The sequence below is a fragment of the Aythya fuligula genome, chromosome 12 (assembly GCF_009819795.1).
Source record: "Aythya fuligula isolate bAytFul2 chromosome 12, bAytFul2.pri, whole genome shotgun sequence".
Taxonomy (NCBI): Eukaryota; Metazoa; Chordata; class Aves; order Anseriformes; family Anatidae; genus Aythya; species Aythya fuligula.
This window is the reverse complement of record NC_045570.1, coordinates 11,607,652-11,679,740: the sequence shown is the minus strand read 5'-3', so window position 1 is coordinate 11,679,740 and position 72,089 is coordinate 11,607,652. Positions and strand designations below refer to the sequence as shown.

The 72,089-nt window shown below is 39.5% G+C and overlaps 1 protein-coding gene across 1 annotated transcript; it reads right to left on the bottom strand.

Annotated features, from left to right (window-relative positions):
- Positions 1-38,719: 38,719 nt before the first annotated feature.
- GPI (glucose-6-phosphate isomerase) lies at positions 38,720-59,854 on the bottom strand. Its single transcript, XM_032195495.1, has 18 exons — positions 59,652-59,854; positions 55,355-55,445; positions 54,381-54,449; positions 52,388-52,507; positions 51,344-51,427; positions 51,114-51,260; positions 49,326-49,397; positions 48,238-48,282; positions 47,371-47,424; positions 46,343-46,403; positions 44,728-44,771; positions 44,341-44,493; positions 43,851-43,980; positions 43,410-43,486; positions 42,625-42,753; positions 42,007-42,082; positions 41,855-41,921; positions 38,720-40,315 (listed from the first exon to the last, which is right to left on the bottom strand). The coding sequence occupies exons 1-18, from the start codon at positions 59,768-59,770 to the stop codon at positions 40,192-40,194; spliced, it is 1,662 nt and encodes a 553-aa protein (XP_032051386.1). The 5' UTR covers positions 59,771-59,854; the 3' UTR covers positions 38,720-40,191.
- Between the last annotated feature and the right edge of the window lie 12,235 nt (positions 59,855-72,089).

Genomic DNA, 72,089 nt, shown 5'->3' with positions numbered 1-72,089 from the left:
AAGATTTCATTTGCAGAGCTGGACTCTAGATGGATGAGGTTGTAAGAGCTTTAAGAATTTGTGCTCAGGTGCACGCCTACTTTTTTTCCTAAATATTTTGTTATGCATTTTGCCACACACTCAAGCCAAAGCAAGCAGCCTTGTGCTGGCCAGAAACATATTTCTGCAAAAGCGAGATGGGCCAACATGACCTTCGTGTCTGCTGTCTGCCACAGGAAGCTTGCTTGCACCTCTCCCAGCACATCTGGCCGCCCTCAGCAGGACCTAAGCCCTACAACTGTGCCCGTGACAGTGACATGCCATACAGGGGCCAGGTGGGAGCCACTGCTGCTTGCGCACCTGACTATTCCTGAAGTTCCCTGCCAGCAACAGTCACTGTCTGCTCATTTACAGGGATCTCCCCACCATAATCCTTCTCTTCCCTTCAGCCATTTGCATGTTGCCTCCCTGTGGACAACCGCTGGCCTCCCTGGCAGTCACTAATGACAAACTGTTTCCACGCTGGAGAGCCCCTCTGTCCATACACAAACCTTTGCTGACCTGAACTATGAATTTGCCACTTGCTTTCTTTGCTTGTAGGGCAGTGATAAGACAGAACTTACACTGTATTACAAATACACTGCATTCACCCATATTTGTAACTGGAAAAATCTTTTTAGAGCAGAAGCATAGCAGTTAATTTCAACTACATGAATAGCTTCTTGGAGAAGCTACATCTTTACATTTCCCACTGTAAAACCCAAAGATTTACTGGAATCCAGGCAGCATTAATGCTACTGTGTCTGCAGACTAGCCAGGTAACATGAAAGGCACTCCCCTCATGAACAAAGCGAAACAGATGTAACTTAGGCAGAGTGATCTGCTCTCGTTAGGGATGAGAATGGATATGAATCCCTCCGTCCAAGGCACTTCAATGAAAGCTGTGCAAAGCTGTGCTGTTGGACCTTTACACTTCAATTGTGTGCAGATCTTCTGAAGTCCTTGCTAATGTGCATGGAGCTCAGTGTAAAGCCTATAAAGGTCCTTTAAACTGTCTTTATCTGTAGCTTCAGAACAATAAGTAGTTTCTGCACATGAACTTCCAAGGTACCTCCAGACTGACCAGCTCACATGAGGTGGGACAGGCAACATTATGGATCAGAATGGATGCAAGAATGAATCTTAACCTACTAAGCTGTGGCCTTGGGCCAGTGGCAGTACCACACACTTCTTTAAGGACTATCCAGATAATTCAGGAAAGTAATGGTGCTATCATCAGCAGAGAACTGAATCTCTCAGGTACAGCATCATTTGTAATTGAACTAGAATTCGTTATAAGAAGCTGAATAGGCAAATGGTTTATGAACCATCACACGGTTACACTGGGAAAGAGAACATATGGCCCATAGTTACACACACCCCAAAAAGCACTGCAGCTCCGCAAGTAAGCGTATAGAAATCATATAAGTAGTAGCAATGCATAGGAATGAAGCTAAGCATTATATGAAGAGAAATACAAACTCTTTCTCTTAGAAGACCTCTCCTACTGTCGCAGGACATTTTGCCAAGGCTTGCACACATACCAAAAAGACTTCTCCACAGTTTGATAATGGCTACGTACAAGCTGACACCAAACCTCAGAGCTAGAGAGAGTCAAGAGATTGACAAAAGGACTGAGAGCTGCATTTTGAAACCTGAGCCTTTCTCTAATTGCGCAAAACAAGTTTCCAAAGCTGAGATTTCTAAAATAAGTACGGCTCAAAGCACACAGAGACATTTGTTTCCAAGTCTTTTTGTGGATACCATGGATGTCTAGCCTTCTAACATATTTTAAAGTTTTGAAGGGAGACAGTGCCATACAGCAGAGCGGGTTCCCGACAGCTGAACAGATAGCTCATTTGTGCCTCACTCTGCCTGGAGTGAGGGTGCAAGCACAACACATAACGCTTCTGCCTTCTCTCACTGTCTTTCTTTGAGCAACTTGCTTAATCCTAAGAAACCTATCCACTGAGCTGAAATAGTAGTATCCATCTGCCAGTATCACAAGAAATAATTTGTTTACGTCTGTGTGCTGTTTTGACTCTGTGGTGATGGACACTAGAGAAACGTTTAGAAACAGATGTCTGTGGAGGGGGAAAAAAAACACACCTGCGAATGTGTAAACATGTAATATTTAATACTTTTATAAAACCAACCCTGTATAGCAGAGACCTTCTAGTTAGTAAACATAAGAGATGGTTTCTGAACAAACTGAACTACAACACAAAGTCTGTGTGATTTTTCCTTACAGAATTCAAACACAAGGTCTATACTTTCCACAACAGTATCAAAGCAACGCTTGTGAGACAACCAAGAGGACATTTTGTCCTGGACATCTCTTCCTGAAAACATACCTCTTAAAAGAAGAAAGTCAGTCGAGGTGACATAAGGACTGTACTTTAGCAAGCCTCAAAGTTTCTGTGAAGATTAACCAAAGTCAAGATCTCCTTCCCCATTAGCAGAGACCCTCAAACAGCATATGTGAGAATCACACAGCAGATAGTTAAGGAGGAGGGATTTCCAGTATGTCAACACAATTTTAATGTTATTAGGAAATGTTAGAAGCAAGACTCACAGGAAATTTCTGTACAGCAAAGCCTTGATCCATATTTCCACAGGGTGGTGGCTTTAGGCACCACCATACTCCTGCTGCTCCATTCCTAAATACCAGGATTCAGAGAGCAGTGTCTTGCGGAAGTCAAATGACACTACCATTACCTGCAAGCTGTCCCTTCACTACCAGCAAAGCATAATGTCACCCCACTTACATCCTTAATCAAGTCTTCAAAACTGGCTGGGTAATAAGTGCATTTACTCTAACTTACAAGTAAGGTACAACTTCAGGCTACTAGAAGTGATTCATCTCAGTGAACCAAAAAATAAGCAAATAGTAAGGGAGTGCCTGGGGCGAACACTTCTGGGCTGCTTATCTGGGACAGTTTTTAGCTACAGTTAGTTGTTGGTACATTTTTGTTATAATTCCACACCACTGTTTTCCTCAATTAAGGACAGCTGACAAAGTCTTTCAAGGCACAGTTGAGACAAACCACAAATTTATCTTCTGTACAAAATTTGTTGCTATTATTTAACATCTATTTTCCTTATTGTCTGTCTTGCATTAATTCTTGTCCCTTCCATAGCTTCAGGTTCAGTCTATTGGAAAACCGTTAGCACAATAATCCCTATCTCACTCATTTCCCAGCAAGGAGGAAAAACATTTCTTCCTTGAAGTTTCCAGTGGCAGTTACTGGAAGGATTACATGGCTTGCAGGAAAGAAGTACGCTTGCACACAGGCAGAAGAACAACCAAGACTACTCCAGCCAGTAGTTCCCGAAGAGCAGGTGAGCAGCATTTACTCCTACTGAGATCACTCTCAAAACTCTCAAAGCCATCTCTAGATCTACTGATCAGTTCAACTCAACCCTAACCAGAATAAATCAAGGACAGAAAGCCTCTTCTGTGGCAACTACAAAGATCTTTATCTCGTTGTTTGTTTGTTTTCTTTTTCTCTGATGCCACAGCACATGGAACACAAGTCCTACAGAGTACAGATATTCTGGCACAAATCCTCTCCACAAACAGGAATGGCCATCACAATGCACAAAACAGCAGATGCTGGGGACTTCACTGAGAGGTGAGATCCCCATGTTCAAATCTGATCTTGCCAAACTTCAGTGACCTGGAGTGAAAAATCTCTGCTTTGACTCAGACATTGCATGTACTTGGTTTCTCATATCCCAAGTACAAGCAATCCTTTTTCTGCTAGTGCTTCTTCCCCTATCTCACTTGTCCCAGGCATGTTCTGGCACAGTAATACATTTCAATTAGATTTTGTTCAGCCAAGAAATGCCTGACAATCTCTAATCTTAGCATTTATCTGCTCTCCTTATTCCCTGTGGTTGTCCTGTGTGAGAAGTTATTGTCTTGAAAACAAAAGCACAGAGCAGAATATTTATGACACTTACGAGACTAGCAAATTCATGAGTTGCTGAACATGGGGAATCACTAGATAAAATCCACAATGCACAAAGCAAATCCACAAAATGCACAAGCAAAGTTTGTGCAAAAATCTTTGTTTTAATGCTGGGAAGAGCCTTTTACCATGGAACTCATCATGAACTAATGGTAACCTCTGAACCAGTGCAGCAGGTATATTTTCTGCACAAAGGGACACTACCAGACACAGACTCACTGTGCCTTCGACACTGTTGATACTTTTTTATCCATGCAAATAAGTACATTGTGATAAAAATAATAATAATAATAACACATTCTCTCCATATTTTCCTAAAGTGTACCTTCTTATGAGCAAATTACTACCTTGCATAAAAACCAGGTGAAACTTTAAGTCTTTTATCCAACTTTCACGTTTACATGACCATTTTCAGGTACTGATATGCCTCCGCTGAAACACTGAAATCACCAAAATTCAAATAGTAGGAAAAAAAAAATACTACATCTGGTAAACAGAGAAACATAACAAGTGGTTACATTTACTGCAGAAGAGTTTGGATATAAGTCTCCCAAACAGCAAAACGTGAAAACACCTTGCATTCAAAGTACAGCTGTTTTGCTTTTCAGTAAGAAATAGACTTTTAAAGCTAAAATCCTGTTAAACATGTAGGGAAAGGTTTGGCAAGACAGATTGTTTTCCATCATTAGATGAAATTTTGAAAGCTGTTTCCTAGCACAACATTTCATTGCACATGTTTTGGACACTTTCATCTGACTCTCAAGTCAACTGAGATCACTGCTTGCATCTCTTATGGTTAAAAGAGAAATAGCAGATTTCTGAACATAAAAATAGCTCTCCTTTCCAGAACAAAACCAGGGTTTCAGAGGGAAAAAAAAGTGCTAAAATAGTTCACAAGAGTGGATGCTTTTTTCTTTTTTTTTCCCCCAAAGAAATAAATCCTTCATATATTTACACTTGCACAGTGGTTTAATTAAATGTCAAAAATCTCCCTTAAATAAATAAATAAAAATAATAGCTTCTAGAACATTAAAAAGCCCACTCTCGATGTTTAAGTGTTCAGTGGGAAGACTCGCAATACCCACTACCTAAGTTAATTTCTACAAACCTACAGGTAGGACTTTATGGTTCACTGCATTCATTCAAGGACAGTATTCTCTTCCCTGAGGACATACTGACTACTGATGCGTCACAAAAAGAAGAGGACACAGCACATTTACACTGCAACATAATGGACGTTCATACATCAGTGCATTCCTTGCCCAGCATTGAGTTATTTGGGACAATTCTATAGAGAAAGCCACTGTGTCCCTTAGAAGTTCATTGACTCCCACCACAAAACACATCTCATCTTGGAAATGAATCCTGTCTCTGAGAGGAATTGAGTGGCCACAGACTGCTTTGTTGGATTGGAAATCAACAGCAGAGCAGGTAACTCTAATGAAGGGCTCTATCTAATTCCTATTAGAAACAACTACAACAACAACAACCTCGTAAGTACACTGTGTTTGTACTGCTTCAAGGCATGAAAGAAATAAGCTGCTCTTCCAGGGCTAGGAGCCCTCCTGTGTAGAGGTGAAAGCAGCAGTTACTTCCTCACTGACATCCAGGACACTACACGGGATCGCCACCTGTCCTGGGGGTGGCTTTAACCACAAAACCCATCTGAGTAACTCCTAAGTAACAAATTTGCTCAGAGCTTTCAGCAAAGCAATAGAGAGTGCTTGAAATACATTCCCTGCTCAGCGCAAAAAGAATACAGTCATCATCAAAAAAAAAAAAAAGTTGAATGAGTTTATCAGAAACTTCCCTAGGATCACGGATAATCATCTCAAGTTCAAAACTGCAATTTTCCTGGATCTACTGTATTTTCTAGAAGTTATGCCCTATTACAAAATTAGAAAGAAAAGGTAACAGAAACTCAGCTGGTCCAGAGAAAGCAACGACGGAGAAACACTTCCCAGTAATTATTTAATTCCTTTCACATCTTAGGGTATTTTTACCAGCTTTTCTAGTACAGGTTTTAAAGGTTTTTGGTTCAGATCACAGGACATGCAAAGTCTGCACTGTCCAAGCAAGAGCTGCATTCGAGTTACCAGGGCACTTCAGACAGTGACGTTTCTTGCTGTTTTGCAGAACAGGCTGTTCAAGCTCTCCCCTTTGGAAGAAAATACATAGGGAACAGTATCACTAGTAGTTGGAAGACATGGATACTTCTTAAGACTTCAAGCAACACATCAACAATAGAGAATACTTCACACAGAGGAATAATTCACAGGTTTTCTGCCAGATGCAGCTGTACTGGATATTACCAAACTGCACAGGGAGATTCAGCTGAATTGTGAAGGGCCATGAAGTTAGGGCTAAAACTCTAGAGGAAACGCATGATGCTTCAAGGTGCCTCCAGCCAGTGCATGTTATGTGATAAGCAAAGTGGGATTCTTTGCCCAGAATTTGGATGAGATGAGGAAAGTAAAGAAGAAAAGAAACTGGAGACAATGATTCTCTGCCTGATACTGGGGAATCATCACTGTGGGTGTAGATGGCACTGTGTCACAGCCTGCCTTTTCTCAAAGGACAGCACTTGGGCCAGTTTTTAAAGAAGACCAAGTAACTGGAGCTTTCTTCAACTAAAGACCCTCTTCATCCAGTAAATGAAGTACAAAAAGTCTTATAGTTCTCTCTAGAGATCAGTTCTAGGAGAAGTGCAGCCCAAACCATCCATCTCTGGACAAGCACCACAAGCTTATTCCTATTTTTATAGGTCTTTTTCTATGAGATGTTACAAGGGCTACATGCTGCCAAATCAATGGAGGAGGAGGCGCCCTGTTCCTGGGCTACATGACTCAGGCTGCTGAGAACGGCTCACCACACCCCGTGCTCTTCTGGCTGTGAAACACATCTACTCAGATGGGAAGAGTGTTTCAGTGACACCTCATTCTGCTGGCACGCTGCACACAGAATTAACAACAACAACAGGAGTGGGACATTTCTCAGCGGTTTACAAAACAAACAGGGTAACGAAAAAAAAAAAAAAAACCACCAACGCACAAATCTATGACTAATGCGATAAAGTGAAAAAGAAATCACACAAACATCTCTGTTTCCATGACAAGGTTTATATATAGCAAAATGGTAAACAGAAAGATCTGTTGTGTTCAAAGTGGATCACACTGACAGTGGAAAGACAGCTTTAGTTTACAGTATTCTAATATAAATAAAACCTGTTTCTAGCCATATTGATACATTATTGATAATCTGCAGTTAATGTTTATCTGTCTATATCTCCAAGATGCTAGTTCAGAGAGGTGTATGATGTCTGATATTCACCTTTATAATAACTGAAGGTGATGAAGGGGGTTGAATTCTGACAGCTTTCCGTACAAAAGTCACTTGAAGGAGCTAGGAGGGAAATAACAGAGCACTCATAGCCTCCTCGTCCACCACATGTGCTTTTCCAGATATCAAGGCTAATAGCCACCAGAAAGCAGATTTTAAGGCAACTCTTCATACACTGGGGTTCATGACACCAGGTATGGTCGTACAATCACAGAGGGCTTGTTTGAGCCTAACAGAAATCCAGTTAAAGCTAGTATTTTTGCAAGTAGTTGTGTTCATGCTGAACTACAGCTCAAAGAGTAGAATTGCAGTCAGAAGTTTGGGAGCTTCTTGGGAAAACAATGATGGCATCATTCCCATTTGGTACTAGATATGACTTCAGCATTCAGAATTGAAAATGTGTCAAATGAAACAAACACTTACTCAATACCTACCAAAAGCATACAGGTGTTAGTCACTACATCCTAATGCATTGAAAAATACTCCAAACATAAACCACAACCATTAAAAAAATGAGAGAAAGAAAGTTGATTAAAGTATTTGCTATCAGTGATCCACCCAACTTTATGAAAAACGAAAGATAACCGTATCTGTAATCTATTTGTAGACATCACAGATTTATCAGCAAAGCAATATGATTCATAGCTAACTTGGTAGATTTGTTGAGAGGGCATGGAGGGCAAGAAGATTAAGACAAAAGAGATTATGTTATTTTTCAGCTTTAGTCAGATGGTAGCAGACTATTTCAAACAGTAATGAAGAAAATGAGACTTAAATGCACCTTGCAATATTTATGAACAGCGGGGCCCAAATACCTTTCCTTATGCAAACTGGTATGTGAGTATGTAAATCAGCACTCATACAAACAGATCTCCATGTGCACAGCCATTTCCCCATGGAAGTTGCTTATTTCTTCAGCCAAACCTGCTTCAATTCAAATCTATAGTACAATTTCTAATGACTTAAGACGAAGCAGGAATAGAAATCTGACCTCTGCAAAAAACATTCTCAACGTTGCTTGCTTTATTTTACATCAGACCTACGTATGGGACTGTCCATCAGCTTGAAGATTGTTCAGCAATTGAAATAGATTTATGGGAAGCCATTTCTACGATCTTTCCTCAACACATGTTCAGAAAAGCATTCACAAGTGGTTATTCCCTCTAGATTGTACTCTGACTTACATTTCTGGTGCACCCAAAGGCCCTAGAAGCTTTACCAAGAGATTCAGAAAACAGAGAGTCCTTTGCATTTGGGATGCATTCAGATTTTATTCCAGAGAACAGACTGTTATGTTCTTATCATAAGAAACATCAGATATTATACTTTTATAAGAAGTTTGACAGAATTCTGGTACGTCAAACATACTGAAGCCTAAAAACCTAAAATCTATTTATTAATCACAGCTAGCTTTGCTTAGGCTCTGTACACTGATACCAGCTTGTTTCTTTAGTTCTTTATTTCTTTACGTACATAATATTTTTTCTTTATTTTTTTCCATCTACCAACATGGTTTTATTGGTAGCTAAAAGGCATCCAGGAAAAGTGATCTGTAAAACACAACAATGCAGTATGTTTCCCATGGCTACTCAAGTTATTAAAAGGTTAGTTCAAGTCTGCAGGCAGTGAAATCATACCACCATTATCATCGCCTTGTGGGAGCAATAATTCTGGGTGGTCTGTAACACTACAACTCCTGGCCTCCTAGATAGTATGACGATATCGTCAAGAAGAGCCTATCTAGGAGCGTAACTAGGCTGAGACTTTTTGACCTCATAGATAAATAGGTTTTGTTGAAAGCCGTTCTATTATTTTTCAGATTAGCTTGGACTTGCATTTGCTTCATTCTCTGTTGTGGGGGTGGGGAGAGAGAAGGGCCTTGAGATATCCAATAAATGTTTATCCAGCTGCAGTAGCTTGATTCTTAAAGTATAACTGTCAACATCTCCACTCCCTCATGCAAATCTAAATTTGTAAACAATCCTAATAATTCCTCCTCACTGTTGTTCGTTTTAGTTTTACATTCCTGACTGAACAGCTACAGTACTTGAAGCAAGGAAAGCAAAGCTAGTGAAACCAGTACTGTCTGTGGCAGAAAAAAATGTTGTACCAAAACCAGGGGCTCCCAGAACAGACTGTTCAATGCTAATTTTAAATCTTAAAAAAATAGTTCCAGTTTGACATCAGAGTGGGCTATTTTTTCATATTTTTTAAATAATAAAGAGCAACTGTGTTGCCTTTTTTTCAGATGTTTGGTTCAACTCCCATTCCCTTGTGACATTTAGGATTTTTTTTTGAAAGCTATGTAAGAAGAATTCCACTTTGCATGCACTTTCCTACCACCATACTTCACGAAATAAAATGTCTTTATCTCGTTTGTCCATAGTTTCTTTTTGCCTAGCTATAGCATCCCTGAGCAGAAGGTAAGTCAGTCTAATTAGGAAGGAGATCCACTAAGTTCTCTGTATCACGAACAAGTGGAATGTTACATTTTTTCCCCCTTCTTCATTAATAATTAAATAATAATTAATTAATAATTAAATAATAAATAATTAAATAATAATAATTAAATAATAATTAAATAATAAGGCACGGTACTGGGCCATCACTGAAGACATTTTATTCCAGGCACAGTGAAGAGCACTTTCCAGCACTTACGTAGCTTCAGCAAAGGCCTGATCTTGCAAGTATTTATACACTGGCTTAATGGGGAATAGCTGAGATTAAATTAATGAGCCTAATGAATTGCCAAGACTAGTCTTGCACATAAACATTTGTAGCACTAGGGACTAATAGAATTGTCTCTATATTTTTGAGGCTATTTCAATATAGTGTTTTAGAGATCTTTTTAAGATGTTAAAACAAATAATTCTCTGAGCAGCAAAATAAAGCATTATTTCTCACAGTTTATATCTCACAATTGAAGCCCTTAGAGGATTCTGTAACGAACACAGCTTTTCCCTCAGAAAAAGTCTAAGTCCCTTTCCACTTTTTCTGCAGGTATTTTCAGATCACTTTAAGACAACAGGACCTTTGATATCTCTGTCTCTCTCAAATTTGGTTAGAAGTTGGCCCAAAAATTCAGAGGTTATAAGGGGACTCATAAAGCAATGGCATAGCCCCTGTTTCTAGCATGTTTCTTTTTCTTTAGAAAAAGACTGAAGACAACGAAGAAGTCTAAACAAAAAAAAAAAAAAACCTGTTCTACCTTATTGAACCCACAGTTGTAAAAGACACGTCTAGTTTGTATATATTGATTTGGCAGGTTATATGCTAAAAAGAACGCCTTAGCAGAAGGAGCTGGCCAAAACTTAACTCTGCACTTTCTATTTACAGTTTTGGTTCTCAGCTTTGACACAGCCTTTATATTGCTTTCTAAATGCAAAGGTTTAACTACACATTTCCTCATCCTCAGTCAGCTTGCCAGCAATTGAAAGGAGTGCCACACACAACACCAAAACTTTGGTATTTCTCCATATTTCATGCATTTGCATTAAGAGCTCTAACGTGGGTCAGGCTATCTTCAGTTCCTGCTGGTAGGTGGAAACCTGAAATACAGATTCCCGTCCTTATTTTCTCTATTACTTCCTTCTCTCTTCTAAGGTGTGCTAACAAGGCTTTTTTTTTTTTTTTTTTTTTTTTTTTTTAGAGACACCACCACCACCGCCTTTTTATCATAGCCAAAAGCTTTCCACACTTCTCTGGAGAAAACATTTTGGTCAGTTGGCTTATAAGTAGTTACCTAATGCTATCTCCAGAGCCTTGAAGGTCCTAAGCTTTCAGGTGGTCTTGAGTACCTCTTCCCATCATATATTCAACAAAATCTTAAGGCCTTGGGTTGTTGAACAGGCTGGTATTCCCCAGACCTGTCAGCTAAAGCTGCACAATCTTAATGGTAAATACCATATTAACAAAGATGCCAGAACTAGCACACGTTGCTGCTGATGGTCAAGTCTCTTTGTTCCTTTGGAAACGACTACGGACATTCCCTGGACACTGAAACTCAGTCTGGATTCTCTAGATTCAGAGAACCAAGGAATCAGAAATAAGTCTCCTGGGAAGCAGAGAAGAGGTATTATATCCTGCTCCCAGACTCAGTAAGTCATCCTTCAGCAATATTAATGGTGGAATGTGATATGAAAAAGATTCACCTCAACCTACCAGGTAACGTTACTCATGTCTGCATGACCCTAACAAGGACAGCATGCACGGCTGAGGGTCAGCTTGGTATACAGATGTTGCCCTTGTGATCTGACCCCCTTTCCATTTGCAGTGGGAAGCCCCACAGAGCAGCTGCTGAAGGGCTCCACAAGAGAGGATGATATTACAGCGTCACTACTTCTCCAATTCCAGGCCTTTCAGAAAAGAATCTGAAGCCGATCCATTTCCCCAGTCATAGGTTCCTCAAATTTGGACCATTCATTCTGCCACATAACATTTGACTTTCCATTTCTTGTCCCTGAATTTCCTTATTTTCAATACAAACAAGGAGAATTGAAATGAGTTCCACTGCATGAAGCTTCCATATGTTTATCCTATCACTTCTTTGTACTTAATTGATCAGCCTTAATTTTCCATCAATATTTGTCACTAACAAGCTGGCAAAACTCACTCATAAAAATGACTTAAATAGTGTGCCATAAGACCAATCAATGATGCTTACAACACAGGCTTTGGTCATACTGTGTAAATGCAGAATAGTGCATACAGCTTTATAAGAAGGCATTAAAAAGGCAGAGTCTTGAAATGCAGATTAAGCACATGACCATTTTGAGACCCTCTTTAGCAAGCTTTGGGTGCCGTCACTACAGCTCGTCCCCCATATCTCCTTGAGCAGCAATATCTTCAAAGAATTCCATCAAGGCAGCGAGCCGTGACCTCCATTTCCTGACTCTGTGTCAGCCCGCTGTAATCAAGCTGAGCTTTTCTGAGTAGTCTTCCATTTGATCTCTGAAAAAAAAAAAAATGTTTTCTAGGACTTTCCCTCTAACGGATGTCAATCTCAGAGTGCCGGTGCATATGGGTGCTTTCCCAGTTGGAGAAAGGTTGTTGCACCAGCATGGGTGAAGCTGCAGGGAGCTTCTCCGAACTCAACAACCTCAGCAAAAAATTTTCCAAAGCTACTCCATTTTCCTCCTCGTGTACCTTCCTGCTCATGGGCAGGGCTGGATATTGCCCGTACACCGAGAGGAAAGAAGGACTTGGCCCCTGCCTTAAGTTACTTGGAGCAAGTGCCTGGCGCCGAGCAGGGTTAATGAAATGAGAGGGGAACAGCAGCAAGCTAATAAATCTCCATGAGCCTGAATGTGTGTCCTGGTCTGTATCCCATTAGTGACTGCTTATTTAAAAAAATAAATAAAACTAACATATCTAAGTGACACCTGGACACCAGCCAGTTCTCATTTTCTACCTCTAAAGCCCAATTCCTCAGTCAAACAAATACTCATATATGAGAGAAATCCAAAATAAGAGCTGTAGATCTTTGGAAAAACTAATCCCGGTTTCCAAAAAAGAATTCTTACAAAGACAGGTGCTTCTTTTAAAAGCATCTTTATTATGCTTATTGTCAAAGCTGCATGAAATCTAAGTTTTGATATATTTTTCAAAGAAAATCTTGATGTCCGTTTTCAGTATGAAACAAAATAAAGACTTAACATTCTTTATTAAGTTGTTAATGTTCATTGTTAAGTTCTGGGTGAAATTTGGGGATTTCAGTGTTGCATTAGGATTTTGTTGTAGTGCTAAATGTCACTAGTACAGCATAACTCATATTACTTTACAGCATTTAAAATAATTATTTTATTTTTTTAGGTACTGAGGTTAGACATTGTTATTTTGTGAAATACTCCTGTAGTTTGGGAACTTGGATAATTTCTATGAAAAATGTAAGCATTAACTCTTGTAGACTTGGTAATAACTTTGATTTGTTTGCTTTTGTACTAGTTTTGATTTAAAATAATTATGAAGTCTGGTGCATTAGGGCAGAATCTGATATGACAACACTAAGCATTTTTCTTAAAAAGCAGTGTAAAAGAAAGTTCAATAACAGATCGAGGTGTTCTGAACAATAATTAGTGTTTCTGAAGTTATATTCCACAGAAGAAAAAGCTTATTTAATTTCCTAGACTATTTTGCTAATATATAAGCTTATTAATGGATGAAAATTTAAGAAGAGATTACAGATTTCAAAGTGTTTTATTTTTTTTTTCTAGTTAGGAATAGGTAAGTCAGATATATCCCATATGCAAAGTAAATTTGTAGTGTCAGAGATAGACAAAGGTTTCTGAAGATCAGTGAGAATGCTCGATGTGGGCATAGCTGAGTTCCCCACCTTCAAGTTCTGATTATTTCTGAAAGCTTTTAAAGCAACCGAGTTGCCCTTCCCCACTGCATCATTCAGAGACCACATCAGAGCCATAGATTACTTTCATCTTTCCTAACAGCCACTGAACACAGAACATCACATCATTCTACTTCAGAGACAGATCTAGCCTTAGCTTATGCAGCTGTGTGTGATAATGCAATTAAAAGCCCAACACCTTATGCACTAAATGAAGAACCAGTGGGGTTAGTGTCAGCTCCAGTTGCCTCTGACCCCTTACACAACCAGATGACCCACTGGGGGTGAATTCAAGTTATTCCAGAGCAAGGATCGAACTACTCTGATCCACAGCGAGGGCACCGACCTATCCCTGCATCCCCTTTCTGTCCCAGGAGGGTGTAATGTATGAGTTCCAGCTCACCTGAAAACCTGCCAAGCAGTAGTTGTTCAGCCTGATCAAGGAACACAGCACATCACAGCGCAACAGGCAAACTGGAACATCTATTTATTGAAGTAAGCCATAGAACAGAGGAGATTTTGTTCACTTGCTTAATGTGAAGTGTCACAGTGGCCTCGAGACTGAGCTATTTAAAAACAAACAAACAGTCCACTGGACTTCAACTAATAATTCTAAAGAGGAGATTCAGGCAGAGGGATGAAGACCATTTAGGTGCGATTAGCTCTTTTCCCCTCTGCTGCTCTGTCTATGGAGAATTAAGCAAGGGGAACAGGGGGATGAAGAAAAAAGAACGAGTCAGGGTACAGTATCACTGCAAATTTTTCATGTAAGTTCTCACCAAACAACTCAACCACAATGCTCGTTATACTAAAAGTATGTACTTGCCACAAACCAAAGAAAAGCTGCATGGCTATGTTTGTCCCTTGGAAAAAAAAAAAAAAAAAAAAAGGATTGCTTCTTTTGCCCTACAAAGTTTTGCCCTTATACCTTCCCTTGCCTTTATTTTCATTATAATCTTTGTCTTCCTGCAATGTCTGAGATTTCTTTTTAAGCTTTCAATTACTCCCCAATATCCATTGTCCCAACTCTCTACACTTCTCCTGCTTTACATGCAACCCATGTCCTGCAAGCATGTGAGGAGGCCAAATACCAGGCATCTTGGCACAAGCTAGTACTTTACACCTATTCACAAAGAGAAAACATTCCTCTTTTCTTAAGGAAGAAGAAAAAATAAAAAGGGGGAGCATAGCTCCACTGAGTACTCATAGCAAAGGGATGAAGTAATGTTTACACTCAGACTTTCTAAAATATGTCTAGTCCTTTAATAATGACCCGCCAAAGCCGAAAATTAAGAGCGATAAGGTGAATCTACTATTATTAATTATTATGCATACTACAGTAATTTCCTGAGGTCCTGCAAGTGTCTCCATCACATTAGCTGCTTTACATCCACAAAACCAGAGGGACTTTGCTCCAGGGCTCTCTGAGCTTGCCAAGACCGCAGCAATTCCAGGGCTTCCTCCGGAGCAAGTTGCAGCCAGAGCTACTCGCAGACCCTGCAGGCCAGTAGCCCCTCAGCTGTGACTCCCAGCAGTTGAGTCCCTTGAGATTTCCACAGCCAAGTCACAGCCTGGCACTGGTGGGAACTTCACCCATGCTGGGCCCAGGTCCACAGGCAGAAGTGCCGTACAGCAGCACCTGAGTCTCTGAAAGTCCTCCAAGCTTAGTCCCAGCCCCAAACCCCCAGAGCTGCCAGGGGAAAAGCAGAGGAGACAACAGAGAGAACGGGGGCAGCCTTTGGGAAAGGGTCTCCAGCAGGGAAGGTCAGATGGGCAACAGTGGCTGCGAGCCAACCAGGAGGGGGTGATGGCAAACAGAGCAAGAGCAGTTTTAACTTCAGGTAAGGCTCAAATCTTAAAAGAAGTTGGGAGCCTCTACATGTGAACGTAGCTGTTGGGTGCAAATATCCTCCTTCAGCCACTGACTCAAATCCATGCCCTGTAGGTGAGCAGAGCAACACAGGTCCCCCACAGCTGCCACTGCTCCAGACAGCAGGCAGGCACGCAGCACAAGGAGGGTGGGGAGCTCAGCCCGAGCACCAAGCAGGACTGGGGGGCTATTCTGACAGGCCTCGTTCTGGCATACAATGTGGAATCTTTAATTCCTCTTTCCTACTCAGCAAAATAAGTTGGTGTGAGCAACAACCCAGAATCACAGCAGAGGAAGATCTTTGACCGGAAGTGTGAGTTTATTTACTGTCATTGTACCCTTTTATTTCAGAATTGCTTCTTAGAACCAGTTACCTGCCATCAATTGACAAGCTCCATTTAAGGGACAGTAAGCACTATGCCATTCCTCAAGATGTAACTGATTATTTTTGGACTTATACCAAATTCATCTTACTATCTCACAGGTTTTTCCACAGCACCCTGGTGTGAGGTTACACAGCTGCACCCCATCAGAGCTGGAACTGATCACAGCCAGGGGATGGGGAAGAGGCTGCAGCCCCTGCTGGCTTGCTCAGCACCTGACACCCACCTCCGGGAGCAGAGCAGCAAGCTCATAGCCATGCAGCCTTCCCATCACCTCTCCATCTGGGCTCCTCAATCAACTTTTTCTGTGTCACGTAGACTTTCAATGTGAAAATGTATTATGCAGGATAGTTCCCCCCCCCCCCACCTACTGACTGATTTTTTGAAAGCAGAGTGACTGGTGCAACAAATATAAATATACATAATTACACAGAAGGATTCTTATCCCTATACTTTAAGTTAAGTACATGCTTATGTGATGGCAGATTTGTCAAAGCAAGAATTAGGCAATTCACGCATACTGTGGGGAAATACAAATTGGAATAGCTACTCACACTTATAAAAATAAAGACAGCATTAAGATGTAAAGATGGAAGGCATACCTTTAAGATCAGTGGGATTAGAACAATAAAAAAAACAAACAACCCCCCCAAATCTAACACCCATGTTTACAACTCAAATGCATTTTGTTGTATACTAGCCATTCACAAGGGCCTATGCTCCACAAACACATTTGAGAAAGCTTCCAGTTACACACTTGATTTCTGGAAAACAAACAAACAAACCAAAAACCAGCACCACAACCATAATCTCAAACATCTATCGGCAGAAAAACAGCAAGGAGAACAAGCTGGGATTTTACTGTTGGGTCAGGGTAACTCAGCAAAGGAAGGTGTCTCCTCTCCCAGGCAGACACTTGCACAGCTGCAAACGAGCAAGGCAATACTCAGGTGATGCAAAATAGCAAAAACAAAGGCACAGAGGCAGGCCTGGTGCCTCCATTTGCCCTTGGCAGCAAACTGAAATTTGAAACATGCTACTTGGAAGAAATTTCTGCTTACTCTTATTTTCTAGGATTGAAGGAGGTTTTTTGTTCAAAGAACATGGACTTTGTTCAAACCTGACATTTCTGCAAAGCTGTATATTGTTGTAGTCTTGAAAAGAAATAGTTTAAAAGGTTAAAAGAAGAAATTCCTCATCAACTGGGATTTATTACATTGTTGTTTTGTGTTGTGTTTTTTTTTTATATTTATTGTGTGAATAAATAGATAGTCTCATGATAGACTCGTGGCTATGAGAACTGAATAATTAATATAAATAATGCAAGTAACTGTATACAAAGCATACTGCTCCACGACAGAGATCAGTGCTGAACATTCAGACAGACATCTGTAGACCCATTTCAAATTATGTTCTCCTTAAAGTTTTTGTACCACTGCTCCCCCCTCTACCAGCTCTGTATCATCCAACTGGAAGTCAGTTGGGCACACTAACATAGTGATTTAATGTCTGTAGTAGATGTGGTGTCACAGTTACAACAGCTGACAAAAAACTCTCCTCACTAAGCCTTTCCTCAGGATAAAACAGGGATCCTTAAACTCCCCTATTACCATGCCTCACAGAACTTCTCTGCAACTAACCACAGTCTTGATTTCAGTAAGAGTTTTGGCTCTTTTGATTATGCATGTGAACAAGAGAGCCTACCAAGATTTTAGGGACAGAATGTAATGAATTCCCTAGGGCAATTTCAATACACTTCAAGCACTGGTGATGTAAGTTCTCTCTCAAACTAAACTTTTATAATTGCAGCTAGCCAGATAAGGATCAGACAGAACGCCTTACTGCTGTTTCTGCTCTGTGAGGTATCAGGCTCTATGGAGGTTTGGAACTGCCATTGTTTAAGCACAGCAATCCCAAAATGTCAAAGCAAGCAATCATGAAATACCTCCTCCCAAAACAAGACCCATTCCTAGCAGTTTTCCTGTATAGATGCAATGATGAACAAAATGTCTTAGAATACATGCAGCTTACCTTGATTAAAAGACATACTGCTTGTTTGTTTTAAAATCAACCTATCTTGTATTGGTTTACAAGCAAAACAATCTGTATCAGCAAGTGTTTTTATTACTAAAACTGTGTCTGCAGTCTGGCTTTTGCTTGCATAGAGACTTCCTCAGAGAGAACAATAAAAGCCTTCAACAATCACCACTGAGGGAGGGAGAACACAAATTGTTGCATATTATAGAAATGTCCATTCTTTAATCATACAATTCAATATACAAAGCAGGCCATATTTTAAAATGCTACAGAATTGTGCAGGCCAAAAATAGAAAGCTAAATTGATCACACCTGAAATTCTTTATGTTGATGTATAGTCACCTTTCAGCTGATGATGGTAAATACCATCAATATCTGCTGTGTCAAGAGCTGGCAGACTGAAAAAAACAGAACAATATAAGCTTCACACTAACCCTAAAAACAAAAATTTACTATCTAATCTTTGCCATTTTACTCCTCAGAAAGATTTCTAATGTGAGCAAGGTGGCATGATGGACATATTACTGCACATTGTACATTAAAGAGCATTTGTCATCTGGGGAAGGAGCATTTTTGTTTGTTTAAATAGAAGCACTTCACTTTAGTAAAACATTTTCTGAAAAATAAGGAATATGTGAATTCTAATAAAAAGCTTTGGTCCAAGGAATATAGTAAAGACGGTCTTATGAAAATAAAGATATATTGAGATCATAAACAACAATTTGCTTCTTCTAAAAGTTGATTCTGTAGAAAGGCTGGATGTCCTTGTGTGTATGGCAAAAAGAAACTCATTGGAAAAAAATAACATAACCAAACACATATTTACACTGTAATTACAAAAAAAAAAAAAAAAAAAGATTTTAAGAACTGTTACCCAACATAATGTTTTTTTTTTCTTCCTTCCAAAAGAGTAAATCAAAATAATTTTTGGAAGAACTTGGCCTTGTGCTTCCAGGTGCTGCATAAACAAATACAGCTTAAAAAAAATCCATAGGTCCCTGCCAGATATTGAGTATATATTGTCGACAGATGGTTTTGATGAAGCCATACCCAGTCTCTACACACTGCACTTACATGCTCAGGACCAGCCTGGCTCCTAATAGTTTTTTTTTTATCCTCAAAGTATAAAAGATCTTCTATATTCTTTTTGTACACAAGGAAAAGAACAGGTAAATAAGATGTTCAAAGCCACAGGGGAAGCGAACTAATGTCCCACCTGGCACTGCTGGCCCACTTTCCCACATAGAAACACCTCAGCATCATCATGGCCACCATTTATTATAGCTATCTCATTTGTCACTGCTAACCTCGCAGAGCATGATTTCTAACCACTCAGCATGAATTAACCATTCCATTAAAGTTGCAGGTCCAGCACTCCCTCATATAGGAGCACCCATCTTGATACATATGCTCTGCTGTCAATTTCCTTTAGTAAAGACCACCTAGCTCTTCTGGTACAGCACTAACAGGAGCAGAGCCCCCAGGCATCCTCAGAGGAGAAACACTGTAAAGTGAGTTTTGCAGCGTGACTCTCATCAAGCAAGCCAAAGCTTCTACTGAGCTTCTACTCAGCAATCCATGAAAGCTCATTTGTGGTAGACAGCAAGACAGGCTACACTTAAACATGAATGTGCGCTTTATACCTATCACAAGGAGTAAGTGTATTGTTGTTACTGTTCCCTCAAGCACTTTTGAAGATGCAGTCTGTTTATGCTTTCTATGGAAAGATAAGTTTCTTTAGAGCTCCCTCTATTGTGAAATAGAAGAAAAATAAATTTTAATTCTGAGAGCAATTAACCCAAGGGATGATTGTTTTTATATACTGGAGAAAGGCAAGATTAAAGAAAAAATAATGCAAAAGAAAGAGTTCAATTAAATCATCTAAGGGGTTATTAACCACAAGTGAATATGTAATTTTTGTGTTGAGAGAGAGAGAGAGAGATGAAGCTAAACTCTGGGGGATTTGTTTTTTTTTTTTTTTTTTTTTTTTTAATTTTAAGCTTGGAAATTTTAGCAGAGAAGTCAGAAAAAAATACTTCAGCAACTATTCAAACTACCCTCTTTCCATAGTTTAAAAAAAAAAAAAAAAAGTGAGTAAACAAACAAAACAACACCACTTTCCTTCACCTTTTCTCAGTGGTAGACCGATCATACTGGGATAAGCTCATTTCTGGTATTCCATTAATTTCAGTGGGATCACAGTAGGGATAAATATAAGCCAGTGTTTGACCAGGATGGCTAATTCAGCTGCACATTTTGAGTAAAATGTTAACAAAGTCCTGTGAACACTACAAATATGAATAATGAGGATATTGAAGCAGACAACAGCATACAGCCAACCAGAACAGCATGACAAAACCTGAGTGCTGGTAGTAACTGATGAGATATTTTAAAAGAATCACAAGATACCCAATTCCATACTAAAGGCAACAGAACACAGACGTCACCTGGAATGTGAAAGTAGCTAGAGCATACCGAGCAGTAGAGCATACAAAAAACTCTACTAGACTGGAAATGGTTTACTGTGTTATATACACTGGTGTACGTGACATTTTTAAGTCTAGAAGAAAAACATCATTTTATGTGTATTTATACAGTACATGGAGATCGACCATTTTGCTCATTCAAGCCTACTTTCTGTAGCAGTATGTTTAAGTTTTCCAGTCACATAAGGAAACCCAGCTCAACAGTACTCAGCTCTTCTCCTTCTGCTTGTTAGGTAGACTCGTGCACCACAGTCACACATTCCTCATCCAAAACACTGTCTTTCACCCATTTTCTCGACAGAAAAAAGACCAGGAGTATCACTACCTTTCCTATAAGTAGGACAAGGGACAGACACACTTCCATTTTACAGTTGCTAAATTAAAAGCTACTAATTCATATCTATTCCCAGAAGGAAAAGGAAATGCTTTCTTTGACCAACAGCTTTCTAGGCTGGCCGAGGTCTGGCAACAGTTCTTACCCCATTCTGGTATCCCCAAAGTAATGCAAGAGTATTTTCAAGAGGGAAATAATTAGCACAGCAGAGTGCACAGTGAAAATAGGCATTCAGGTGCAGTATGGTTTTAATCAGGAATCCAAAGACATCACATAGCAAGAGTAACTCCTCCACAGCCCCCTGCTGAATCAAGTTATAGAGCCATGCATGTTTGCAAGGGTGTAAACAAGCCAGCTAAATCTTTACTCCAAAAGCAGTTCACACATCAGTTTCCACCAGTGCAGTGAAATTTTGATGCTGCTGCATCACTGTGGGTGACGTATTTCAATGCACTTCTGTAAATTCAGGTGAAAGAAAGACACGGGAAACGAGGTGAATGCAAACATTGCAGAGAGAACTGAGATTTTTTTTTTCTTTTGCCTTGGAAGAGACACAAATAGCTGAAGGCTGGAGGTCACTTAAGCCCCCCAGCAAGTCTTTGTAATAATGGACAGCAGTCTCCAGGTCTGCAGGTGATAAGCTATCTTTTTTTTCAGAAATATTCCATATACCTCCTGCTGAGCTTTTCTGGTATTCAAGGCACAGATCAATACTCGGTGTTTTCACTGTGCTTGAGGTGCTATTGTTCTTTGTATTTGAAAACAGAGTAACTGTTCAGATGTTTTTAAAGGTAGCTAGGGCAGCTTCAGAAGGAATGTGAAGCAGAAAAAAATATTAAAACAAGTAAAAAATAAATCTTCCATTTCAAGTAGTCCCAAAAGTTTTATACCAAATCCAAAAAACAATATAATATTTCTTGGGCAACACACAACAATTGTCAAAAGGCCACAACTGGAAGAAACTGTTACTTTTAGTGAACTTTATACTAAAAATTGGAGTACTCAAATGAAGCCAGAACAAAAATTATAAACAAGTATGTGTGTCTTCAGACAGCATTATTAGAATAGTACTTTTATAAATTAAAAAAAATAAACAAAAACACAAGTATTAGGCTTACATACTTAACACATTACAGCTAGTGGACTTTGGGAAATCCTATCACTTTTGAATGAATGAAGACTAAGCCATGTGCCTGAGGTGTGTTTGGGTGGAGTAGAGAAGGCAGAAGATCAATCATATTTACCCATGAGATAAGAAACTCAAAATAATTGCCAGTTCCAGAGGACTTTTTCTCAACAAACAAACAACAACAACAAAAACAGTTGATAGCTTGATTGCTTACTTTCTGAAATACCTATGTTGCCTGAAGAGGTTTAAATTTACAAAACTTAATTTTATCTATATTTGTTGTGTTGGCTTTTTTTGCCTTTGTTCAGCCACTCAGCCCTGAGCTGCATCACTCCAGAATAAGAAGCTGACAATGGAGATCAGGCATTTATTTGGTGCAACCCTCGTTATTTAAATCGAACATAACCAAACCTTGCTCCTCTGAACATACCAGGTATTAATAAAAACAAACACCTGCTTACCTTACAAATCTCAAGTCTACCTTTCTGGTCAGGCCTATGGCTCAAGAAATCCTGCCTCTCTGCTTCTGCTTGTCCCATGTTTCCTACCTTGTCTTCACCTGTGGTGCACTCACTCTGACAGCTGCAGCTTGTCAGTCCCCCACCCCTGTATGCTTACAGCTGTTTCCAGAGAAATTCTCCAACAACCTGTAGGGAGACTTCAGCTTAACTTGTTGCCTTCACATCTCCATGGCTTTCTGCTGTGGCTGTAGGAAAGGCTTTTCATTTATTTTCTGCTTGGTATGAAAAGAAAGTGTTTGCTCTGCCTACCAGCATTAATGAGGCCTATGGTTGCTCATATATTGAAGAGCTGTAGCTGCTATAGTCATAAGGATACAAGGACGGAGAGTTAAACTAGCTGCAAATAAATGGAATCCACGAAGTGCCTGTAGGCTAATTGCACCCATTGCTATTCCCAAGCAGCACTTCAGAAATACAACTACCTGCCAGCCTGCTCAAGGCTCTTTGTTACCATATTCCAAGCTACATTTTATTATTTTGCTAGTGGCAAAAGCAACTGCATTTTCATTAATATAGTCAGAATCCACTCTGTTGACAAATAATACCACAAAACAAGACCAGCAAGGGGTTCTGCCCATCCCAGACCAGTCATCAAACGACGCTGTACCATCTGGCTTTCTGCAGACAAAAGTGACACCAAAAATGCTTCTGTTTCAAGTGTCACTAAAGCCACAACGCTATCACCTTGGCAATCAGTAGCCACCACTCAGCCTCACAGCCTGACATGGCATTTATTCTCTTGAGGTCTCTTGTGCACTGAAGGCGATGAGTGAGCAGAAGTACAGCATAGTATTGCTCACTCCGCATTCATCAGTCCTCCGCTCTTCCCGGGACATTGAGAAGATTTATATTCTCATCAGTATGCTAATTATACACAGAAAAGACAGGCTGAGTGACCTGGCTGGGGAAAAACACTTTGCCTGTCTGTTAAGGACCTCAAATACCACCTATGCCAAAGGTACACAACAGCTCATTACAAGTGCTGGGAGATCAGTAGTGAAACAGTGGATTTGAGCAATCCTAAGCACCTAACAAAAGAGGTTATATCTCGCCAGGCCAAGGCAGGCACAGCGCTTGTGCTAGACTGCTTTTCTTGGCCTTATCCTATTTGTGAGGCCTGGAAATGGGTCAGCCTTGCAGAGAGTAAGTCTTCCTCCTCTTCCTACTGTTTGGATGGTAAATAGAGCCTAAGCCCTTCCTGCAAGAAGCAACAGTTTTAGTGATGCAGCTGGTAATGAGCTGGAAGATTTTAAGGGTGAAATGGAACCAGAGGAACTGGCTTTCAGCAACTGTGCAGCTGCAGCAGTGACAGCAACTGCCACTAACTTGACTGGAGTTCAGCTTATGCATTTCCCTCTGATGTATATTTTGACCTTTTAGGAAAAGGAAAAATGGATGCCTTTTTCCTGAAGTAGCAAACATTAGGTATAGCCAAGGCGTTCATGCTCTTTATGGTATTAAACATCTTTGATGCACAGGGTTAGGCAAAATCAGGAAAACTTTTCATTCAAATCAGATTGTTAAGGAATATGACTGTAATTGTTTTATCTTCTTGCATAGTGTAATGCAGAGTTGACTTTCCAGATAATCTAGGAATGTCACTTAACAAGTTCCACATTAATGCTAGTATCTAGGAGCATGATGAAGCTCTTAGTCACTTCAGATCTCTTCCAGTGGGACATGGCAGTTTTCAGCTTTTGATCTTTTCCATAAGATTAGTAGTTTTAACTTCGTTATAGAGTGTGTTTTGCAAGCTGTGGTTTGTAGAAGCATACAGAGTGATGTTGTGAAGATCATTCTGGACTTCCCAGACATAACTACAACATGGTAGCAGTAAGCAAGACTTAATGATTGATTCCTTCTAATCTTACAGTTCTACCTGCATGAGGAGAACAGAATTGTCATGTTCACTGTGATAGCACGTCCTCCAGAGGTTTTGAGCAAGCTGCCTAATTTCTGCCCTATGTTTCTACATCCAGTCAGGTCAGGAGGAAATGGAGCTACTTTACTTCACAACATAGATGGATCAGCCAACACTAGTAAAGCTCCTCAGATGGTACATGTTGGGTAATGAAGATACAGGCAAAGAATTTGAATCTCCTAAAGGGAGTTTCCTTTGCAGCACTGTGAGAAACACAAAGAAATACTGTTTTGACTAGTTAATTGAGTAAACATTCCATTCAGCCCTAAAATATGCTTGCTATGCTTTTTCTGATTTTTTTTTTTTTATTTTTTTTTTAGTGGGGAGTGGGAATGTATTACCCCTTAGCATGTTCAAGTCTCCACCAGTCTGAAGAGCAACTGTCAGTTCCAGCACCCTGGGGCTCACCTGCTGCTCCCCCACTCCTGTCGGGTTGGATTTCTTTAAGCAGTTGACAAATAATTTGTATTGGTTGTAGCAAATCATTTCAGGCACTAGGAAAGGGAAGACTTTTTATTCACCACCAGATCGGTTGTGCTGCCCATTCCCCCAGCCAGGCCTCCCCCCTGACTGTTTTCTGTTAGTGTCATTTATCACACGTCGTCAGCCCTGCCTTCACTCGCCTGCCTCTCCCTGAAATTCTGGCTCAGAGCACGTTTCCACCGGGTGCTGCTTCATCTGTGCCAGACTGCCCTTCTGCCCTGCTCTATACAAAATGCAAGTCTCTCCCATCACTGTCATCGCCTCAGAAATCTTCCCTCATCTCCCTGATGCTCTGATTTCTCCCCCTCTCCTTGCTGCGCTTTTGCATTACACACATGCCCCCCCCATCTGCTCCCTGGCCTGGCCCCCAGCCTGCACCCCCAGCCCCCCTCCCCACTGCACGGCATCCCAATAGAAATGCCAGGCCTGGGCCACATGGCCAGGGTCTCTCTGTTTTCTGTACTGTACACTTGACATGTTTGCAACCTGATGCAAAGCTCATTCAGCCAGCAGAAAGAGTTCCTTCAACTTTAATGGATTTCAAATGAAGACTTCAGACTATGCCTCCACAGCAGCACAGAAATAACAACAGTGTTGTATAGAGATACCAAGCCAGCTTTAAACTAATTAGGTTGGATCCCAATAACCATCTAATCATAGAAACAGGGAGCTCAATACTGGGTAATTTACCCTAATGAGACTGTAAACTTGTCAAAGGAGAAAGCCTGTGTTTGCTTTAGTCCAGTTCCAATTCAACATCATAAGGCCGCTGCCTTTTAAGAAACAACTAGTACTTTTTAAAATCAATATAATCTCTCCTTTTGTAGTAATGCAGCTATACAGAGTAGATGTCTAAAAATACTGAATATTTTGCTGTCAATTTTCTCCTCTCTCTTCTGCCCTTTTACACACTAAATGTTGCCTATAACTACAAAAACAACATTGTACAAAAAGACAGGAAATGAAGGGTACAACAGAATGTGATTTATCAATCAACTTATTAGGGGAAAAAAAGCAATAAATCCTTCAGTCCCCAGTACACACAGAAACACCTATATCTTCCTTGTAAAGAATGTAAATGTTGGTAAGCATTATTTTATCCTTTCAAAACGCACAAGTGGTATACAGGACTCTCCAGCCAGAAGAACAAGTTTTCCCTTGGAAGCCAGAGATAATAACACCCACAATCTTCAGTCACAGGAAAACACGCTAAATTCCATACAAAAAGAAAAGCATGTTGAATGGACAAATTCTGTAATGTTTCCCGTATTTCAGTACGTACTCCAAATTCCAGGTATGCAAAACCTGCAGCATAGAAAATAACATTTGGAAGTGAAGCCTAACTTATTGTTGCATATCATTTTCTGAAATTTTTCCCATTTGGAGTTTAAGAAGAGATTGATTCTGCTTTAAGTCCATGCACAAACATCATTGTCATGTTCATTCTGCCACAACTGTCCAAAACAAGTACCCACATTTCTGAAAGGAGACACCTGACTCGTAGTGCTTTACATTCAGCAGCCACCACTTAAGTCAAAGGTATCTCTGTACTCTTGAAAACCAGCCAACATAAGCAGTAACCTAAATATGGATTTGCGGGTCTAACTTTGAGTTTCCCACTTCGAAATGCTTGATTTGCAAAGTACTCTTGAAATCGAATACCATATGTTCATCACACATGCCTTAATTCCTGAAAGCAAAGCAGAAGGTGGCGGTGCAGCATTAGGAAAGCATATGAGCATCTTCTGTAAGATTCTGTCAGGCCTGAGAAGATTAGCACCTATGCCTGCAAAAATCAGATCTTTTCTGAAATAACAGGGTATGGGCAAAGGCATACATACACAGCAGTGTGCTGACAGAAGCTGGAGAGCTTTCGACTGGCATTGTCCTGTTTGAGTTACCCAAAACCCTTTGGTGCATTCCCCAAATTGCTTCCTTTTGTGCAGTCAAGGGAAAGCTCTAAACAGAGTATTTATTTTTTGTAAGTGTTCAGAAGAGAAAGTTCAGCCTCTAGCTAGGCTGTAAATAAGTTCCTTCTCACCCCCAAAACACAGAGGAGCTTGTAAGCAACTGCTGGGAAAAGTGCCATCCTTGCCCCCGTTTCTCAAGGTTGGACCTGCAACAGGTTTCTGTTGGTTTTGGAGCTCCTGCTAGTTAGGCTGCAGCTTCTCCAATGGGTGAGAACAAAAACAGGAAAAGCAGAATAGAGGGTGCGTTTAAGAAATTCCTACTAAAACAGTGGTTGTAGGACACCAAGTCCTGTCATGTCCCATGTCCCCAGCAAACCCTGCACAATTTTTACGTGCTGGCATGGATCAAGGCAGTGAGGCTTGCCCAAACAGCAGAGGCCAAATTCAGAGTTGCTTAGCCTTGTCCCCCTCACATCTTTTCAGAGGGGTTTGTAGTAGACTTTTTGATCAGAATGCATCTAATGCTAATACCAGGCGTGGTGTTCATACAATGAAGAGAAATGTCTGATTCATTTGTAGGATATGCACTGTTTACTCCAATATTTCTAGTCTCCCTGAGCAAGTATTCTCTACTACAACTTTGTTTCTACTGTGTTTGGGATATTCTTGTATTTTGTGTCTTTTCTGGTGCAAACAACAGATATGACAGATCTAAAGTCTTAAAAGATATAGGTAGGAGTTGTCACAGTTACTTTTTAACTATAAAGAACTCAAATGTTTCATAATTCTGTTTTCCATTTTCAATCAGTAGTTTTATTTACAATTTTCTGGAGAAAACTTAAAATGTTTCAGCAAGCTTAACCTAGAGACTGCAATCCTATGTTTTGTCAGAGCTCTGTATTTTACAGAATTGAGACTTGCAACTAAATTTCAAATCCCATACAGTGCACTTATGTATTTTTAAAATACAGAAATATCTGCCAAAATGTAAGATAAAATATTTTCTATAAACCTGAATCATCCTTCAAGGCTTTAATAAAGTTAATGATTATATATCTTCATAATTAACATATTAGTCGGTGTGCCTCATTTCACCTAACGTTAATGTTTTACTTTTGAGGGAGAAGTGTAAGAATGCCAAAATATGTAACTGATTTGCTAACTACTGGGATTTTTCCAGTCACAGAAACATGAGGTATTAGAGATCAGTTTCAAATTGCAGATAATTACATCAAATACAGCTAATAAGAGAGGTAAATAAATGCAGATAAGGAAAAAAGTGTATATAATAGTGATTAAAAAAAAAAAGATAAAAGGAAATAGATCACCACTGGAGAGATCAGCTGCATTATTCCTAGAGTTAAAATGTAGTCAGTTGGCTGGTGGACAAGGCAAAGTATTTTACAGATCTGACAAATCATGACCGATGTACTTCCAACTCTGAGTGAATCCCAGCAAATGCAGTCCTTGACCATGCCAGTGATTTGCCCAATCAAACCATTACGGACACAAATAAATACATTTAATCTAGTGGGCTCCACACCAACCAAAAGTTCCATCTTTATGGGTGAGATTGCAGGATCAACAACAAGAAAACAAAGTTTTAGTGTTGCTAATGTCAGTGTTCTTTTTGCAATGACAGGCTTAGTAAAAATTAAGTTACGTAGCTTAATAAATACAATTGGGAATGGCATGAATTCCATGCATTTAACAGTCTGCTTCTACAAAAACACAAAAGGTGCTTCAAAACAAGGAATATGAGTCATCTCTGTTGCCAACACTAAAATGGTAATATCTATTGTCCTTGTAAAACCTGCATTTATACACCAGTGGCATTACAGCACTGTTTGTAGTGTAGAGTTAATACTGGGGCTTAAAGGCACTTTGAAATATATTGACACTTGAAGTGAGATAAACACCTGATTGAGAGAGAAAAGACAAGAGGATGAAAGCAGTGAGTGCACAGCATGCCTCCAGAATGAATTCAAACTGTGGGGAAAAAATAAAATTCAGCCAATCCTCCTGAAAGGTATTCACGTCTCCCCCACCTACGGCTTGGAATTTTGCGCATTACCTCACATTTTGTACTTATAACCTTAAATTTGGTATGACACAGGGCTCTTTGCCTGCTTTATGGCTGAATTATCAGTGTGGCAGAAGTGCAAGAGCACAGCCTCCCTGCTGCCTCTTCTGTGGTGGCCCAGGTGGCACCTGCAGAGAGGAGCAGGCGCAGCTGCAATCCCTTCTCCAGCTATCCTGCCTACATCCAAAGCTCAAATTAACACCTGGGCTCCTACTGGAAAGCAGAGCTGTCCAGTGCCTCCCATGGCCATCCCACAATTTATTAACATTGGCTAAAAAAAAAAAAAAAAAAAAAAAAAAAAAAGAATAAAAGAAAGCTACCTCCTTACCTCCCCAGTAAATGTTGCCAGAGTTTGGAAAATAACACGCTTCTTTTCTCTTCTATCTTGAATACTACAGATTAAACTGCTGAAAGATTAATATGGAGTACAATCCTCAATCCATGAGCAAAACATAGAACAGATGGCACAGAATACAACACTGAAATTTAATACTTCTGAATTGAAAGCTAAATTTTATTTCATTTACATTTTTATATATTCATATTCAACTCCAAAATCAGAGTTCTTTCATGTAGATTTTCCCAACCAAATTTTTCAGAGTTTTATGAAATTCTGTAAAATCAGTTCCAGAATTTTTACTTTGTACCCCAAAGCAAGTTGGGGTTGCAACTTCTTCAGGGACAGACTTGCATAGTGTTGCCCTTCTGCATCTGTTATCCTACTGCCTATTAGCTTGCTTCATAGATTCAGCAAAGAAAAATAAGATGAATGAGATCTGTATTTGAGCAGCTAGTGGGCACCCCAATTTTTTTCAGGAAGGAATAATATTACAAAGTCAATCTTGGAGTGCTGAAAGACCCAAAGTTTGACCTTGGTGCTATGAAATATTTTGCCTTTAGAAAAGGTAGGCCTGCTGAAAAGATATAGAAACATAGCTGATTTCTAGAGTCAGGATTCAACGTAATTTTTCTTAAGCTGCTTTCTCCAAACTCTAGCTCAGATAATATTCTTTCCTGCCAGATTCCCTTTTCAGTTTGGATTAGTTTCTAGTCCAGCACTGTTTCAGTCCTAGACACCATGGTATGCTGTTAAACAAATGCTTCGTCTTACAGGTTGCTGTACTTCAGTTAATATTAAATGCCTCTCATTTTTTTTTCCCACAAATCACTGTGGGTGGCAAATTCACCTGCAAATCGAAGCTGATAACAACACTTTATCATACCCCAGTCGTTTCTTCAGTTTCTTATGTCATTTGGGATGAAGATTATTACTTACAATGATGAAGATTTTTAAAAGAGAGATGGTAACGGGTGCTGAAGTTGGTGATTGTAGAGTGAATGCTTTACAATTTCAGAAGCCACCAAAAAACTTACCTAGAGACATTACAGACATACCACAAGGTGAGGCACATCTACACAAAGCTTTAGGGCACTGCTGCAAACCACATGGTAAAACTTAAACTTTACTAAGTCCTGCTTTCCTTGAAAACCCTATAGATTCTCAGATCTGATGTTTCCCATTAGTGTTCAAAATTTCCCTCCAGCAGAAGGGAACGAGGAAGGCCCCAGCGAGCAGGAGGGAGCCTCCCACTGCTGGAACAGGATTTAAGATTCAGCATTACCACCTAGTGGACAGAGTGCTCCTACTGCATTTCTACTCCAGCCCTCTGATCTCCCTCCACACGCGACATTCTAACGTTTCCCTTTATTGATGTACTAATCAACTTGTAAACTGCTGTATCTGGATCTTGATCATAATTAGTTGTTCTTAATATGCTACCACTGAAGGCCCACACCCAGTGAACCACAAAAACACTCATTAATGCTTCAAGCACGAGTCTGGATAAATTAAACCTCCCAAAATTATTCAGTCTCAGCTTGACATTTTCTGTCATTTTCCAACAGTTCTAATGCTTTCCACTTTATACTAAAAAACTTAGCATTTCACAACTCTGAAAATTCCCGATCAAGACTCTTCATATTATAAACATATTAAGGACACTGTTAACACACTCTGGTTCAAAAAGGAAAAAAAAAAAAAAAAAAAAAAAAAGCGCTCTGTTAAATTTAAAACTACATGAAACCTAAAGAGAAGCAAAGAGTCCAAAGTAAAGCATCACAGACTAACAGACTAGACTGCAAAGCTATTTAGGTACCAGACTCCTGCTGATTTAGGAACCAACATACCTTGTAGACTAAAGCTGATTTACAATTTCCTCAGGGAATTCTGTGTTTCATCACTGAAATTTCTGTTACCATAACACTTGGTCAACATCCCCATTCCCCTGCTTTGCACCTCTCTCTGAATGGTTAATCTTCATTCTGCAAAGTCCATTAAAGGACTCTCTTTTATTCTTTTTCCCTTCGTACTGTTTGACTGCCTCAAGTAACTTGAATTTCTGCTACATTCCAGTCTTATCAGGCTCTTGCAATACCTGTAAATTTATGGCTTTACATGTAATAAAAATTACACAAATTTAACTAAATCAATTTACAACTCCAGATTTGCCTGTTTAGGACATGGCTTATTTTTTTCTTGCACTTTTGTAATTCAGGAACATCTGTCCAGCTGGTCCCATTAGTATCCTCACAACTTCAGTAGAATTTAGATGTGTCTGCCCACTGCTCAGATGGCCAAACAACCTATTTTTCTGCTACTCAATCAGTACACCTTTTCCCAGCCATCATCTACCCTTCTCCAGTGATGGTAGCTTTTATTGTAGAACAGTGGCTCCATGAAACATCTAAAGTTTAGGCACAAACTCAGTGTTTTTACTGGGCGGATAAATCTCAGAATGACCTGCCACTTCTAAACCTGAATGCTTAGAGAAGCACGTTAGTGTATATTTGCCATCTAAAGCCACGTCTAGCATGGGACTCAACAGAGGCTAAGTTGTTACAGAGGTAGATGCCTCTAGGAGAGGTGCCATTACAATGACCACACTTTGAGCATTTGAGGAGCATTCACTTTTGTCTTCCCCCTTTCTGAACACTGCATATATCTGATTTAGAAGTCATTTTAATTAGAGCGCACTGGACATGAAAAATAGCAGACTGGCAACCCAGGAGGCTCCACAGAATGTGATCAAATAAAGAAAATGGGACTACGTTCCAAATCAAATCATGTTGTCTTCTTCCCATATGCCATTCTCAGCTGTTGGCTTAATAGCACTGCATGCCCAAGGTCAGCTCTACTGAAAATGAATCCTGACTGCATCATAAAATTGGCTCCAAAACAGCAGCCCTTCATACAATCTGCCATGCTGCTTTTAATCAGGAACCCTAGATAATGCATGTGTACAAGCAGCAAACAACAGTACAGTATGTGAAGTTTTGGCTTACAGCCATGTGCACCAGGAAAGAGAAGCTCTGTTCAGCAGCAGCACAGTGAAAAGGAACATTTTTCCTGACTTGTGCACATTAGTTCCACCCAGTACTAACATGCCTTTGAGGCTCACAAACTTTCCTCACTTTCCTAAATGTGAGCTAACCTCTTCCTTCGTTTTTCTTTGCCTCACTAATTTAGGCACCTTCACTTTACTGAATACTTTCCTTTGGGTTTGTAGAGTGATCACTCAGTTACATTAACTGACTGCACGACAAAAATTACAAAATGCAATAAAAATACATTTCTCTAAATATTTTCATAAAATGTGATTATTACCTGTATTGCAGTAACAAGCTAGGTGCTGAGCAGAGCTTTTTCTGCTAGGGACATACCAAAACTTGCAATTTCAATTTAACATGACTGGATAAAAAAAGACACTTTATTTGATGTGGTGTAAGCAATAATTATCTAATCACTGGAGTGCCATAATCTGCATTAGGACAGCAGAAACCCCTGGTGCAAAAAGAGGAACCGTGCATGTCCTTGTGCAGAACAGAAAGCTAATGCTACTAGCCCTTGTGTTTGTAGAACAAAACAAGCATTTTTGTTTGGGCCCAATCCTGCATCTTTACCTTCAAACGTCCTTTCAGGCAGAGGAGGTTTCGTGTTAACAGAGAAAAAGTCACACAAGCCTCTCAAAAATTTGTTCCTTTCACCTGTGGAGACATATGGGGAGATCAAGCTCTGTACAACTGTAAAATCACCCACCATGTAGGGAAAAAAAAAAAAAAAAAAGGCTTGTTTTCTCGAACTGTCTTCAAGCACTCAAATTAGTTTCTAGCTATATCATGCAGAAGGGTGATTTCTTATTAGAAGATTACTATGCATCCACCATGATCTACAAACTGAAGATCACAAGGAGGCCAGTGAGCAGAGTGCCCTGGTTAGCAGTGTCACGTTATTCTCTCAGGGTTCTAAACTCTATCCAATTAGCAGCTCTGTATCAATAAAATTGCATCCAAACTAAACAACATCCATTAATTTCATTGTCCTGCTTTAATTATGGTGGTACAACCTGTGAGCACACATGGCCTTAGCATACATAAAGAAAACACATATCCTCAGAGGGACAGTGGGGTAAGATTTAATTCCCTTAAAGTCAGTGAAAAGACACTGGGGATGACTGAGGCGCAGTACTTCTGATAATGAGTACTCCTGTAGCCAAAACCCTTTGCAAGCCAATTAATTACCTCCATACCCTGCTGATGCATTCCAAATTTTATTTTTATTTCAAAATCAAAGCTAAATAACTAGAAAAATCATGTGGCTGAGCCAAACTGTGACTTTATGGGTTTTAATTTTTGAGATTAAAGCAAAGTACAAAGACACACCCAGTCAGCAAAGTCTGGAGACAATAAGATGTAAAGCAATCCTCCTTCTGACCTCACATTAACACAGAAATCACCCTACAGCATGCAAGTGTCAGCCAACAACGGCACCTACTTATTTCCTGTCAGCTTGTCCCTTTGATCTAACCTGATCCTTCTTCACTTTATTAAAAACGTTCTAATCTTTTGTCTTTGATCTCCCTGTAGGATTCTTCAAAGAGCTTCAAATTAGCAAACATGCAAACAACAAAAAAATGTACTCTGTATCTGCTTGAAACAATGATGTGGGGAGCCGTTTCCTTCCTCAACACAGAAGTTTAACAAGGGGCAGCATTTTAAAACCAAAAGATGCCATAGTTATCTGTTGTTTATTGGCTTTAGGGTGGATGACAGAGTCCAAGCTTTTTTTTTTGCCTTTTTTTTTTTTTTTTTTTTTTTTTACTGAGGGGTGGTTTGCTCTGAAGGTGTAACAAGGCAGCCCAGCAGGGGTAGCAAAAAAGCCATGTGCATACTTCATTCAGCATGCCAGATGAAAGGATTATGTCACATTCAAGAGCAACAAAGAGCTCTGTTTAAGTTTGTACCAGGCTGGAACTGTGGGGCAGCCGTTAAAGACCACCAAGGTTTTAAATAAAATCGGACACTTTTAAGTTTCCTCTAGCTTTCCTTGCGGTAAATCCACCCAATATGAAGGGAATGTCGGTATCTCCCAGGAGGAAGATCTCTGAGGGTTTAAAGAGGAAAGAAAGTTTGATGTACTTATATATGTGTGTGTGTGTGTGTATACGCAACTCCAACCAGTATACATGTATATATATATATATACACTGATGTATGCTATTTTCAGTAAAGGTATCCCCAAGTTTGAGGACATCACCAACATTATTTTGTTCCAGCAAACATTGCTTCTCTACCACAGTTGATTAGCTAGCGTCATTCCTCTCCTTTAACTTTAATTTTGTTCCAAAGGTACATATTCCAAATAAAATTGGTGCTTTTTATTATTAAATACTGCTTACCTCTGAAGAGATCTATGAAACCAAGTTAGATGTACACACTACGTTTTAGGTTCCCTCACGTGTCTGCCTCAGCATGGAGGCTTGCTCTTAACTTCCACTTATAGAGAAGCATATCTGTAGCCAGGCTGAAATAGTCCAAAATTGTTGCAAAATACATGTCTCGAGAATTGCCTCCTGACTGCAGTTAATAATCCAACAACCAGATCAATGTCTGTTTACGTCAATATGACATTTTCACTTGTATTTGACCACCTAGTTTTGAACGGTGAGATAAGAGGCCTTCTCAGTAAAATCTCAATCCCATGCAAATAGAATTAAAGGGCATTATTAAGCTGGTATACATGCATATTGGCCAGTAGTCCTCTACCATTATACCAGGCTCCCCACTTTAACATTAAAATGGATGAAGACTCGATACCTTTTATATTTTTTTTCTTGTCATTCTGAAATTTACTACTATTATGGGCAGCAGCTATATAACCTGTGAATTAAACATGGCTTAGACGATAGATCATCGTAACTCTTCCAACTCCAAATAGTGTTAGAAGGCTAGTGAAGATCAGAACTGATATGGTTATTGATGGAGAGTTATGGAGAACTCCAGTGAGCCTCCATATGAGGCCTTGTACTGTCTCTTCTAATACTGCTTTTCTTAAGCAGTTCATGAACCACTGCTGCTAGATCACAGACTATCCAGCCAGGGAGCCATGCCAACAGCCCTTTAGTTGTCTATTTTAATATATATAATGGATTTAGGAAATAAAGCAAATGTTAAAAAGACCTATCAGATAATTTATTAGAGAAAAAAGCAATGCTGCATAGAGATTTGTCTGTATAATTAAACAATGTTATGGCTACAAATGCATTTCTTGAAAAGCCTGGAGAGACAGTCCTGAAGTGCAAGCCACCTAAGTTAATGTCACAGAATACAATTTAAAAATAAGTTAGACCAATTATAAATGGAAGTCTTTGTGAAAAGTTATGCTCTTGATTTAAATTTCCAACTCCTACTAAAAAACATATTGTGAAACTTTAATGCTCTAGACTTCATAACTCTGTTGTATACTGTACATATCTACTTAACAATGTTCTGTCCAAAATCCATTTCCTTTCAAGAAAAAAATAGCAGCAGAACTTGCTAGACCAGAATACTTCGAGGAGTATACAAATTTAAGCACTTTCATTGTCATGTTCTTCCAGGCAATATGAACAGATGAGGAAAAATAATTTTTTTACTTGACTAATCTATATAGAATCATGGCTCACCTGCTGAAGCCCTGACACTGCAGATCGGCAAGTGCTTTTTCTTCTTGTAGAACAGCAATAGATTTAATTTGGGTTTTCAATGCAGCCTGGGAAATTTTACTCATCTTACCTTTCTTCAAGCAGTTCAAGCTCAAACCATTATGATCATTGAGCCTGCAGAAACTCTGCATTTAGTGCTGGATAGTTTGGAAATTAGAACAACCCAACAGATCAGGTAATTGCAAATTGGACCAAAGGGGATCACTTATCAATTATAATAAAATTTTCTTCAAACAAAAGTGCAGGTATCTTCATTGTAATCATAGCGTACAGGCTCAGTCTTTTTAAACCAAATAATAATACAAACATTCTTTGTTTACTCTGGTTCTCATGCAGCCTATAACAAGTGCACATCCAGTAGGAATACAAGATGAAATTCACATGATTCTCTTTAAAAATATTAAATTATCTTAAGTAATTTCCTTCTCAAGAACTCTTTAAATACATTCATAGATCAATTTTTACTGTGAACATTATTATTATGTAATTGATGTACCATGTTTAACACTTACAGTACAATTGTACATACATACATGTATATCATTGACTTACCTGCCTACACTGACGCACTCCCATACTGTGTTTTCCTGAACCTTCAAGAGAAACGTATTTTGTGGCTAACACACTGGGCTGAGGATCAGAAGATCTTGTTGCAGCTCAAAGGACTGATGAGTTTCTGCTTACTTTAGGCATAGTACTTCCTTTCTAGATAGCTGTCAAAAATATATACAACAAAATATTCTCTTTTCCTCACATTTTCTGTCTCAGTGTAATTCTACGTTCTCCAGAAGAAAAAGCATTTCTGTGTTTCTTGGCCCATCTAGTAACTTTTATTCTCTCCTGCAGCATAAATAATGATAATGCTGTCTCATCAGGACACTCAGCCACATCCCTTAGTTTCCCAGTCAGAAATGACCAGATTAGGCCTTTTCATTATGCAAATGCTATTCATGAAGAACTCTTGGGGTTTTATTCATGCCTAGCTTGGTATTGCACAAAATTTAAACTAATTCACTGGAGCTCTAGTAGCAGAAACAGCATCTGAAACTTCTCATGTCTTTTTTCCTTCAACATGAGGTTTATCATGGCTGGAGAGGACCAGCAGTGCTGGGTCAGTGCAGGTGCCCAGCATGGCCACAATCCCACCTCCAGCAGTGGTGGTAAGGACATACATGGGGAAAAATGAGGAGGGTGCAAGCCTATGGTACCTTTCTTGGCTCTTACTCTTCAACTCTTGTAACTTAAAGCGAATTCCTGAACCATGTGTGGTTTATATGCATTTAGTAATCCTCAAATTACCTTTTCAAACAGTGATCTGTCCAGTGACTCCTCCTGCTTTTTTTTTTTTTTTTTTAAACTTCAACATCTTCCAGATACTTCAGGAATCTCTGCAAGTCTACTAATTAGTAAAAAAAAAAATTAAAAAAATAAAAAAATAAAAAAATTTTGCTGTGAATCTGCCTCCTGCCTGCCCCACATGAGGTCTCCAAAGTTCTGTGGATTGTGCCCCCTTCTCTAGGTGTTTTTGGGTTGTTGTCCTGTTGAGAGATTTCTTGAAACAGCAAAAATCCCATGGCTTGCTGTAGCTGAGCAAACCAAGCTACCAGGGCAACTATGAGAAGTTCCCATGACAGTGTTCCCACATCGCCCAATTGAGGAATTCAGGAAAATATTGTTACCAGTAGCTGGCCTCAAGGACAAGGTCTATGTGACTGCTAATCACAAGGGGGTTGTTTTCTTGCAGGTGGGGTTGTTTTCTTGTAGCTGTTTGTCTGAGTGCTTTTGACCAATAATCTTGTGTGAAACACTGTCCACCCCTGTTAAGTTCTCTATAAAAGTTAGGCTATTCGGGCAATAAAATGGAGCATGATCTGACTCTACTGGTGTCTGTCGTGCTTTCAGCCGTGCTTCCTGCAACATTGTCCGACCCTGCTCCCACCCAGCTGTCAAGGCGCACTCCTCATGGCTCCCATCCGGGCTGGTGCCTGCCTCCCTCAGCCAGGGTTACAGCACAGCAACGCTTACAAGTTACCTCAATGGTGTTGGTTTTAGCACCTGCCATTTTTTGTGGAAGAGGGGCTTCAAGCTAAGCATTTGTACATTTAAAAGGAAAACATTCAGTGAGCAGACTGCCTCACAGACTTGTACACATACAGGGTCTGCCAGGCAGCCAGTCACCCTCACAACCGTTTCATCTCCAAAATGCAGCCAGAGTCTGTTCCCTTGCATTTATTTGTACCTGTGACTGTGCCCTCTGCCCTGCTGAGGGGAGAATCGCCATCAAAGCTGCGTCACTGCCTTTATCCTACGGTTGGCTGTGGACATCAGGGATTATGTCAGGCAGCAGTTGTTTTCACGCTCCACGAACTCTGATTATCAGGTAATAATTCTGGTATCCAGCTTGATTCACCGGCAAGTCACGGCTAAGAACTCCTCCTGAGCGTTTTACTCGGTCGGTAATTTCACCGCCGGTCAGCAAACAGCGCAGAGAGAGGAGAGCCCGCCCAGCCGGGCCCTCGGGGCTCGCCATTTCCTCTCAGGAGCGCCCGCCGCCAGGTGGCGCCGCGAGCCCGCCTTGCACGCGCCCGCCTTGCACGCGCCCGCCTTGCACGCGCCCGCCTTGCACGCGCCCGCCTTGCACGCGCCCGCCTTGCACGCGCCCGCCTTGCACGCGCCCGCCTTGCACGCGCCCGCCTTGCACGCGCCCGCCTTGCACGCGCCCCTTTTTCTGCAAACATGTCTGACAGTTACGAGTTGAGTCCTGTCTGCTACCTCAGAGCCTGCGGAAGTGCTGTTTCTGCAGCCATCTTCACGTCCTCCCACAATAAAGAGCTGTTTCACAAGCCTGAAGTCACCACTGCTGGAGTATTGTTTTATTACACACAAACAGTACGACAGTCTTTTTGCTCTTCTGCTTTGTGTTATGAGGTAAAATTTCTGGGGGTAGAAGTCTACAGGAGTAACAGATAACAACGTAAGCCGCCCCGCAATACCACTAGGATCATGCAGGATGTCACTTCACACATACCTCTTAACAAAGTGTGAGGAGCTGAGATGCAGGAACTGTTACAGAGCTAAAGGAAAGTTTTAAAAGCTTTTGTGAAAATATTTTAACTCCCTCTGGTGGGCTACTTGTGGCAGTGCTTTGTAATGGTGATCCAAGAACATAGCACCACTGTACTGTTCACAGTATGAATGTAAAGTTCCAATCTAAGCAGACATTGTTAACCTTATGAAGGAGTTCTTGGTGTGTCATATCAGTAATAACAAGGCTGCTGATGCTGCCAATTCATTGACTGGCAGCAAACATGCGCAGTAGGAGTTGCATGCTCAGACTTTCTTGTCACTGTATGAGCACAACAGTTATCTTATTTCTCCCTTCCATGCTTGTGTCTTACCTTTATTAGAGGTGTTTGGAACAACAGCCACAGCATGCTACTCTACTAAGAGAGAGGAGTAAGAGGGGTAGAGAATTAAAGGATAAGCAACTCATTCACAAGCAGTCACATTGTTCTCTTGTCAGACTTCTGTTAGAGTGATGGAGATTTAAGACTGAAATAGAGTTAAGACTGAAATAAACCATCACTTGAAGGTACCAAAAATACATTGCTGCAAGTAATGCCAATCTTGAGCTTCACATAGTTTTCCAAACTTTCCAGAGCTCAATACATCACTGTCAGTCCAGGAATATTCCTGCTTTTTGAACAGCTGTCTGTGCAGAGCTTTCATGGCTTCTGGACAAAATCAATACAGACCTACCAAGAGTGGCAAACTTTACATAATAGTATTAAAACATCTGCATCTTGCTCAGACACATTAACATAAAACCTGAAAAAATTTATAGCCATAGATTACTCTATTCTTTGAACATACTTCTAGCTTATAGCAGACCCAGCCCAAGGCAATGACATGCCCAACAAGCTGGTGCACTCGACTTTAGAGAACCTTACACACAATAAGAAAAATGTTACTGGGTCTGTGTTTTAAAGATACAGAAAAGTGAAGAAGTTCTACTCATCCATCATATCTTTTATTTCCTAATATCATGTGATCATCTTTAAGGAAGTTGACGGATAAGAAGTGATGAACATACCAGCTGCACTTTACAGATCAACAACCACAAAAATAGAAAGCAACTATACAATCTCTGGGTTTCACAACTAGTTTTCATTGGTAACACTTGACGCAACAGGATTAACTGCAACAAGTGAAGAAGCTACGTCGGTAAAGTGCTATTTTTGTTAAAAGTGGCTAAAAAAGCACAACTACAACAGACTTAAGTATTCGGTCGTTAGATTGTCGATGTCCTCAGAATCTTTCACTTCAGGCTCTGTGTTTTTTGATGAAATTGATGAGCCCATTTGTTGAGCTATCATGAGATGTCACTGGAGCATCTGACTCCAGTTCAGGCTCAATTTTCTTGGCAAGTTGTTTTCCAAGCTCAACTCTGCATTTAAAGAAGTATGAGAACAAAAAAAGCAGTATTAGTACTAATTTAAGGTATGTTAAGAATAGGTGCCAGTAAAAAGTAACATGACAGTTAACATTATGGCTGACCAAATTAGTTATTGTAGTGTCATTCACAAACTAGGATTCTCACAAGTACAACTGCCTAGCTGAACAAACAGCTCAATTTACACAAGATCTCTAATGAGAAAGCTTTGTTTTATGTACTCTTTCTGCACTGTAACTCCCTTTCAGTACTCATTTATGCTATGCAGCCTGCTGCAGAGCAGAAGGCATTCAGCATGCTCCTGATTCACCATTAAATACAGTATCAATCAAAACACTGACTTGCAGCACCACGACAATGAATAAAAACAGCCAAGCTCTGGGACTGAAAGCTTTCTTCAGCACTACAGAGGGCTATCCAGACACAAACCACCAAGAGATATATTCCAACAGCTGCAAGAAACTAAACTGGTTCTACAGCATATTCTGCTTGCCCTCCCCACATTCCATATTTAGGTTTGGATTCCATTCTAGATTTTCATGTGCTACAGAAAGAGCTGTATTTGTATCCCACTCGTTTTTCAGATTTTATAACAGATAGTTACAGCTTTAATCAGACAGTCTTCCATTTCCAGTTTCTGCTTCACTGTTTTAGGTAAAAAAAAAAACAAACTGCTGTGGTAACATAGCTCTAACAATATATTCAGAAGATCTCTCATTCAGTTTTTATGAAGGGAGCTTAGTGTAAATTAGTATTCTAAGCCTTCATAGAAAACATGGTCTTTGAAATAACCCCTGCTGTGACACAGGCAGGTTTCACCTAAAAAAAAGTTACCCTTTTCCCAGTTCTTTCTTGGGAAAGTTTTCCACACAATATGTTCTACAGTTAATCACTACAGATTAAAGAATTATTATCTCCTGAAAAAGTCTTTTATTTTTAAAGAAACTAAAGTAACAAACTCCTTATTAAGCAGCTGCTTTATATATGGAGCTCTACCACAAGTGTAGGCAGAGGTGCAGCCTGCATTAGGCTAGGGACTCCTATGCAAGATTGGCAGATGCCTTCATGTAGCTCCAGCACAAGAAAAATTCAGGTGGTTAGTCTTAACTAGCAGGTACCACTCAGCTGCCTACCACATGTTTCTGGAGATGCTTTCACCCCCCCCCCCCCCCATTACAAGGTAAATTCTCCCCTTATACTTGTCAAAGCACGCATTCAGCCTGATTGACTATGTTCTCATTATTACAGTGCTGAGCCTGCTCAGCTATCTTTTCTGCATTCAGTTTGTTGGTTTTTATACTGAAAAAGCAAAGGTCCACTAGCTGGAGTTGTATGTAGGGTCATTATGCATGGCTGAAGATACATGGTGGATAGGATACATGGTGGTTTATTCTCAGAATATCTGGTTCCTAATTAAAACTATCCCATAATCATTTAAGTATTCCACTATTTTTCATTGTCTTCTCTAAATCATGACACATTAAGGTAAACCACAGTTGGTAAGTATACCAGAAACAGATCAAGGAGACTTACCCCCACTGGTCATAGCTGTTAATATCCCAGACAACTCCCTGAACAAATATCTTGTGTTCATACATGGCTAAAACAGGAAAATAAATTATTTATCAATAAGCTTCATCATAAAGTCTTACTAAGCATTCACAGTTGAAAGGTCTTTTACTTACCGATGATTGCTCCCAAAGTGAATGGGTTGAGTTTTGTAAACATGATGGAGTTGGTTGGGCGATTGCCTTCAAAGACCTTTGAAAAACAAGAGGTACATTGTAGTATAGTGCATACTAACAGGTTTCTGATGCAAGTTGCACGTTTTCCTGACAGCCCACATTCGATTATTTGTATTAGCAGCAAAACAGTAATCCTGAAAGCTTTAAAGGCTAACAGTTTCAACCATATAATTTTCTGTAAAAATTCTGTATTATTTTTGTAGCCTATTACAAACAATGGCAAAACATTATCTCCAAGCACTGCTACTCCCACCACGGCCATGTGAAGTTGTGAAACAAAGCTGCGGCAATGAACACACAACTCTACCTGAAATGCCTCAAAAACCTTCAGATCATTATATTTAATGGTAGTGCCATTTACAGACTGCTCCACTGTACCTGGCAAGGTAGAGCCTTTAATAAATATGACTCTCACTGTTGTCAAGACAATAGCACTTAATAGCCACCGGAGGGCACTGCTGCCATTAAAGAGCCATCAAGCAGCATACCAAGGCAGCGCCCTCACAACAGCAATACTACTAATCAGATGAAAACTGGCAAATTACAGAGCCTGATTACCTTGTGGGGAAGAAGCTTCTCCAGAGCATCCCCACTCAGTCCTGCTGCTTGCAGTTCCTTACGAGCTTCATCAGCAGTCTTTCCTTTCATCAAGGCCTCAGTCTGAGCAAGGAAGTTGGCCAAAAGGATCTAGCAGGCAGAAGACAAACAAGTACTTCATTAGCTCAAAAAAAAAAAAAAAAAAATACTCAGTGCCTGCAAGCACACTGAGAAGTCTTATTTTTAGCACTGAATATGGCAATAAATTATGCTATACCTTTGTGTATAATGCCTGCTATTGCTTTTTACCTTGGAGTGGCGAGACACTTGATTACTACTTAATAGTGTGTGCATCCAAAAACATACAGGATTGCTCTGAGAAATCTTGCCCATTAGAACTGACAAACCTAGTAAGATCAAAGGAGCTGGGATTTCATGTCCCTTTCAACCAGTGTCTATTCCACACCATAGTATTAACATAGAATGCCAGCTGCTTTTTCACCAAGAATAGTCAAAGTTGGACGATATGTACTCTATCAATGAAAGTTCTCACAGTACACCACACAGCAATCCCTACCAATACAGAAGTTTAGTTTCCTATTCCTTGACTAATATTAACATGCAAGTTGATGGGTATTTTTTATCCTACTAGTTTTACTGAAGATAAACATTTATGCTCCCTACAAACCATAAAATGGTCTCTCCTACACTATCATTGTTTAAAGACCATACTTGTCTGACAGAAGAAAATTGCTGGTACACAATGCAACAAGAAAATATGGGTGTCCTGATAAAGAACTCATTACCTTGTGATGCAAACCGTTTCTGACTGGATGCTGAGTCTGGACTGGGATCAGAAAGTCACAGGGAATCATGCGAGTCCCTGCAAGAAGAGTCACATTAATAGCCTTACAACATTAAAGATAAAAAAAAAAAAAAAAAAACTTATTCTTGTCCCACTTAGAGTTATTGGAAGAGTTAGCCACTTTAACAATTTAAAAAAAATTATATGAACTAGGGGAAGTGACTATACGGTTCAGTTTCAATTCTAGTTGACGCTCCTTATTGTAGATGTGAGACCTGCATCTGTAGCCTTGTAAAGGCACAAATTAAGGGCACTACAGTCATGTCACACTAGCCTAGACTAGAGCCCAGCCTCTAGATCAGTGTCATCTTAGCACCCCTGCAGCTTTATGGTCAGAATTTAACTCCAAAACGGCGGATCGTAAGGTAAAGTCCTAGTTTACCTTGATGAATGAGCTGGTAAAAAGCATGCTGCCCATTGGTGCCTGGCTCTCCCCACACAATAGGGCCAGTACTGTAGTCCACACGAGAACCTTTCTTGGTAATGTACTTGCCATTAGACTCCATGTCACCCTAAAAGGGAAGAGTAGTTATCATTTTTCTTGCAGAACCATCACTATCAGTACAAAGTTCCATATATACTTCAACTCTATTAAGTGCTGCTTTTTTATAGAAATTCCATAAATACCAGGGTTACAGCTGCTTAATTTATGGGCGCAAACTTAACTGAGATCTGAGGGAATAAGGAACAAATCTCTAAATTAATCAAACAAATAAGACAAGAGCAATCTTGGCACCGTTATTTGTTCTTGATTACATCAATTTACATGATTACAGTTATAACCTAAAAACATATGTCCTGGATCTAGATCCAGGACAAAAGCACACTTACATCGTTGCTTCTTGAAATCTTCTACTCTGGTTGGGTCTTACCTGCTGGAAGTAGGCAGCAAAGCGGTGCATGTATTGGTCATAGGGCAGAAGTGCATGGGTTTCACATCCGAAGCAGTTTATATACCAGACCCCCAGCATTGCCAACAGAACAGGCACATTCTTCTCCAGTGGAGCCGTATGGAAGTGGTTATCCTTTTTAACAAATGAAAAAATTACAGTTCTCAAATTAATTGTCACCCCTCCCAAATCCTAAGTGTTTTTGTGTTTTTTTTTTTTAAGCTGCTGTTTTAACCTAGAGACGTCCCCAAGACAGTCATTTTAGAAGCACTGAGAAAGCATCGGGAGATGAACTTTAGAAACCAGTCTGCCTTCACTTATCTTATCAACTTAAGAGAAGCAAATCTGAAATAGGCATCCCACACTCACCATCCAGTGGGCTCCAGCAAGCAGACTCTCAAAGTTGTCAAAACCTAACAATGAAAAAAAAAGTCAATTTACATTTACTATTGTAACTTAAACTTGATTTTTCTGGTAGAGAATTTTCCTTTACGCAGAAAGGCTCCCAACCACTAATTGAGTTTAAAATTGTACTTTAACTTCTCCCAGAGTTTACATCCCATAGGACAGATATTAGTTATGATTAAAGCTTGGACTTCAGAGCAAGCCCAATTTCATGGAACATACTTCAAAACTTTTGCCTAAACTCCCTATTCAGACAAAATGAGCAACTGGAAGGAAAACAAAGACATTAAAGCCAGAATTGGTATTATTAAAGGCTACGCAATTTTCTTGCTTATTAACCACACTGGGCAAAGCTTCCCCAAAAATCAGGACAAGGCTACTAAAGCAGGAATTTCTGCATTGGTCTAAGGATAAACTGTAGTAAAGGTTGTTTTGAAAGGTTCTCCTAGAAAATTCACCTGATTTTGTTTGCTCTATTAATAGGGGATTTAATCATCATTTATTTTCACAGAGTTTTTAAACTAATGCCATCCTTTCGCACGAAACCATTAATCCTGATTGTCATACAGAAAAACAGGAGATTGAAGTGAAGTATCTGGCAGTCAAAGCAGAAGCTCTAACTATGGTCAGAAGCCAGCTCTGGCAGATAAAGGATCTAAGGACAAGCAGTGGAGATAGCCAACACAAGATCTAACAGCAGAGTTAGACAGTTTACTGTAGACGAAACAGTGTCTGACTGAAGTTTATTTTGCTGTTCAAATTGGTTTTTCCACACAACTGCTATTCATATCATTCTAAGAACACCATAACCAATGTTTTTCTTCTAACATCAGTCTATGGTAATTCTATCTTTTATTTAGAAAATATGTAACTTTATGGTTCAAGACTAACTATTGGAAATGATTGATGAGGGAACAAATGCAAGACTGCTGAACAGCATGTTCACCAAGAAACAGTTCCTAGAGCTCTTTCACATCCACTGTGTGCTCTCCACATGCATTTGAGACCTGCAGAGATGCCCATGGTGCCCCTGTAGCAGTACAGATAGGTGGGGATCAATTTAGAGGGTCTTTATCTTTGTTCCACAAAGAATTACAAATAGAAACAGCACTCGTATGCCATCAGGCTTCATAATCTAGGAGAATAAGTACTGGTGCTTATGATGTGATAGAAGGGATTTTTTTTTTTTATGCTAAACAACTCAAGCAGAATTGGAGATAAGATTTGACACACAGAAGTTACATAACTCAATACTCTACTCTTAAGTAGTTGATGCATGTCAGTTGTAAAAATCTAGTTTTCAAGACTGATGTGACTTTACATAAGCCAAGCACTTTTGGCAATGCAAGCAAATAGATGTAATTTGACTACTTGTACCTACATGAGTAACTTTGCAAACTACATTTATAGTACTGAAGCTTTGACATTTCCATCACATTTGATTTTAGCAGAAGCTCAGAGAAGAAGTTGGGTAAAACAATATTTGTCCCAGAACTGATCCACAATCCAGTATTGTTAAAATATTCCACAGATGTACTCCCAAAATAGGTTCTTATTAATGTATCATGGGAATACATACCAATATGCAGGGCAATGGAGAGACCAATGGCTGACCACAGAGAATAGCGACCACCAACCCACTGAAAAAAAGATTAGTTGAGACAATAGAAGTGTAAAGGTTTTAAATTTAAGCTTATCTAAACTATTAGGAAATAGCAGCATGCGTTTAGACTATTTTCAGCAAAAGATTATTTTTGGGGGCAATTCACTACAAATCACATGGCATGGCCAAGGGGACCTGTACCTTACAGTAGCCCCAACAAATCCTTAAGTATGCATTTCTTTAAGGAGTTGAAGTTTTCCATCTGGTCTAGAGGCTATGATTTATATAACATCTGTTGAAATAGCTCTCTTGATAATGACTGCAGTTCATTCTCAAATACTAGATTCACAGCTTGTGTTAATTGCTTTCCTAGTACTGATCTGTAAGAGAAGCCTGAGTCAGCAAGATCGTAACATTACGTAGGAAAAGGTAACGCTCTAGTTAAGTTCTAAATGGTAGCTTTGAAGTGTAGTTTGTCAGGCAGAGTCAATGCGACAGAAACCAGCCTGTTTCTGATTTTAAGTAGATAAGTAGAAAGGCCAAGGCTAAATGCACTACTTAAAATATGCATCTGCTATAAAACATCAAGTTAGACTCCAGTTTCTGATGTTTGACCTTTACAGACGTAGGTTATATACAGTAGACCCCAACAGTCAAATGTCACAGCTTATAATAACTACTTACATAGAGGAATAAGCTAAGACTTCTATCTCCTATTACCCAGCAGATGATTAGTCAGCCAAGAATACAGAAGGCTCTTCTTCAGACCTTCATCTACAGCAGGATTTGAATTGAATGGACAAGATACAAGACTGCTTTACTTGCCTGTCACACTCAGTTTACTTTTAGGCATAATTTTTCAAACGTTTCAGTACTGAGAATACAGCTACTATTTTTTTTAGTTTTGTTTTGGTTATTATTTAGTTTGCTGACATCTAATTAACACTTTCTGAAATAAATTCTAATGGTTAGCATCTACTGCACAACATTAGACATTTACTTACATCCCAAAATTCAAACATGTTCTCAGGGTCAATTCCAAAGTCTTTAACTTTAGGCTAGAATTAAAAAAAAAAAAAAAAAAAAACCACGTGGAAGAGAAGACAAACATTGTTAAAAACCTTGATGTCTAGCAAATAAAAAGCACAGGTTTTACACCTATTAAATACACAATTGCCCAATTACACCTATTTTAAGAATACATAGCATCCATCAGAAAATACACTATACTTTTATTTCCAAATATCACTATTGCCATTCAGCAGTCTTGAATTCAATGACATAACTCATTCTATCAGAGTGACAGTATAGTTAGGAGTTGAACTGATACTGTTTACATTCAACATGCCCAGAATATTACAACGGAGCTTCACACCAGTTTACCTGGCAGCTTCGATTGTTGCTGGGTCTTCTATTGCTGGGCCTTTTTTAATTGCTGCAGCTCCCCCCTCCTTCTATTTTGGGTGAAATACCGCATCAAGGTACATTATGCTTATCGTATGCAAGAAATTACTCACAAACTATTTGCATCACTTCAGCACTTATCTTAGTATTTTGATTAACATTTATTTATAGAATTGCATTCACACACACTTAAACAATAACAGGCACCCTTCATTAATAACAGGATAGGTATTACAAGCACGACATCTTGATTTCAGATTTATAAAGCTCCAGCAGAAAACACATCTATAACGGTGCTTTGGAAGGATTCATTTTATGTTCTGTAGAACATATATGCATCCGTCCAATAGGAAAGCTAATTATTAGTATACAAATAATGGCATCTTAAAGGCTTCCTTACAGGAAGGTACAGTAAGACCATCTTCAAAGTACATAGAAGAAAATTTAAATAAAGTTCTTATACTTACACCATTGGTAGACAAGGCAACAAAGTGCTTGGCCACAGCTGAAGGCTTAATAAAAATGAACAATGTCAGATCTAGAATTCTAATTGTTTTTGTTATAAATGATAGCAAATCAGGTTTATTTTTAAACAAAATATTGTTGACTATCATTAGTTATTTGCATGTTTATCAACTTGAAATCAACTTAATCACATACAGTGTAAGATTTGGCAGAATGCCTATCTGAAGATAATGTTCTGACAATATTTTCATGAAGGCCTCCCTCTGGAGGTAGTCACTACCTTGAGCAGCACTCAGTTTCCTTAAGAGTACGTTACCATTTTGGTATATCACTAATACCATTTTTGGGCAGATGGAGTTTGTTGTGCAAGTGTTGCCCTTCCTGCTACAGTAGCAAGATCAGGACAACTGCAACTACTGATAAATCTAAAGCTACAGATTTAGACTTGGGTCTTTTGTTAAGTGTTCAGGCAAAGATGAATTGTCTTTAACTAATGTAATGGGAGACTTCAATGCCCTGCTCTCGAATTAAGTACAGTTACCCTCACTGGAACATGTTACAGACTACATTAACCACCTGAGCAGGCAGTACTGCTTTTCTTACAAGAAATTGAACAGAATAAGCCAAAAACAAGGCTTCTGTTCATAGCACAACCATCTGCTACAGAAATCTGATTTTACTGCTTTTATCTTATTTTACTGCTTCAATCATAACTTCATTGCTAGTTTTGAAAGACTTTCCAAGAACTGAAAGGTAATGACATGTAGAGACTATATTCTTTCTGTGTCAGTGGTTCCACCAAACCATTAGCTAGCTCTAAGGCAGATGCAACTGTGTATTACTTTAGAGGCAGGATTTGAGGGAAAACCAACCATAACCACTGTCTATAACTTGTTTTGTTACTTTGTTCAGACATAGCAGCCTGTATCATGATGCACTTCAGTGTTGTGCACAGCATTTGCTGTGCTACACAGCTTATGCTTGGGCAGCTATTGGCCCCGATCCAAAGCATGCTTAAAATGACTGGGGAGAAACTGCACAATGAAAATCTGTTGCATTCTGTTACGTAATCTAAGCACATTAGACTTACATCATTAGCAGCATGTAGGAACCACTCTTTGGCCGTTTCTGCATTGGTGATCGTTTCTTGGGTGGTGAAAGTCTGTACATCAGAAAACAGAGAAGTATAAGACACTGTACTTCAAATTGAAACAAGTTCAGGCTGCTAAAACATTTTTTCAGATAACCAGATCAGAGTAATTCTAGAGGTTCGTAAGACAGCTGCTACCACATTTCAGAAAAAAACTAGCAAGCTTACCAATCCAAGTCAGCAGTTTGCTGGAATTGGAGTAGTTACTCCCTATTTCCTTCCCACCTCCAAACTGTTACACAAAACCTTGAGACTGAAGTTATTTTCCCTGTACTTCTACTAAATATGAAGTTATATCACTCAATTAGGAAGTAGCTAATTGAGCTTCAAAACAGGACAACCCAGCTGGACTGTCCTCTTGTTCTATTATTCCTTCTTTTCCATGCAACACCACTCATTTTTGCTAAGACTCTGCAAAAACTATTTTGCTGATTAGAGAAAATATCTTCCTGCTTCATGAAGTGTGCAAAGAAGTTCAGTCATGCAGTTCTGCAAAGATCTACAACCATTCTGATTTACTCAACCATCAAAATTCTGCTTTAAGGGGGAACACTACATTCAACCTACTCTCATCCATCTCCAGAAGTATTTCATTATGAAACAAGCCTGTTAGGGAAAACAAAAAAATACCATTCATCTTCTTCCAAATAAATCCAATTATCTAACTACAGCTTGGCAAATAGAAACTGAAGTGTTACTCTTTCAATCTTGCAGTCTTCTGAGCCTTTGAACCATGATGCTTGACCTCAATTATTCAAAATGACCATTAGTATTACTTTGCAAAGCTTACTTATTATTCCAGAAGTTGCTCAGCTACAGTATTGCCAAAATAAGATAATGAGCACCACAGTAGAGCATGGTCAGCATTACACACATGTTCATTTATTGCAGATTCTGTCATCAACAGTAAAAAGGTCCTACTGTGCTTTACAAATGAAGGCAATCCACATTATGTAATGATGAATTGTCTTCAGTTTCCTCTGATAAGGCAGAAGCCAGTATGTTCTAGTCAGCATACCTCAGAGGAATTTGGCTACTAGCAATTAAGTTTATGAAGTTATAAAATAAGCTTGCTAACAAGGTGAGATTTACAAAGGTAGCTATTAAGTCCATATTCAGAAATAAAGTGCCGTCTTAAAAACAGGTGAAGGCAGGCTGCTGGTAGTTTAAGTAAAGAAGCTTAATATTTATAATGTTCAAGGTACTCAGCCTTCAAGTTAGAGAATGAGCTTTCGCTACTACCCTGAAACAGAATGAAGATTCCCAAACTACACTGATGTGAAACATCAATGCAAAAAAACACTATCGACACTGTCCTTCATAAGCAATATGAAAAGACCAGAAGTAAAAGTAAGGAATGAGATGAGTTCTTGAATTTCCAAGAAATATAAAAATGGGATCACACATTCCACCCACGAAGTATAGTAACAAAACTTGTTAATAATTTAAATTTGTGTTGGCTAAGAAATGCCCAAAACAACATCAAATTGCTCTTGTGTATTACTTCTCAAGAATAAGTCATTTTTTGTGCTTGACTTCTAGATCCTTAAACATTTCAGTAGCAATATACACTTGTATTTCAAGTTTAGGATTAATCAGAACAGATTTTCTGTTTTTTGAACTAGTGTACACCAGAAGTCCTTAATCTAGAACTTCCTGTGGACTGAAGTCTTGACTGAATCTTTGACCACTTGAAGTATGTCACACCAGTGACCTTATTAGACATACCTTTGATGCAATGATGAAGAGTGTAGTGTCCGGTTTAAGCTCAGCCAGGGTTTTGGCTATATGAGTACCATCAATGTTAGACACAAACCAAACACGTGGGCCTCCCTTGGAATATGGTTTCAGGGCTTCAGTTACCATCAGAGGCCCCTGAAGAAAACCAACAGTTAGGTTTTATCTTCATTGCAGACATGTACACACAGATGTAAAATGTACAGAAGTCAGCTGCTTACCAAGTCAGAGCCACCAATCCCGATATTGACCACATCAGTAATAGTCTTCCCAGTGTAACCTTTCCATTCACCACCACGGACTCTCTGGCAGGAAAAGAAACCAAGTATTTTATGCTATGTATATGCTGAAGTTAATAACTCTAACCCTGGAAGTAGGCTGTATTTTCAAGCGCTACTGCAGAGCATCTCCAAAAAAAAAAAATAAAAAAAATTAAAGTTTCTAGACCTTAAAGCCAATACTCAAAACTACCTTGCTGGGTAGACACTTCGTTAATGCTTACTTCTTTAAGTGTTAGAAATTGAATGCACATATTTAAAACAAACTGCAAAAATCAGTTTAGTCTTCTTACATGTGGGCTGCTAAAGCATTTGCAACAGGTGAACATAAGGACAATAGAAGTCAAGCTAGACATGAAAGAGTCTTAGGCATTGAATTATTTGCACAAGACATTTAAACAGATGCCTACATTAAAGATGTACAGAACCAATAAACATTAATGATATTTGAAGATTACTGTATTTAACTAGGGAACAAAAAGCTTTGTGTTGTTGAAACAGTAGAATCATAAATGTATCTGACCTAAAGACAGTGGATCTTAAAAAAAAACTACTTAAGCAGACCACAGTCAAATTAAAAGTGAGCTGGGAACTTCTTCCCTCTCTCCTTCTGATTTTACAAGAATTTTAAGAAGCAGTTTCTATGTGAGAGTCAAGTAGTAAGAAAGACGTTAAGAAGAAATAAAGCCATATTTGAATGGGGTACCTCATGTTTTACAAGACTTCAAACTTCTGAAATAAATACTACTGAAGGAGTAAGATCTGGAGAGCCCATTAAAGAAAAGCCCACCTACAAACTGACATGCAAGAAAGTCACGCTTAAAACAGCTCTAACTCCATGCTTGAGCCAGTACTGTTATAAACCTAACTCAACAAGTGGAGAATAGCTTGTGTGAACCAGTCTATAATCAGTGCTTCACAACATGCCTGTGAGAGAACCTGGTTGACTATAATACAAACATGAAAGGTTATAGTGATATACTATACCTGGCAGAAGTGTTTCATTTTGTCCAACACTTTGTTTACTTCTGGAACAACATCTTTCCCATCCACAAGTATTGGCACATTGGAACGATTTCTCAGAGCGATATGAAGCACAGCTCGGTTCTAAAACAAGAGGAAGAAGGAAAAACATGAGTTATTTGTGACTTGCACTTCACCCAGAAAGTAGTACAATCTTAAGAGCTGTTAATAATCCTTCAGATTAACTGGAACTGCTTTCAACTGCTGTCTGCTGTTAAACAAAAATTTTCTAAATTTTGGTAGACAGTAAAGACTGCCCCCATAACGAGTGGTCAGATATGTGCTACTTTATACACTGTCTTTGCACCATATTAGCCTACAAGTTCTAACTCATCAGGACAAACACCTGGCAGTATCATGCTTGGGTGAACTACAAATAATTTCCACCTAAGAACAAACTGAGCAGTCAATGCCTGCAGTATTAAACACAGACAAGTCTTAAATATTTAGGACATGGCTAAAAAGTTTTCCAAATCTGAACAAGAGTAGTAGACAAGTCAGTTCTTGCTATTAAGCAGCTTCCTTCTGTCTTACTGCTCTACATTTATTCTATTAACACTGTTTGACAGCATTCTGTTTAACTTCTCATGGCCATTTCATACTGTCCACATGCTCCAGAGTCCATTCAACTTAATTTTCTATCTTGCATTAATAGAAAATGGATTAAACCAAATCTCATTCCAGGTCTTATTACTGTAAATGAGAAGCAGGCCAATAATGAAAGATCAGTCATCATGAAGGTAACTGCTAAATAAAGTTGCCATGTTGAGACTATATGGAAGTTGGGAGCTAGCAGCAGAAGCCAAACACACCAGACAGTTTAATATTGTGTTCAAGTGCTATCAAGGAAGAGTATATTCCTTTAAAAGGACTTCAACCATTATATTTGATCTTAGGTTAAAAAAAATGAAGAATAACTCCATAACATATGATCAGAGATAGGCTAACCTTGTGATAATCTGTGTTACAAGAGGCTATTGAAAAGCAGTATCTGAAAACCAGAACCAGACAGATGTTAAACTTACCCACATTTCCCCCTGCTCCCTTTTTTCCCCCCCTCACTGTCTAAAACTGTGTATTGAAGGCATTAATATAAGAGGAAAAGAAATGATTCTCCAGTGAAGCTTCCTGGTTTAGTCTGTTCATTCCTACAAACATGCAGTATTTACAAGCAACACAACATTCAGCCACTGAGTGATTTTTAAGTAAACTGCTTATGCAAGAACTAAATCAGTTAACCAAATCAGAGCAAATATTGATTTCTGCAAATTTACCTCAAATGTACTTAAATATTTAAGGTAGACCAGTAAACCATGTTACACTGATTTTCCAGTTTTCAACCTACTTTAAATTTAAAAAAATAAGGTGCAACTGGTTCCTTTGTATGTTCTAGAGACGATTTAACTATCATTACAACCCTCAAATCTACAGAGAGGAATATACTCAGTCTTACCAAAATACATGGCTAGTTTTTCAAGATGGCTTATACTCTCTACTACAAGAAGTGCCCAAAGATAAGTAGCATCAACAATCCAAAGCAGAAAGTCTTACACAACCCTTGCTAACACATTATATGCAGATTACTAAGCTTTATGAACACTCGTTAGGCAAAAGCTGCTAAGGCATACATGGAATGAAATACTCTGCTCTATGCCCTTTTCAAGACTTAACTCATCTTCCTCTCTACAGAAGAGTGCAGAAGAGAAAGGAAAAAATACACCACCAACTCATCTAAAAACAATTTTTGTTGGAGACGAGACTGAATAGCTTTATTCACATTTTCTTCTTTGCAAGAGAGCTTAGAATTTCTTATGTAAGGAATCAAACGAGTTAAAACCACATTCAGCATTTCAGAGTAGCAATTAAAGTTTTTCAAAACTTCTCTTACAGAGATGCATTAACATCCATAATATAAGCACAACTGAAAGGTAAGAACTATATACAGAAATAGCCTTACCTCAGTGAAGTTGATCTTCTCTCCACTGAACATTCGCTCTCTGGCACTTTCCACACCCCTTGACTTTGCCTGAGAAATGTAAAAATAGATTTCTCTTAAAAATAGTACGTCAACATGTACTACAAAGGTCCAGCTACACTAAGGAGAGTACGCAGTTAGCACAAGAGAGCAAACTAAAAATTAGATGAAAAACACACCATAAACTAGTTTTAAAATGTATAGAAGTTCATGCTTATTTTATAGGAAGTATTTTTATTCCCTTAAAAAATGCTACATGGTACCATGTACTAAAAGATCAAGATGTAGTGAGTAGTCTTTATTACTCAGTTTCATCTTGACAGACTGCTAAAGAAATAATTTATATTCCTTTGCAGCTTAGGGTTTTTTTTTGTTTGTTTGTTTTTAAACAGAATAGCAGCAAAAGTAGTTTCAATTCAGCTGTTTTTGGAAGCTTTAAAAAAAAAAAATCTATTCCATCTTAGCCTTTGGCTGAACCAATAGTTAAGAAAGGGTTGTAATTATGGACACCACGCTAAACTGAAGTTAATGACACAAGCTTCTTAAAATACATTCAAGTGCAAATGAATCTCAAAACTAAGACTACGTGACACGAAACAATGTATTTCCATTTGAGGTTTAAAAAATATCAGCTTCTCTTTCAACTTGGTATTCATCTCTTATTTTACTGCAAATCTCAGTAATGGTCCCATATGCCAGCTGGTTTGTCACAGACATGTCTTGACAGACAAATCAGAGCTCAAGAGAGATCTGGGAATTAAAAATGGCTCTGCTCCTTGTGGCCAAAGGAAAATGCAAGACTTACAACAATGCCTTACTAGGCTTGAAACCATGTGACCTTGAACTTTGATCATCTCTTGAATTGAGAGTTAAATGTGTATAATGATAGAATGAGTTACAGTTTAAAGTTAACTTCTATAACACTGAACTAATAAAACAAAGTTTTCTTTAGTTACCAGTTCCACCAGCATTTTCATTACTTCTTCTGTAACAAGGTTCTTCGAATAATCCAGTAAGATATCCCCATGATCAGTATTCAGAGTCAAGCTGCCAAAACAAATAAGTTGCTTAATTAAACCTTCTTAGAAAGAGTTTTAAGCAAGACAATGACAACTCTACAAATAGTAAGTAATTAGAAACCTAGTTAGGCTAAGTTAATATAGACAACCTGAGGGACTAATGGGCCTCCACAAATTTTATAAAACTATTTACTAGGTAGTATACCATTTTAACTTGACTACTGTTTTCAAAAAGCTCAATTGTAGTGTTCATTTTCTGCTTGTGAAAGTCCAAATACAAATACAAGTATATTTAATGCACAGCCACATGATCACGTTCCACTTTCAACTGAGCCACTAGCAGTCTCTAGCAACTATTTTTTCCTATTAAATCATAGGTACAAAGCTATGACCATCTTTTGCAGCGAAGAAAATTATACTGTCTTCCTACAGTTCATTTTAGCAAATTTAGCCTTTTTTTTTTTATATGTCAGCCCAAACAAAACTCATTTACAAGTCTATACAACTTCATGTACAGAAATACTGTCAAGTAAGATGCAGAATTACTTCCTATTTGTGCACTGCATAGTCTCACTTTGCTTACCTGTTGTATTTACTAGCCTTGTATCAAAATGCAAATTTCTACAGTTGCTCTATTGTCTTATACAGCAGTTTTACACCCATTTCTCCTTTGCACTAATTAACAACCTAACATACACATTTACTTTAAATTCAAGAGTCAGTCCTGTAAGTCTTTCAGTAGACTTTATTAAGTCTACTGTACAAGTGCCTTCATTATAAGTTACTGTCATGTTTGCTCCACATGCTCAAGCCACAGGAAATTGCATGCATCTAAATTCAGTGTTTCCGTGTTGCTCATTATCTGCCCTGCCTCTAGTTTCTCAATATTTGGCCACAAATATTATTACTTGTTTTTTACTGCAAAGATATACTATGGACTTGGCAGGGATGAAACATAGCATTGTTGCTATCCTAAACAGATATAACATGACAGATAATGCAAAATTGGAAGAATGGGACTGAACCTGCCACAACAGTAATGACCAGCAAGGTCTAGACACTTTGGTGGTTTCAATTTTTGGGAAAAAAAGACAGTTCAAGACCAGAAAACTGGTTTTAAAACAGAAGCAACTAAATAAGGAAAGACGTGTAACTTCAAGCACAGGCTAAAGAGAACATTTATCAAAAAACAAGGCAAGCAAGGGAAAACAGTATTAATACTGTTAATCATCCTTTTCTTCAGGAGGGTGCAAGAAGCAATCCTGAAACCCCAACCACATAGTGTAAGAATACCTGGAACATAACTAGCTAAGAAAAAGACTTACCTCTCACCTACCAAACTTGCTCTTTATTGATAGAGTACAGAAAAGGAATAAATCCTGCAAGTCTATTTAAAATTACATGGGGTATGTTTACAGATAGGACTAGGTTTTCAACACTTCATTAAGGGCACTGCAAGACCATTATGATGAGATCTCTCTCTCTATATATATATACATATCTCATGATAATGATGATTCTTCAGTACTACAGCTTAATCATAGAAAGATAGCCTTAGTGTTCTTCATGAAGATAAAATCCTTAAAATCTTCTCTTTATGAGATATTTTATTTTTACTTTTTTGATTTTTACTTACGTAAATAAAAATCCAACCTCACTAGACTCAGATATACCCCATGAATTTCTGGCTGGATTCAAATCACCACTGAGCTGAAGAAACTGCAGGAAGATGGCATTGCAAGACACCATAAAAAAAAAAAAAAAGAGCAATGGCTAACAGTGAATACAAGAGATCTGATTTCTCATTTCCCACACGTGAGGTACAACACAAGCATAGAGCCTAACCCCATCCTGAACCCATACTCCAAGGGTTCCACCCCTTCTTTAAACAGAAGCACAGGAACGTGCAGCTCAATTGCATTCTGCTACAGTACCCATTCTGCAATGCGGCATCCAGCAGTAGCACTACCCAGGTGGAACAGAGGACTTGTCACGTAAGCCACATCCACACTTAAGTGATGCAGCCTTTCAAAGTGAAGTGAAAGGCCCACTGTTCCTACCAGACTGTATATTTGGGCAGCAGATAAATTCAAAAACATGCTGTACATACTTGACCCTGCTCCAAACCAGGAGAAGAGGCTATGCAAGTTTTCGTCAATGGAGACAAGACAGGAGAAAAGTCTTCTATCCATACTCAGTAAGCCACAGCCGGTGAGCAAAAGGTTCTTACAGTAAGATTTAATAGATACTTAGTCTCTGAGGTATTCAGATAAAAAACTGATTCTAAAATTTCTACAGCACAAGTGTCACGAAGCACTTTTAGTTAAATGTATTTTTTTCCTTAGAAGAGAATCAATGATTTTATGATAATACCCAAGAGATCTGAAGCATCTTCATGAAGAGGATTTTCACATGAGGGAAGAGGTGCAAGATAAGCAGAGGACCTTGTGGCCAAACCTCTGGGACTGGCTTTCAACACGTTAACTACAAGCCAGAGCCGCCGGATGGTGGCAAAGTGGTAATCACTGAGGAGTACAAAAGCTGATTTATCAAACTAAACCTGGCTGTCAGTTTTGCCTATTTGGGTATGACAGAATTCTTGGGGTAGTCAATAATGTTGGTTTATCAGGAAACAGGACAAAAATCATGAAGAGAAATGTCATTAATACAGATTAATGATTCTTGAACAACTCAACCATTTCCTGTCCTTACAGTTTGCACAAGAGAACGTTAAGACAAGCAGCTACTTGAAGTGGGTACCCTCAGTAAAGAGCATTCCACAAGAAAAATACCAATTAGATAAACACATTCTGGGAGACACACAACTTCCAGCACAGAGAAAACATGCCACACATGAGTATATGTGCTTGAAACATGAGTTGCCAAATACCTTATCCTCATTTAACGGTGCACAGCAATGGTCAGTGTAACTCCCTTAGTCTATTACATATTCACAAGAACTTAAATACAAACTATTTGAAACTGAGCTCACATTTTACAGTTAAAGTAGCTTGCATAATAAAGTGACAGCCACTAAGACTAATATTCAGTGCTATTCTCAATAGTAGCACTTACTCAAGCCATTCAGGAAGAGTCTTGTACAAAGCACCTCAGTTACACTTTTGGATTTACTCAGTCTGCTTCAACTTTCCTTTGTTACAAGGATGTTAACAAATTCAGTCTTTTGAAATGTACTGGAGATAAGGAAGCTCGTAACCAGAACCTTTTTTCTGCTAGAGACAGGAAATTTAGCTTAGAGATAGCAATATGGTTTTTACAGTTAACAAAGGTTCTGTTTGAAGAGCCAGATGAAGTTAATGCTTCAAAAACTGAGCATACCTCTCACATCAATGCAAAATGAAGCTAGCTGTTGTATGCTGGTATACAGAACTTCGTATGTGATGTTGCACTACCATTCAGGCAGTATCAAATGAGTTCAACAGGAGAAAAGTCACTTTACCAGTGAGAACTTTGACACATGCAACAGGAAAGATAGATCTTTCTTGAAGAAGTTGGCCATGTGTATATTACCCAGGCTCACTGTAAAACTCAAATCAGTGATGTACCTACACACTAATGGACCTTCCAGATTGCTGGTGGCGCCCAGCAGCATAACCACACGTGACTTCTCAGCAGTCTCCTGAGCACAGGAGACAGCAGCCCAGTTTTATGGGATGAGAACATTGCACATTATCACGCTGTTTCCACGTCTTACTTCCTTCTCTAGAAAAAAGCCCTCGCAACGTGTCTGCTGCAGTACGTGTAGCAGGGGAGGGCTGAACGCCCCACACGCGCCACTGCGGGGCAGGGGCCGACAGGTGGGGGCACAGGGGCGGCCGGGGGCGCTGCTCTTATCGCGGGGCCAGGCATCTTATCGCGGGGAGAGTCAGCTCCTCATGACTAAGCAGGCGGCAGGCCCCAGAATGCCGCTGTGCCGCCGCAGCCCGGCGCTGTGCCGCCCGGCACGTCCCAGCCGCAAGGAGGAGTCAAGGACGAGCACACGCGGGGCCGCCGTGCCCGAGGCTGCCGGGGGAGCTCCCCCCTGCCCGGGGGGGCCGCTGCTCGCCCTCCTGCCCGCCCGGCACCGCCGGGAGGCCCCGAGCTTTGAGGCTCGGCCTCGGCCGCCTTCCCCGGGGCGCTCGAGGCGAGGCGAGCAGCGGCAGGCGTGTGGGGGTTTACGGGGGTGCCTCCTGCCGGCGGGCCCTCTGCCAGCCCCGAGGCTCCCCAGCCTCACCTGAACTTCTGGAAACGCTCCTTGTCGCCCTCGAAGAGCTGCCGCAGGACGAGCTTGGAGGCGTTCGCCTTGTGCCACTCGAGCAGCTTCTTGAAATGGGGGTCGGCGGACAGCGCCATGTTAGCGGCCGGGCAGTGCTGAAGCGGCTCACGCTGGGGCGCGGAAGCGAGCAGGGCGAGCGGGGATGGGGCGGCCGCCCCCGGTTTTATAGCAGCGAAGCTCGGCCTCCTGCCCGCGGCTCCGCCCCGCCACCAGCCTCCTTCCCTTCGGCGGGATGAGCTCCCTCACGGCCGGGAGAGGCGCTCGCTGAGGGGTGGCGGCGTGTGGGGGCCGCGGGGACCCCCGTTCCGAGCCCCCCCAAGATGCTGCGCAACGCGCTGCCCCCGCCCCGGGGCACCTGCGTGAGGCAGCGGGGGCCGGTGGGCTCGGTGCCGGTGTGCTGGGAAGGGACCGGGCTGGAAATGCTCCGGCTTCCAGGCTGCTGCCGCTAAGGGCCGTGTCGAGCCCGGTCCCCCCAGCCCCACTGAGGGGTGTGGGGCGCTGCTCGCACCGGGGGCTCGGCGCCAGCCCCGAAACCGGCCTTAGGCGTGGAAATCCCCGAGGAGCTGAGAGCAGCATCTCCAGCTCGCTGCCTCGGATGGCCCCTGTACGCTGTGCTGGGTGCTGGGGCTTTGGCTCCGGCAGCCTTGGCCTCCCCCAGGCCCTTACATAAGGAGCTCGGCGGCTGGGCCCTGGGTGCCCGCCTGGCTCTGGGGCGCGGCCGCCGCCTCCTCAAGGCAGGCCGGGGCAGGCGGGCGAGCAGCTGCTCGGTTCTTCAAGGAAAAAAACGGGCTGTTCTGGGCACAGAGCAAACCCTGCTGAAACAGGGGCGTGTGTCGGCTTTTGGGGATTATGCGCTTGAGGCTTAGGTGGATAAATCCTTGTGAAGTCATATTTTAAGCACCTAAGCCCCTTTATGGATCTGGGCCTAAATCAGCCACAGAACATGAATTTGACTCAGATCACTAAAATCACAGCCAAGCCCTAAGCAACAGAATCTACATCATTTTCCTTACTGAAAATCCCCAAACATTCCTAATTGAACCTAGTTATGTTACCAAATGCATACTTCAGTGACAATAAACTGTACAACAAACATCCTGCTTTACCTCACAGCACTCTTTCTAAGGTTTGTTTGTTTTTCAAACAAAAGTGTTTAACAAGCCAAAGAATTATTTTTCTTCAGCATAATAAATCTTAAACACTTACAAAGTTTTCATTTCTTTGGCAGTTTTGGTGGTCACTTACCCCTGCCTGTCACAGGTTTGTGTAACTTCTCCAAGGCAACGTGGGTTCAGCAGTGCTGCCTAACCATCCATCATTGACTCCTGCATGCTTTCATGTAAGGAAGGAAAAATAAAACAATTGGACTGTGAAGGTGATTCCACGAAGAAGCACACAAGTGGCCAGTAAGTGTTTAAGAAGCCACTTCGATCATCATGCAGATTGCCATGCTAACTTTATAAATTTTCCTTCCTTTTTGAGGTCTTTAGGATAAAAACCTCAGCAAAACTATACTCCCATTCATAGTCAGGCTATAACCCAGGATATAAAGTTCTTTGGCCTAACAAATACCTTCTATTTGTCATGGGGAGAGAATAAGTACATTTAAATATGTTAGCTTTACTGATGGAGTTTCACAGTCAGTTATTAAATATTCCTGACTCACCTGTATGATTTTTCACAAATCAGGGCTAATGCGATTTCATTAGTCTCACCACATCCCCACCAAATCCAGTGATCCCTTACATACATACGTTTTCATCAGTTTCTCTTCTGCTATCAACAGTAGTTACCCCACTTTCATTGTTCTCAGAGCACGCTTCAGGTCTTTTTTTACTGATTAGTCTCAAAGTGAAGGTCTGCCACTTGTACAAATTTACATTCACTTCTCTTGCAGGTCCTCCCAGCTATCCTGTTGTTTTCTTAAACACAGGTGACGTCTCAATTTTGCTTCTACTTTTCCTCTTTTATCATTTTCCATTTGGCAATTTCCCTATCCTGCCTTTCACTGTAGAACTCTGGCAATATCTAAGTTGCAATCCTCTTCTTGAAATTCAGAATTTCATTGCATCTTGATATTTGACCAGCTAAAATGTCTTCCTCTGTTTCCTTTATTAATTTTTCACTCATTACTGTAGCTCTCTTTTTTTCTCACCTCACTGTTCCACCTCCTTTGCAACCTACCCAACCACAGCACAGCTCTGTAGCTTCCTACTGCTCTGATCATGTAACAATCTTGAATTGCATCATTGTTCTTTTCTTTTTCATACGAAATTTGAATCCCACGTCCTTACACAGCACAACTGCCCAACTGTACCTCAGTCCATTATTCAACACAGCTCTATTCAATTTTGTTTCCCCCTCCCCGTCTTTTTTATTATGTTCCTTGCATAATTTGAATTGTCTCCAAATCTTTGAGATCTTAAATCTTCAAGATCTGCAAGTTCATCTGACCCAAACCCAAAGTCAGAAGGATTTTGTTTGCTTCACATCCCAAATCTGCAAGCATTCTCCTCAAGCTTAATTTTATCCGAGCAAGAATGTATAGGCTCAGGTAATCAATAAGGACATACTAATTCTGGTTCACAGTATGGACCACAACATCACTGTCTTGCTGCCAATTCCACTCCCTAAAATGCTAATTTTGTTACAATTTTTAATTATCTGCCATTTATACTTTCTTGCACATCCTTCTCTGCTGCCAGTACCTTCTTACTTCCTATCATCTTTTGCTAGGCTACAGGATATACAGTCCTTAGAAAGTTCTAGAGTTCAAACTACTCCTGCAGAAAACTATGCAAATTTTATGACGTACAAAAAAGATATCCAGGTCAAGGTCCTAATTTTAATCTCTCAAGTCTACAGGATAAGGTTTGTAGCTCTTTCAGGAGTTGCTTCTCTCCTGAAGCTGTGCAACAGCTGAACACTATAGGGACAGTGAGGCCTTGTCTACATTGAAAAGATCAATTCATTTCATTGTAGGAAGTAGAAGGAGAATTTGGACCTGGGAGGTTCAGCAGCTGAGACAGCTGTTTCTTTGACAGCTGCTAGCTGTCATACCAATTTCCCTTAAGATTAATTTTAAGGCAGTTCTAATGTAGATGGAAGCCATGATGCAGAACAAAGACAAAGCCTTAGATTAATGGAAGACAGATAGGGTGAACACGGTGATGCTTCTTCTTTTGCAAAGTATCCAGCTGAAACATATTCCCATTCCAGAAAGGCCAAAGGCTATCATAGCGAGGGATGACACCCTTCAGGGTTGAGAAAGGGCATTTTAGTAAAGGATATTCTGTAATTGATGGAGATCAATTTTCTGACCTATGGGGTACAATGGTGGATTTACCATTTTACAAATGCCAGCCTCCATTAAGAACAGCTGCACAATGACCTACTTAGAAAAAAAGACAAGTGAAAATTCCATTTTGCAAGACAGCTGCATAGAAATTAATATTTCCAAATGAATGTGTAGAACCTAAATACTACTGCCTCAGGCACTTATGCCAGAAAGGTTAAGTGGCACGTTTAATAGATAATCTCTATGATTAATTTATCAGAAAGAACCAAGTGGCTAATTTCCTCTAATTGAAATTTTCCGTCATGATAGAAATTTTTCAGATATAAATCCACTTCCAGTTAAATCCATCGTACTAACTCACTTGATTAAATGAAAGCAAACAAAACTACAATCTTGAATCCAGCTTTTGTTTTCTGCTAAGGAAACAAAATATTTCTGCAGTGGCAGAGAAAGTAGTAGATTCTTCCGACGATGCTGAGATTGGAGCAAGTTTCAGGAAAAAAAAACAACAACATAGCAATCTGAGGTCAATGTGCTAACTCTGAAACATTTGAGCTGATCATCTACATCTACACTTTTAAGTACTTCTACTAACTTTAAGTGCCCTGAGTTTTTAAGAATGGGAAGTTTTGCAGGGAGAGGTAATCTTTTTAGCTCAGACTGTGGTAATCAGATGCAACTCTTTTTCATGTTTGGCACAGCAAGAGCTAACTTCATGCTAAGGACAGACAGGAAGAAATTGCTCTGAGTTTAACATTGCTAGGTTAACCAGTCAAACATTTTGAGGGATAAAAGGCTACCAGCATCTGTGACAATAGAAGAAACTGGCAATGTGAGAAATAATACAGGTCGTAGAACAGAGAAGTGCAGTTACACATTTCCTTTGGGCCATAAGGCAGTACATGTGTGGAAAGCTTCCATGTATTGTAAAATCAATGTCTCCACTATAACCATATATATATATTTCTGCTCTGACACTTTTATTTATCTTGTCTTTTCACGATACTTTTTAAGTCTTTCTTGATGCTCAGGACAACGATCACAGGTGGTGATTACTTTGTTTAAAACTCCTGCCGCTAACTCTTTCTGCTTTATTACTTGACTATGGGAATTAATTCCAGCATAATTCCAGCAGTAAGTGGTTGTAGTAATTGTACCCTTCATATAACCTTCATAAGGACTTTTGGTTCATTGGATAACACACACAGTTTTGGAATGTGCATGTTGAGGAAACATTAATGGCTCTTGTGCAGAGCTGTCAGATCTTGAATCCACTGTGCAGGTGTTTGGCACTTCTGAAACCCAGCTTGACATTGCTAAAAGAGTGAACCTCCGTGGTTTTCTAAGGATTTCCTAATGAGTCACTGGGACTAACTCACACTCCTAATTCCACATCCTGCACCATATCTTCTGTACTAAAAAAGAGTTGCCATTGATCATAGTCATGATATGCAAGCACTTGGCTATAAAATTAAACTGCATTTTTAATATTCTTCAAATCTGATTTAGGTTTAGCAGGTTTTAAAACACATGCAGAGAAATTTTGCAAGTTGCTGTCCCTTCTCTTCCCCCTCAGAGGGGCTGGCGCACGTGTGCAGAATTCTTTGCTATTCCAGCTACAGCCCGGCCTCGTCTTCACCAGCTATGCCCCAGGGAGTAACTTCAGACATGGAAGAGGGACTGAAAAGCTGGGCCGGCTGCAGCCCCCTGTCACCCCCGGCAATGCAGCAGGACAGGGCAAATGCCCTGCGAGGGAAACACAGCCAGTCGGAAGAAGAAAACAGTAATAAAGCACAGCAGCTCTGCGGGGAACCATTCAAGGTTCTACAGTAGTTCTGCAGCTTTGCTAACCAGCTACCAACAGATGGCAGTACGGCACTGGTTATTCGGCATCTGAATACAGTTCGGTATTAGAATACATCTCATGTGGGCCAAAACCCCAGTAACATAGGCGTCCTAAGAACATCAGTTGTACTATGTTGGGAAAAATCTTCCAGTGCTGTTAGAGACATGGTCTGTAACAGAAGTCTTTTCTAAAAGTTTCTTATTGTTACAGATAGCTTTCATCTACCAGAAAGGGAGCCAGAATATAAATGAGCATTAAGCCACCACATTGGAATTTCTTGGCATTTTAAATGAGGTGACAGCAATAGAGGTGAAAATACAGGTAGGAAGTGGGCTTGTTTTCTCAGAAATACAAAAATTGTTAAAATGAGAGATTCTTTTATACTAGGAATGGTAATATTTTGAAGAAAAATTAGTTTTGTTCACACGGAAGCAGGGCCTACTGAGTGTTAAAATGGATTGCTGATAATAACCAGTTTCTTTGGTTAGTTCCACTGTTTTATCACCCCTATATATTAATGGACTATATTACAGGTAGTAATTTGGTAAAACAGTATTAAGTCAGGAAAGGTTCCATTTTGAAAGAGATTAAGCAGCTGTATAGTAAGAACATACATGTTAGTGTGTACACATACATAGAATCATAGAATCATAGAATATCCTGAGTTGGAAGGGACCCTTAAGGATCTTCAAGTCCAACTCTTGACACCGCACAGGTCTACCCAAAAGTTCAGACCATGTGCCTAAGTGCACAGTCCAATCTCTTCTTAAATTCAGACAGGCTCGGTGCAGTGACCACTTCCCTGGGGAGCCTGTTCCAGTGTGCAACTACCCTCTCTGTGAAGAACCCCCTCCTGACGTCAAGCCTAAATTTCCCCTGCCTCAGCTTAACCCCGTTCCCGCGGGTCCTGTCACTGGTGTTAATGGAGAAAAGGTCTCCTGCCTCTCGACACCCCCTTACGAGGAAGTTGTAGACTGTGATGAGGTCTCCCCTCAGCCTCCTCTTCTCCAGGCTGAACAGGCCCAGTGACCTCAGCCGTTCCTCGTACGTCTTCCCCTCCAGGCCTTTCACCATCTTCGTAGCCCTCCTCTGGACACTTTCCAACAGTTTCATGTCCTTTTTATACTGTGGTGCCCAGAACTGCACACAGTACTCGAGGTGAGGCCGCACCAGCGCAGAGTAGAGCGGGACAACATCCGTATATACATGCATGCATACACACAAATTGTATTAAACATGCTCTCCTATTAAAAGTGGACACTGTACTAGAGACTTGAAGAACAGTGAATGTCATATAAAGAGTATGGTAAGAAGGAAAATTAGAAACCAGTACGGTTTTCCTTTTATCTAGCAATTTGCTTACATTATTTTATTTTTAGATTATTTATTGTTTATAATAATTGTAATTATAAAATATTTTTAATTATTCGTATTTATTTTTGGTTAAATTATTTCATTATTTACAGAGAACTTCAAAAGGCCTATATAGACACCATCACATGGGCAGTCTGATAGCAAGCAAAACTGTAGTTGGTAACTACAAAGTATTATGCTATGGGAGGGAAGAAGAGCAGTTACGTGCTTCACAGCTTTCTAAAATATTGTATCAGCTTAGAAAACAGACTGAGGTCATGTTTAGCTGTGGCTGACATCCTGCTTTGGCTGCGACTGAAGCTGTTCATAGGCTCTCCCACTACTTTTTGGGCTAACCTGGTGGAAGATCCATGGCGATGAATGCCACCGAAGTAGTAAACATCTCTGTCAACAACTACTAGGGAACACATATGGGAAAGAATCCCAGTCTCATCCTTTCTGAAGAGCTTAACCTTTCCATGCTTCAGTTATCAACTCACAAAATGACTGTAATGCTAACACTGTACATGAATGGTAACTAGTTAATTAACATTTCTTAAAGTCCTGAAACCCTAGATTAATAGTGCTCTGGAGTATAAAGACATAATATTATTTCATTGAGCATTTGTCATTTAAAAAGTCCAATGCCTAAAGCTTTAATCAAACTCTGTTAAGATGAGAGTAATTTTCATTCTTGTCACATTTGCATCTTTTGTCTCTACTATGATGCATGGACAGTTCAACTACATATTTCTTTTGAGAGGAGCACAGGCACTACTATTTATATAATCAGGAATACCAGACCCAATAGTAGAATTCTACACTTGAGAGAGGTTTATAATTGTTTTAAGAGTTATTTTTAGAAGGTATGTTTCCTAAATTTACAAACCGTGATCCGTATTACTTCTATTTGCACAGAAAATGTTCTCCTCTTCAGTTAACTATAGTTTTGCTCAAGCTACCAAGACATGGTGTCTCTAGAATGGCTAAGACTATTATTTTTAGTTATATAAAGTAATTATTGGTTACCAAATTTACACCTTTTTGGTAGCAGAGGAATACATTCATCTTTGATACAATTCTTCTATAGGCATTTGGAGATTAAGAAGACAGGAAAATAATTTATAATCTGCCATCATGTTACATCAAATACTACAGAAGGCAAGGGTATTATTTTGAATAATGAGTGAAGGACAAAAACTACTCAGTAATGTCCACTGCTATAGAAATCAGAGCTTTTTATGGTGGTCAGGAATACTTATTCAGATAATACAGCATCACCTCAGATGTGCATGTGTGACTTGAGGCTAAAATTTCATAGTCAGCTCACAACTGTGCCATAAACATTAATATAGGAACACAACTGAAAATGCCAAGATGCCAATGGCAATAAAATCAGGTGCCATGCAGTGGCATTTTCAAGCTGCAGATGACACTATGGAGCATCAGACTGCTTACTGGGACACCAATTTAGCGTCCCTACAGAAATCCTTCTCTTTTCCAAAAGGTAACACATATTTCAACATCAGAAGTTTGTTATTCAGGCCTTTTCATCTGGCTCAGCACACACTCACTGCACGTACAACGCAGGCAACAGCAAGGTCTGAGGCAGTGGGTGTGGAGGGACTGCCCCTTTCAGAAGCAGCCAAAAATTTCTCCTGGATCAGAAAGATTGCATAACGATGGCCTCCAATAACACAGGTTCCAGTGACTACACAAAAGTAGCTCTGAGAGCCTGTATTCTTATGGCTTATTCTGGGAAGCTAACTTTATGCAGAAAGCTTTTCCTGCTTTTTTTTGTGTAATCAATACTGACGGGTAAATTCCTTCTGACATATTTTTAGACATTAAATACAAATTTAACCCAGTGTCTTGCAATTCAGTGTTTCTTTCCCTTTACCAGCAAAGAAGCTGAAATAAGATTTTTACTCTGAAAGTGACTGGAAGAACAGCAATGGTGCCTGCTCTGATTTTTATATTACATTCAGTTTAAAATTTCTGTAAAGATCTATTTATTTACTAGTCGTCAGCCTTGCCCACTTACTATAAAAGATTATTATGGCTGACTTGAATATGAAAATTAAAAGAAATTCAGGAAGCACAATTAATAATTCTGCTAATGATGCAATGACCAGGAAGCTTACTCTTTCTTAACTGCATTAGTGGTGTAACACTAATGAGACTAGGTAGTAGAAAAAAAAAATGAGATTTTTTCTCATGTGGAAGGATGGTAAATTAAATTAAATACATAAAGTAACTGCATGATAAATTATGTATATTTTGTCTATATTTCTGTCTATATTCATGGTAAAAGCACTTGCCTAGTTCAGACAGGAAATCATTGTGAAAGCCTGGACGTGGGGCTGTGATCCAGCCATCTTTGTCTCCTGTTTTCATAATGTGAGCCAATCAGTTAGGTCAAATATCGCTCCACTGAAAACAATGGGAAATTCATTTTGATGATAGTGAAATTACGTTGGCTCCCATAACTTTTTCAGGTAATTGTTATATTTGTGCTATGTTATATTTGCATTAATTACATATTATTATAATTATGTGTAATTATATACATTTTACATAGTGTACTTATTTTGCACATATACTATAAAGAGGAAATGTCTTAAGATGAAGTATGTGGAGAAAAAGCTAGTTACTGCCAGGTAAAAAGTACTTTTCACAACGGAAATGGTTTAATACAGTCATTTAAGTTACTTAGGTTTCTAGCAAAATACATTTCCTACAGTCACGGGGTCTGATCTCAGTCCCATTAAGTTTAACACAAAGATCGCTCATCTTAAAAGCAACAGAACCATGCTCTTGGAATATTTCTTTCAAATAGGCTTACTACTCTTAACTGTTCACTGTTGCTGCACTGAATAGCATACACATCGGAGGATTAAGGCTTTTGCAGTATCAAAAAGGAGGTGGCTTTCAGTTACACTATCTCGGTTATGTGCCTATTAATTCAAAGTTCTAGCAAATTCCCTGTGTAGGATTTTTAGATTGCCAAGAGAGTCCCTAATGGGAAGCACAGACAACTTTAAAGTACCATTCACATGTAGTAATTCTTGGCAGCTGACCCACTAAAGCAGAGTTTTGAGACTTGTGCTTTGCACTATCATTTCTGCTACTAGTTTCCTTCCTCCCCTCTCAGTGGGACTCCTGTCGGGAATGTAACACACAGCACTGGAGTAAGCAGTGATGTGCCAGCCTGCGTCTGCTACAAAGCGGCCTAAAAATAAAACCCAATTGGACAATGCCATTTGGTGTACAGCAGTAAACGTTCCAGTAATGTAAACCAGACTGTCAGCAAAGATAAATGATTGTTCAGCTGCATGCCAAACAAATCTCAGGATCTTAAAAAAAAAAAAAAAAGAAAAAAAAGAAGAAAACCCCCCAATTCTTTGATATTCATTTATAAGCTTAATCTCTTGAGATTTATTATTATTGCAATTTAATGAATAATCACATCAGTGAAATCATAACAAGCATCTCATAAAAATTTTGTTTAAAATTACTAATATTAATATTTTAATAAATTAGCCCGTTTTGCAGCTTGTTTCAGTTCAAGGAAGTTTTCTGGTAATGTAGATTTTGTTTCATAAAATGCCTACCCATCAAGTGACATTTTTTCCTGTGCATATCAGAAGAGCTCAAGTGTTTTGCCAGCATCTCTCTTTAAAATCTCAGTTCTGTAGACTGACTTTTTCAAAACCAGTGTACAGGCTGATGTTGTTCTTTCTACTGATTCCATTTGAAATACATTTTTTTTTTCTTCCCTTTGTGTATATGAGATTCCTTGAAAAAATCCTATGGTCGCACGGAGTGCACAAGTAACTGATGCAAGTATTTTCAGGTTCTTCAACTACAGATACAACTTTGTACCTCATCTTTCAAGCTACTTTACAATTTTGCAGAGGAAAACTCAAAAAAAAATCACATCCCTATTGAATAAGATTCTAAGGATATTTACCGTTCTTAATTCTTTATTCATAATTCTTTGGCCTTGAAACAAATGCCAACATTCATGTTATTGTAAAACACGAGGAGAATTAAATGCCTAATGGAATCACATTAACTGCAGGTCTCAGGCCTTTAAAGAGATCAATAAATGGATCTCACAGCAAGATCAGCTCCATGATTTTTAAAATCATTAATTAAAAACATGACAAAGGCTAACGTGCTTTAGACATCTTCTGTTATTGCTACTATGTTTATGCCCAGAAACCCCAAAATTACATGTATACCATTGTGCAGCTGGAGAACTGAGCTTTACAAAGATTTCTGTTTATGTATTTTCAGAAAAATGATTACACACTCTAAAAAACATAGGGTATAAAACCACTACAGATTGAACTTCATTCTTATTATGTACTATGCTGTTTTGCCAGTCCTGCATGTACAAAAACCATGAGAGAACATCACAAAGTATTACGAGTTTGATTTTCTTAGGAAACCACCATTCCTAAAATTTGGAGACTAAAAACCATCAGCTGCATGCAACTTGCAATCAGAAGTCCAAAATTAGCAACTCTGAAGTCTGTCAATGTATCATTTGCTCCATTTGAGGAGAAAAACAGAAGAACTCCTGTCAAGGAAAAATTCATTTAATCCCCAAATCCTACTCTTCTGAAACCATCACTGGGGTCACCCTGTGTACACAGTAAAGAGTATGCTTGTTGGCACAGCGGTCAGTGAAGTTCACGTGTTTGTGGGCAATTATTCCAGGAAATAGCAAATCATATTACCTCAAAAACTATACAGATTATTTGTTCTCTAAAAGCAATACTCAACAGAATGGATGGAAAGGAAGGTAGATGTACATACACACTGTACATTTTAATTTAAGAACACAGTAACATAAATTTTTAATTACTTTTATGATTACTATCTGATACAGTCTCTAAGACAGGACAGAATTGTCTCCAAAGGCCTAGAGAAAAGAAAACATTTAGATCTGCATTGCTTCCCCAACTCATAATGCTGTTTACAAGCCCCGATGCTACTGCAGTTTATTTACCACCTTCTTCTATTTTTAGCATTGGTATGGTGAAAAACAAATTACAAGTCTCTGTATTTTTATCACATCAATCTTTATAAAAGCACGTAATTTATTTATTTCTTGCAGTACCTGTGGTGACAACTGAAGCTAGACAAATCAGTGTGTGTATTTATTCATATATGTATGCATTTCATGCTATGTTTTAATGGTGTCTGAGCTGGACAAAAACTGATTACAGCTAATGTTAGTGAAATATAAAAAATTATAGGCTTATCATTCCGATATCCTTATTTCATATCAAGACAGCATGTATTTACCTTACTTAGAGAAAGCTAAGCATAAGCTACTTTGTTGTGATAAATTCATGACAGGTTCCCCCACTAATTAGTTTTATTTCCTATGTGGCTGTGCAGTACAATATCTTTTCTTCTCCTTTAAATCTAAACTGAGTATCTGTCAACTACATCACCATGCAGTATTCTCTGTATCCTATTATTTCCTACTTGTCTTCCAACTCCTGGAATTAAAAAGGTCCTTGAGACCTTTGTGCTGACAGTCAATACCAGTATCAAAGTCTAGTTTTGAAAGATCTATATAATAGCAGTCCCCCACTCTCACTCCTGGAATTCCAAAAGAAAACTAACATATGCAAAATCCAACAACAGAAAACAACTGATGTGTAGTATGTGCGTGGCCTACACATCATTTTACTACTCTATCTTTCAATAACCATTGTTTTGAAGTTCTGTGCCTGAAAGTATATGAAGTATATGTATTTGGGTTATAGTATCTTGATTTGTCAGTGTGAAATTCACAAAAAGTGCACCTGTAGGTACTGTTTATCTGCTGCTTTGAATTATTCAGCAGTGCTCACACAAGGCTGAAACGTTTCTTCCC

Bases quoted from the DNA above. Each gene is read 5' to 3' on its own strand.
- GPI (XM_032195495.1), bottom strand. From the start codon at position 59,770: ATGGCGCTGTCCGCCGACCCCCATTTCAAGAAGCTGCTCGAGTGGCAC. The intron at 42,083-42,624 runs GTAATCAGGCTC...TGTTTTTCAAAG, and splicing joins AGAAGCTTCTTCCCCACAAG to GTCTTTGAAGGCAATCGCCC. The intron at 40,316-41,854 runs GTAAGTCTCCTT...CTTTAAATGCAG, and splicing joins AACAGCTATGACCAGTGGGG to AGTTGAGCTTGGAAAACAAC.